Consider the following 70,207-nt stretch of genomic DNA (forward strand, 5'->3'; position numbering starts at 1 on the left):
GTGATGCGATCTCAGCTCACTGCAACCTCCACCTCCCAGGTTCAAGCGATTCTCCTTGCCTCAGCCTCACAAGTAGCTGGGATTACAGGTGCGCACCACTACGCCTGGCTAACTTTTGTATTTTCAGTAGAGACGGGGTTTCACTATGTTGGCCAGGCTGGTTTCAAACTCCTGACCTTGTGATTCGCCCACCTCGGCCTCCCAAAGTGCTGGGATTACAGGTGTGAGCCACCGTGCCCAGCCCAGTTTTTAAACTTATGGCTAGTTTCTTGGTCTGGTCCCTAGGCAAGAGGGAAGTATATCTTAACAGGGACTGTTATCATCTTTGTTTTAAGCCATAGACTGTAAACTCTCCCCTCCCAAAGTTGGTCCAGCCTATGCCCAGGGATGGGCAAGAACAGCTTGGGGGCTGGAAACAAAATGGAGTTGTTTGGGTCGGATCTCTTGCACTGTTTCGGTCACAATTTTGCAATGACAGTTTCAAAAGCTGCCTATCACTCCTTTGAAAATACTTGTACACTTGTGGTTAAGTCATAACCTAATTAAGGCTCATTAGTTTCACCTGTGAGGTTACTTTTTGTAAAGTTCAAAAGCCAAAAATCTTAACTGCTTGGCATGGCTAAAGTCAAGTAACGGGATTTTGAAGGCCTTTCTTAGAGTACTCAGCTTAATTAAAAGTGGATATTCAAGTTTTAGGTATACTTAAAAGGCCTTTATGTTTTTCTCTTCTTGAATCTTGTTTCCTGGAAAAAGGCTCTTCTCGGTCAACTGAATTATTTTTCTCCATTTTGATCTTAACTACTCTTAATGCATGCATGGGAGTCCCTAAGATAAATTCTGACAGCATAGGACTCCTTGGGGAAAACAGAGGAGGTGCCATAAACCCCATTTTGGAAAAAAACCTGTTTTCCTCATGAAACCCCCAAAATTAAAAGCAGATAGTTCTCTCTCAAAATCAAAGGCTCTGTTCTATTATATATTGTGTTATCTACCATTTTGAGTTTTGGGGGTATCAAATTACTTTACATTATAAAAGAGCTTGATGTGTAATAACTAGGTAGAAAATACACTGTAAAGGATGCCTAATAGTAGTTATAAATCAGAAAAGCATGCTCTTGGGCACCTAAAAAATATGAAAACATCCCCACCCCCCTTAAGAGATGAGACTTCCATGAGGAATGGACTAATTACCAAAATAAGCCAATTGGCTTTGGGTTGCCTTGCAATGCAATGCATGGTAGAAGCACTACGCTGTCTTCTCTCATAGTATCTATATGGTCTTTTCATAAATTGAGCATTGAAATAAAAGCATAGCAAGGAGGTCTTAAAACACTAATCTGTCCTTTGGTAAAAGGGTTATAAAAGATTTGTAAAGATTTAACTGTAACTATCCTGAAAATTTTATCATTTGCTAACAATTGTCTTGCTTTCTCCTTCTCAAGAAATGGTTTATAATCGAGCTATATTAAGGACTTTAACAGGTGTTCTCAAATGCAGGTTTTTAATAGCTTTGAAGATTGTAACATTGGAATACAAAAAGTACGGGACTCATAAAAAATGGACATATTCACAAATATCAGGCAAAACAAAAGTTAACTAAATGGACTGCACTCAAAAAGTTAAAGCAGGCCGGGTGCGGTGGCTCAAGCCTGTAATCCCAGCACTTTGGGAGGCCGAGACGGGCGGATCACGAGGTCAGGAGATCGAGACCATCCTGGCTAACATGGTGAAACCCCGTCTCTACTAAAAAATACAAAAAACTAGCCGGGCGAGGTGGCAGGCCCCTGTAGTCCCAGCTACACGGGAGGCTGAGGCAGGAGAATGGCGTAAACCCGGGAGGCGGAGCTTGCAGTGAGCTGAGATCCGGCCACCGCACTCCAGCCTGGGCGACAGAGCAAGACTCCGTCTCAAAAAAAAAAAAAAAAAAAAAAGTTAAAGCAACCTTTTTTTTTTTTTGGTGATAAATTCTCGTTCCGTCACCCAGGCTGTAGTGCAGTGGTGCAATCTTGGCTCACTGGGTTCAAGCGATTCTCCTGCCTCACCCTCCCAATTAGCTGGGATTACAGGCATCCGCAGCCGCACTTGACTAATTTTTGTATATTTAGTAGAGACGGGGTTTCACCATGTTGGCCAGGCTGGTCTTGAACTCCTGACTTTGTGATCCACCCGCCTCGGCCTCCCAAAGTGCTGGGATTACAGGTGTGAGCTGCTGCACCCGGCCAAAGCAACCTTTTTCACTTTTGCTTGGAATATTGCTGATCCTTGTTTTGTTTTTCAGAGTCAAGAAAACTTATTTTGAACTCTTTATGGCCTTTAGTAATTAAGTAAGGTGCCGGGTGCAGAGGCTCACACCTGTAAAACCAGCACTTTGGGAGGCAGGTGGATCACCTGAGGCTGGGAGTTTGAGACCAGTCTGACCAACTTGGAGAAACCCCATCTCTACTAAAAATACAAAATTAGCCGGGCATGGTGGCACATGCCTGTAATCCCAGCTACTCGGGAGGCTTAGGCAGGAGAGTTGCTTGAACCCAGGAGGCAGAGGTTACCGTGAACCGAGATCTCGCCATTGCACTCCAACCTGGGCAACAAGAGCGAAACTCCGTCTCAAAATAAAATAAAATAAAATGAAATAAAATAAAATAAAATAAAAAATTAAGTAAGTAAGGTGAACAAAATTTGGAGCACGTTTGTTTTTCTCTGCCTAGTTCCTCTAGAATGTGGAGACTGTGAGTCCTCTTAACTTATGGCAATAAGATTGTTTGCATCAGTGCAATAAGAGTCAATTTTCTTTGTCAACAGGACACAGTTGGAAAAGCTGGTTATTTTACCAAGGCTTTCACTGAAAGGGTGTGTTTCCCTTTAAGGAATCAAGCTTGACATGCAGACCCAATAAAAGCCCATTGGAGAGAACTGGCCTCATACCTAGTCTACATAGTCCTCGCACAGAGTTCCTAACCTATGGTCAGTAAAGAATGTCACTTTCTAACAGGCCTGGGAGCTCCAAGTTTATCTTGGAACCTCAAGAGGAGAGGATCACCCAACTCACAGGTATTTGAGGATACAAACCCATAGCTGGGCTCGGCTTTAAAGGTCTTATCTGAAATTCCTTGTGGAACAAAGTTTCATCAAAGCCAATCCAAAAGGCCTATGTAGAAATAACAGAAATAACCATTCCTGGCTTGGCACAGTGGCTCATGCCTGTAATCCCAGCACTTTGGGAAGCCAAACTGGGAGGGTGAATCACCTGAGGTCGAGAGTTCGAGACCAGCCTGACCAACATGGAGAAACCGTGGTCTCTACTAAAAATACAAAATTAGCTGAGCATGGTGGCGCACGCCTGTGACCCCAGCTACTCGGGAGACGGAGGTTGCAGTGAGCCAAGATTGCGTCATTGCACTCCAGCCCGGGTAACAAGAGCGAAACTCCATCTCAAAAAAAGAAAAAGAAAAGAAATAACCATTCTTGCTGAACTTCATGCAAATAATCAGGCCAAGTGTAAACCTAAAGTTTATTCTACAAACAACACACATGGTCCTACCATAATTTGTTTTTATCAAAAATGAGACCTGGAGAGAGAAACTGTGCTCCAAAGCTTATCATACATTTGTCATTAAATCCTAGTCTCATTCATTGTTTTTAAGCGTTTTGCCTACATTTTAGACTAACCCTGTTTATTCCTGTAAATCAAGTGGTGATCTGCAGCTTGGAAGAAAAAAAAAGGAATGGAGAATGTAAAACTCTGAATCAATATACTAGTTCTGGGCAATTATCCTATAAATTCTGCCAGGTAATAAAAGTGAGTAGGGGCCAGGCATGGTAGCTCACACCTGTAATCCCAGCACTTTGGGAGGCCGAGGCGAGCAGATAACCTGAGGTCAGGAGTTTGAGACCAGCCTGGCCAACATGGTGAAACCCCATCTCTACTAAACACACAAAAAAATTATCCAGGCATGGTGGTGGGCGCCTGTAATCCCAGCTACTAGGAAGGCCGAGGCAGGAGAATAGCTTAAACCCAGGAGATGGAGGTTGCAGTGAGCCGAGATCGCACCATTGCACTCCAGCGTGGGTGACAAGGCAAGACTCCGTCTTTAAAAAAAAAAAAAAAAAAAAAGCCGGGCGCGGTGGCTCATACCTGTAATCCTAGCACTTTGGGAGGCAGAGGCGGGCGGATCACAAGGTCAGGAGATCAAGACCTTCCTGGCTAGCACGGTGAAACTCCGTCTCTACTAAAAATACAAAAAATTAGCCAGGCGTGGTGCTGGGCACCTGTAGTTCCTGCTACTCGGGAGACTGAGGCAGGAGAATGGTGTGAACCCAGAAGGCGGAGCTTGCAGTGAGCCAAGATGGTGCCACTGCCTCCAGCCTGGGTGACAGAGCAAGGCTCTGTCTCAAAAAAAAAAAAAAAAAAAAAGTGAGTAGGGTGCCCATAGCCTGGAGGTTTCTTTGTTTGGGAAAATAAAACCAAAGAACTTCATAAACGCCCAAAGGGAAATTCTATATCTTGGCAAGTTAAATTTTAAATGGAAATTATCCACTACACTACACTTGTGGGAATTGCTGTACTCACCCCACTATTTTCTTTTTCTTTTTTTTTTTTTTTTGAGACGGAGTCTTCCTCTGTCGCCCAGGCTGGAGTGCAGTGGCCGGATCTCAGCTCACTGCAAGCTCCGCCTCCCGGGTTTACGCCATTCTCCTGCCTCAGCCTCCCGAGTGGCTGGGACTACAGGCGCCCGCCACCTCGCCTGGCTAGTTTTTTTTTTGTATTTTTTAGTAGAAACGGAGTTTCACCGTGTTAGCCAGGATGGTCTCAATCTCCTGACCTCGTGATCTGCCCGTCTTGGCCTCCCAAAGTGCTGGGATTACAGGCTTGAGCCACCGCGCCCGGCCCACTATTTTCAATAGGGTTATAAACGGTAGCACCTTAAAACTGAAATATTGGACAGAGTTTTCATTGCTGCATTGCTGTAGTATTCTGCTTAATTATTATCCTTATAGCTGGAATAATAGTTACTAACGAAAAGGAAGCATAAAAGTTTTACTATCACCCGCTGGGCGCAGTGGCTCACGCCCCTAATCCCAGCACTTTGGGAGGCCCAGGCTGGCGGATCATGAGATCAGGAGACCATCCTGGCTAACACAGTGAAACCCCGTCTCTACTAAAAATACAAAACAAATTAGCCGGGCGAGGTGGCGGGCGCCTGCAGTCCCAGCTACTCGGGAGGCTGAGGCAGGAGAATGGCTTGAACCCAGGAGGCGGAGCTTGAAGTGAGCCTAGACCGCGCCACTGCACTCCAGCCTGGGAGACAGAGCAAGACTCCACCTCAAAAAAAAAAAAAAAAAGTTTTACTATCACTGAATCTGCTAGGACTTTTTACTGGGTTTAGTTACGCACTTTTAAATGAAACATGCTGCTTCTGTATTAAAACCTCTACTAAAGTAGAGGAAAATCTACAGGTACTTAAAGATGAAATAAAAATCATTGACAGGCTCAGGGATAAATGCCGACTTCAGCCCTGGGTGGCTACAATCCCTCTTTAATGAATTCCTGTCTTCTTTATGGAATTAGTTAATCCCTTTATTAAGCCCTCTCTTGTTTATATGTCTTGTATTAATATTTGAACCCAGTATACTCAGTACTGTAACTCAAATTGTTTCCTCTTTCCTAGAAGCCATCTAACTCCAAATGGTGCTGCAAACTGAACCACCCAAGGACATGCCCCAACATGTGCCTGGCAACATGGCTGCCCCCACATATCCCTACCTGTGTAAAACATCATTGCACCCTGTATTTGCATATTAAAAGGCCAGGGTGGGAGGGCCAGTTTTTTCAAGGACTGCATGAATAAAATGCCTGGTCAAACCAATCCCCTGAGCCCTATGCAAATCAGACACCGCCTCCTCCAGCCTACTCATATAACTGGCTGGTGTTCTCCGCACTTGGGGTCTCCTGTCTCGACTTTGGAGCCCCCCTCCCTCTGTCTCTGTACAGGGAAGCTTCTTCCTTCTTTCTTCTCTCTTCTTTCTTGCCTGTTAAACTCTCTGCTCCTTAAAACCACTCCACCTGTGTTGTGTCCGTGTGGGTTTATCCAATTCCCATGAGACAGGAGCCCTGGTGTTCCTCCACTCATGGAAGCTTTATTACTCATCTATATTCTATATATCCACATGCATCCTACAAAGTCAAAGTAACTTTTTTTTTTTTTTGAGACAAAGTCTCACTATGTCACCCAGGCTAGAGTGCAATGACACGGTCTTGGATCACTGCAACCTCTGCCTCCCGGGTTCAAGTGATTCTCCCACCTCAGCCTTCCGAGTAGCTGGCACTACAGGTGCGTGCCACCACAGCCAGCTAATTTTTGTATTTTTAGTACACAGGGTTTTACCATGTTGGCCAGGCTGGTCTCGAACTCTCGACCTTGTGATTCACCCGCCTCGGCCTCCCAAAGTGCTGGGATTACAGGTGTGAGCCACCAAGCCCAGCCAAAGTAACTTATTAATTCTGATAATTTTTCCCTCCCTCCCTCCCTCCTTCCCTTTCTCCCTCCCTTCCTTCCTTCGTTTTGTTTTGGTTTTTGACATGGAGTCTTGCTCTATGCCTAGGCTGGAGTGCAGTGGCATGATTTCAGCTCACTCAAACTCCTCCTCCCAGGTTCAAGTGATTCTCCTGCCTCAGCCACCCGAGTACATGGGATTACAGGCGTATGCCACCACACTCTTTTGTTTGTTTGTTTGTTTGTTTTTAAGACGGAGTCTTGCTCTGTCACCCTGGCTGGAGTGCAGTGGCCTGGGATTACAGGCATGAGCCACCGTACCCAGCCTACACACTCAGTTTTTGTTTTTGTTTTTTCTTAATTAGCTGGGCCTAGTTGGGCACGGTGGCTCATGCCTGTGATCCCAGCACTTTGGGAGGCCGAGGCTGGCGGATCAACTGAGGTTGGGAGTTCGAGACCAGCCTGACCAACATGCAGAAACCCCGTCTCTAAAAATACAAAATTAGCCGGGCATGGTGGCGCAAGCCTGTAATCCCAGCTATTCCAGAGGCTGAGGCAGGAGAATGGCTTGAATCCGAGAGGTGGAGGTTGCTGTGAGCCAAGATCGCACCATTGCACTCCAGCCTGGGCAACAAGAGCGAAACTCCGTCTCAAAAAAGAAAAAAAAAATTAACTGTGCCTGTAGTCCTAGCTACTGTGGAGGGTGAGGCAGGAGGATTGGTTGAGCCCAGTTCAAGGATGCAGTGAGCTATGATTGCACCATTGTACTCCAGTCTGGGCAACAGAGTGAGACACTACCTTAAAAAAAAAAAAAAAAAAAAAAAAAGGCCAGGCGTGGTGGCTCATGCCTGTAATCCCAGCACTTTGGGAGGCCGAGACAGGTGGATCACGAGGTCAGGAGATCGAGACCATCCTGGCTAACATGGTGAAACCCCGTCTCTACTAAAAATACAAAACACTAGCCGGGCGTGGTGGCGGGCACCTGTAGTCCCAGCTACTTGCGAGGCTGAGGCAGGAGAATGGCGTGAACCCTGGAGGCGGAGCTTGTGGTGAGCCGAGACGACGCCACTGCACTCCAGCCTGGGCGACAAAGCGAGATTCCGTCTCAAAAAAAAAAAAAAAGAAAAGTACAGTTCAGTGGTTTTTAGTATATTCACAAAGTTGTGCAACCATTGCCACTATCCAGAACATTTTAATCAACTCAAAAAGAAACTCTATGCCCAATAGTCACTGCCAATTCCCTTCTCTTCCCTAACCCTGCCAACCACTAATCCACTCTCTTAACACCCCTCCCTTTTTTTTTTTTTTTTTTTTTTTGAGACAGAGTCTTGCTCTGTCGCCCAGGCTGGAGTGCAGTGGCCAGATCTCAGCTCACTGCAAGCTCCGCCTCCCGGGTTCACGCCATTCTCCTGCCTCAGCCTCCCGAGTAGCTGGGACTACAGGCGCCCGCTACCTCGCCCGGCTAGTTTTTTGTATTTTTTTAGTAGAGACGGGGTTTCACCGTGTTAGCCAGGATGGTCTCGATCTCCCGACCTCGTGATCCGCCCGTCTCGGCCTCCCAAAGTGCTGGGATTACAGGCTTGAGCCACCGCGCCCGGCCTTTTTTTTTTTTTTTTAAGAGATGGGGGTCTCATTATGTTGCCTAGGCTGGCTTCAAACTCCTGGGCTCAAATGATCCTCTTACCTCAACCTCCCAACTAGCTGGCACATGCCACCACTTCTGGCTTTTTTTTTTTGAGACAGAATCTCATTCTGTTCACCCAGGCTGGAGTGCAATGATGGTGTGATTTTGTCTGACTGCAACCTTGACCTCCCCGGTTCAAGCGATTCTCATGCCTCAGCCTCCCAAGTAGCTGGGATTATAGGCATGCACCACCACGCCTGGCTAATTTTTGTATTTTTAGTAGAGATGGGGTTTCTCCGTGTTGGTCAGGCTGGTCTCAAACTCCCGACCTCAGATAATCCTCCCACCTGGCCTCCCAAAGTGCTGGGATTACAGGTGTGAGTCACTGCACCTCGCCTAATTCTTGTATTTTTAGTAGAGACAAGGTTTCTCCATGTTGGTTTTTAAGATGGAGTCTTGCTCTGTCGCCTAGGCTGGAGTGCAGTGGCATGATTTCGACTCACTCAACCTCTTCCTCCCAGGTTCAAGCGATTCTCCTGCCTCAACTACTCGAGTAGATGGGATTACAGGCATGTGCCACCACATTTCTTTTTTTTCTTTTTTTTTTAAGACGGAGTCTCTGTCACCCCGGCTGCAGTGCCCAGACTGTTGTTGGGCCCAGTCTAGGATGGTCGTGATCCTGTTGCCCAGACTGGTCTCAAACGCCTGGCCTCAATGATCAACCCACCTTGGCTTTCCAAAGTGCAGGGATTACAGGTGTGAGCCACTGCACTCAGTCCATTTTTTGTTTTTTTGTAAAGACAAAGGTCTTGCTACGTTGCCCAGGCTGGTCTTGAACTCTTATCTTGGACTCCCAGAGTGCCAGGATTACAAGCATGAGCCACCATACCTAGATGCTTGCTACTTTAAGATATTCACTTTATCACTAGTTTTGAGCAATTTGATTATGATGTGCCTTGGTGTAGTATCTTGTGTTAGAGAATTGTTGAGCTTCTTGGATGTGTAGATTTATGATTTTCATCAGATTTGGAAACTGTTAAGCTATTAGTCCTTAAGGTATATTTTCTATGCCCCTCTCTCTCTCCTTTCCTTCAACTCCAATTACTCACATATTAGCCTGCTTAAAGTTATTCGACAGCTCACTGCTGTGGTTTTCTTTTTATTTTCCAGACAGGGTTTCACTCTGTCACCCAGGCTGGAGTGCAGTGGCACAATCATAGCTCACTGCAACCTTTGCCTCCTAGGCTCAAGAAACCCTCCCATCTCAGCCTCTTGAGTAGCTGGGACTACAGGTGCACACCACCACGCCTGGCTGATTTTTTCTTTTTTGTAGATGTGGGGTCTCGCTGTGTTGCCCAGCTTGGTCTCAAATTCCTGGCCTCAAGTGATCGTCATGCCTTGACCTCCCAGAGTGTTGGGATTACAGGTGTGAGCTACTGTGCCCAGCCATGCTTTTCATTCTTTAAAATTGTTTTTTCGGCCTGACCCTGTGGCTCACGCCTGTAATCCCCACTCTTAAGAAAAGATTACCAGACAGGCAAAGAGGCAGAAAACGTGATTATATTAAGAAGTTAAGGCCGGGCGCGGTGGCTCAAGCCTGTAATCCCAGCACTTTGGGAGGCCGAAACGGGCGGATCACGAGGTCGGGAGATCGAGACCATCCTGGCTAACACGGTGAAACCCCGTCTCTACTAAAAAATACAAAAAACTAGCCGGGCGAAGTGGCGGGTGCCTGTAGTCCCAGCTACTCGGGAGGCTGAGGCAGGAGAATGGCGTGAACCCGAGAGGAGGAGTGCAGTGGCCGGATCTCATCTTTTGGGTTAAAAAGAATTTTTTTGACATTGAAGTTCACCTTCATATTCCAATTTTTAAAAAGCATTCTAAAAATTTTAATCATGTACAATTATGGGGTACGCCATACTGTTATGATATATAGATACAGCATAGAGTAATTGAATCAAGCTAATTAACATGTTTATCATCTTAAATACTCATCATTTTTCCTGTCTAGCTGAAACTTTGTACGCTTTGACCAAAGTCACTCCATTTCCTCCCCAACTCCAGTTTCTGCTAACTACCATCCTACTCTGCTAGTTCAATTATTTCAGATTACACATTTAAGTGAGAACATGCCGGAATGCGGTATTTGTCTTTCTAGACCTGGTTTATTTCACTCAGCCTAATGTCCTCCAGTTTCATCCATGTAGTTGCAAATCACAGGATTTGCTTCTTACTTCTTTTTAAAGTTGAATGGTATTCTATTCAAATGTGTATACATACACATTTTCTTTATCATCTCCTTTTTTTTTTTTTGAGACAGAGTCTCGCTCTGTCGCCCAGGCTGGAGTGCAATGACTCGATCTTGGCTCACTGCAACCTCCACCCCCTGGGTTCAAGCAATTCTCGTGCCTCAGCCTCCCGAGTAGCTGGAATTACAGGCGTGCACCGTACCACACCCAGCTAATTTTTATATTTTTATTGGAGACAGAGTTTCACCCTGTTGGCCAGACTGGTCTCAAACTCCTGACCTCAGGTGATCTGCCTGCCTCAGCCTCCCAAAGTGCTGGGATTACACGCGTGAACAACCACGTCCAGCCTCTTTTTTGTTTGTTTTTTGTTTTCGAGATGGAGTCTCACTCTGTCAGCCAGGCTGGAGTGCAGTGGCGCAATCTCAGCTCACTGCAGCCTCTGCCTCACAGGTTCAAGTGATTCTCGTGCCTCTACCTTCCGAGTAACTGGGATTACAGGCGCCTGTCACCATACCCAGCTAATTTTTGTATTTTTAGTAGAGATGGGGGTTTCACCATGTTGGTCAGGCTGGTCTCAAACTCCTTACCTCAAGTGATCTGCCTACTTTGGTCTCCCAAAGTGTTGGGATTACAGGCATGATTCCCAGCGCCTGGCCACATTTTCTTTATCCTTTAATCTGCTGATGGATGCTTAGGTTGATTTCATGATTTGCCTGTTGTAAATAACACTGCAGTGAACCTGGAAGTGCAGGTATCTTTGACACACTGATTTTTCAATTCCTTTGGATATATACCCAGAAGTAGGATTGCTGGATCATTTGGTAAGTCTATTTTTAGTTTTTAGTATTTTGTTTTGTTTTGGTTTGGTTTTTTTTTGAAATGGGTCTGGCTCTATTGCCCAGGCTGGAGTGCAGTGGCACTATCTTGGCTTACTGCAAACCTCCATTTCTACTGCTCAAGCAGTCCTCCCACCTCAGTCTCCTGAGTAGCTGGGACAATGGTGCGTGCCACCATGCCTGGCTAATTTTTGTATTTTTTGTAGAGACGGGGGTTTTACCATGTTGCCCAGGCTGGTCTCAAACTGCGGGGCTCAAGTGATCTGCCCACTTCAGCCTCCCAAAGTGCTGAGATTACAGATGCAAGCCACCACACGCAGCCTATATTTTGTGGAACTTCCATATAATTTTCCAGAATGACTGTACTAATTTACATTCCCATGAACAGTGGGTAAGGGTTCCCTTTTCTCCATATCTTCACCAACACCAATAGGTGATATCTCGTCGTGCTTTTAATTTGCATTTTCCTGGTGATTAGTGCTGTTGAACATTTTTTCATATATTTGTTGGCCAATATACAACAAATTTTTTTTTTTTTTTAATATCTATTCAGGTCCTTTGCCCATTTTTAAATCAGCCTATTTGTGTTTTTCACTCTGAGTTTTTTGAGTTTCTTATATATTTTGGGTATTAACACCTTATTGGATGTATTGCTTACGAATGTTTTCTCCCAATCTGTAAGTTATCACTTCATTCTGTTAATTTTTTCCTTATGCCTGGTAATCCTTGATTGCTTATCAGACATTGTAAATTTTACCTTGTAGAACACCAAATATTTGTGTAATCTTTATGATTTGTTAGACAGGTCCAGACCAATGCTCAGTGTAAGCTTAATTTTTTTTTTTTTTTTAGATAGAGTCTTGCTGTTGCCCAGGCTGCAGTGCAGTTGTGTCATTTCGGTGCGCTGCAGCCTCCGCCTCTGGGGTTCAAGTGATTCTCCTGCCTCAGCCTCCTGAGTAGCTGGGACTAGAGGCACACACCACCATACCCAGCTAATTTTTGTATTTTTAGTAGAGAGTGGGTTTCACCACGTTGGCCAGGCTACTCTTGAACTCCTGGCCTCAAGTGATCTACCCACCTTGGCTTCCCACACTGTGATTACAGGCGTGAACCACCGTGCCTGCCCGGCCTTTTTAAGAGATGTGGTCTTGCTGTGTTGCCTGGGCTCGTCTCAAAGTCCTGGCCTCAAGTGATCCACCCTTTCAGCCTCCCACAGTGCTGGGATTACAGGCATGAACCACTGCGCCGGAAGTCTAGGTTTAATTATTCCCCAGTACTGAGACAAGACCTTCCTGAGCGCTCCACCCCATGCCTAGCGAATGATCAGTTTTTCCAGCTGGCTGGTGGTAAGAGGTCCTGGCCCTGCCTTGTGTGAATCTTGGGCATTGTTTCCTCAAATCCTTTCAGCTGGTTCTTTCCCTGGCCTTGGAGAGTTTCTTCACACACGTGCTGATTAGTTCTTTGCTGAATCCTCTGAAGTTCTCTGGGGTTCTCTGTGCAGCTCTGTCTTGTAGGTGTTCCATTATCTAAGCTATAGCTGCTGTGATCTCGTTGGACTCAGCCACTCCATTTCCTCCACTTTGCGAATTCTCTGGGCTCCAATCCACCTCCCCCTTGCCCTGCCCCACACTTTGGAAAGGCTCTCGAAGCAGTAAGCCATGCAGTCCTAAGAGCACTGTTGATGTCTTTTCTCTCTAGGATTTCATCGCTGTTGTTACTTTCTCTCATTGCTTGATGTTCAGCGTTTTGAACACCGTTGTTGCATGTATTGGGTCTGTTTTTCTCACTGTGGTGGTGATGATGGTTTCAGACAGGTGGGCAGACCCAGCCCCTGTGACTCCATCTTGGCTGGAAGCAGGAAAGATCAGTGGTTTCAAAGCTCCTCAGGTGATTCCAGGGTCTGCTGAGGTGAGGACCACTTGCAGAGACTCCTCTGCTTGAAATATCTCTCAATCAAATGGAATCTTCTTTCGTTGTTCCCTCCCCTTCATTTTCTCTGTTCTCTCTTTCTGAGTTTTGTCTTTGTTTTGAATTTTTGAGACAAGGTCATGCTATGTTGCCCGGGGTGGAGTGCAGTGGTCCCATCACGGCTCACTGTAGCCTCAACCTCCCAGGCTCGAACAGTCCTCCTGCCCCAGCCTCCTGAGTAGCTGGGACCACAGGCACGTGCCATCACGTCCAGCTATGTGCTTTCTTTCTGGAACTTCTGTTAAACAAATATGGATTGAATTGATCCTCCATCTCTTTTCTTTCATATTTTCCTTTTTTTTTTTTTTTTTTTTTTTGGCATTTTGCTCTACATCCTGAGAGGTATTTCAAAATTTTTCTACCCATAACTTCCTTTGATTACTTTTTTATTTAACTTAATGAATTAATTTTTGAGACAAGGTCTCTCTCTGTCACCCAGGCTGGAGTGCAGTGGTGCAATCTCAGTTCACTGCAGACTCGACCTCCTGGGCTCAAGCGATCCTCCTACCTCAGCCTCCCTAGTAGCTGGGAGTACAGATGCACTCCACCATGCCCGGCTAATTATTTTATTTTTTGTAGAGATGGGGTTTTGCCATGTTGTCCAGGCTGTGATGGATTTTTTAATTTGGTCAGTCATATTTGTAACGTCCAGAACTTTGTCTTGTTCTCCAATTGCAGCATCTTCCCAGAAGCCTCTTCTTGGTTCGTGGTGCATCATCTTATTCATTCCTTTCCTCCAGGGCTAGTGTTCTGCTATTCTTCTTTCTTTCTTTTTTTTTTTTTTTTTTTTTGAGACGGAGTCTCGCTCTGTTGCCCAGGCTGGAGCACAGTGGCGTGATCTCGGCTCACCGCAAACTCTGCCTCCTGGGTTCACACCATTCTCCTGCCTCAGCCTCCCGAGTAGCTGGGACTACAGGCGCCCACCACCACGCCCAGCTAATTTTTTTGTATTTTCATTAAAGATGGGGTTTCACCATGTTAGCCAGGATGGTCTTGATCTCCTGACCTCATGATCCGCCTGCCTTGGCCTCCCAAAGTGTTGGGATTAAAGGCTGCAGCCAAGTGATCTTGGCTCACTGCAACCTCTGCCTCCTGGGTTCAAGCAATTTTTGTGCCTCAGCCTCCTGAGCAGCTGGGATTACAGTCACGTGCCACCATGCCCAGCTAATTTTGTATTTTTACAAGAGATGGGGTTTCACCATGTTGGCCAGGCTGGTCTCAAATTCCTGACCTCAGGTGATCCGCCCACCTCAGCCTCCCAAAGTGCGGGCATTACAGGTGTAAGCCACTGCACCCAACCATCTGCTATTAATCTTACTCCTCTCTGGTGGCACTGAAATGAAGAGGAGACCCAAGTGGATCTCCCTGGCAGCCGGGCGGGTCTGGTTCCCCAGGAGGCCTGTTCCCGAACTGGCTGCAAGCTCCATGGGCAGGTCTGTTAATTGGTTAAAATGCTTCGTTCAGATAGGTGGGTTTTGTTCCTTTCTCCTCCCGGCCCCGGGGGACATTTGGGAATGTCGGGAGATATTTTTGGTTATGGCAGCTAGGGGGATTCTTCTGACACCTAGTGGGTGGAGGCCAGAAATGCTACTAAGTATCCTGGGACATGCAAGAGAGCCTCTTACGATTGAGAATCAGCTGTCCCAACATGTTAATAGCACGTAGGTTGGAGACACCCTGATTTAAAGCCATCTGAGTACAGGCTCCCCAGCTGTCACCACCAAAGGCCAAGATAAGGAGGGTCCCTCCACAGCCACTTTGGGAAACTTCCAAGGGAGCTTGTTCAATTGTGTTTATTTATTTTATTTTATTTATTTTTTTGAGACGGAGTCTTGCTGTGTTGCCCAGGCTGGAAGGCAACCTCTGCCTCCCAGGTTCAAACGATTCTCATGCCTCAGCCTCCCAAGCAGCTGGGATTACAGGCGCCTGCCACCACACCCAGCTAATTTTTGTATTTTTTTGTAGAGAAGGGGTTTCATCATGTTGCCCAGGTTGGTCTTGAACGCCATGACTGCCCCCAGTTGTGTTTAGAAGACATCTCCAACAGGCCGGGTGCGGTGGCTCATGCCTGTAATCCCAGTACTTTGGGAGGCTGAGGTGGGTGGATCAGGAGGTCAAGAGTTTGAGACCAGCCTGGCTAACACGGTGAAACCTCATCTCTACTAAAAATACAAAAAGTTGGCCAGGCATGGTGGCACACGCCTGTAGTCCCAGCTACTCAGGAGGCTGAGGCAGGAGAATCACTTGAACCCAAGAGGTGGAGGTTGCAGTGAGCCAAGATCACACCACTGCACTCCAGCCTGGGCAACAGAGCGAGACTCCATCTCAAAATAAATAAATAAATGAATAAAATAGGCCGGGCGCGGTAGCTCACACCTGTAATCCCAGCACTTTGGGAGGCCGAGGTGGGCGGATCGTGAGGTCAGGAGATCGAGACCATCTTGGCTAACACGGTGAAACCCCATCTCTACTAAAAATACAAAAAAATTAGCCAGGCGTGGTGGCAGGCGGAGCTTGCAGTGAGCCGAGATTGTGCCACTGCACTCCAGCCTGGGCGACAGAGCGAGACTCAGTCTCAAAAAAATAAATAAATAAATGAAATATAAAAAAATAAAAATACACATAAAAATACAAAAATTAGCCAGGCAAGGTGGTGAGCACTTGTAATCCCAGCTACTCAGGAGGCTGAGGTAGGAGAATCGCTTGAACCTGGGAGGTGGAGGTTGCAGTTAGCCGAGATTGCGCCACTGCACTCCAGCCTGGGTAACAGAGCAAGACTCCGTCTCAAAAAAAGAAAGACACCTCCAGCTGACAGATCATGAGCCACATGTAGCCACATGTGGCCCAGGCTTGTCTTGTTTGGCTTTTATAGGTAGATAGATTTATATATATATATATAGAGAGAGAGAGAGAGATTTATATATATTTAGTTTTTAATTTGTTCTGGGCCAGGCGTGTAATCCCAGTAGTTTGTGCAGCTGAGATTGGAGGATCGCTTGATCCCAGGAGTTCAAGACCAACCTGTGTGACATAGTGAGACACTCATCTCTACAAAAAATTAAAAATTATTGGGGCATGGTGGCGTGCACCTGTGGCCCCAGCTGAGATGGAAGAATTGCTTGAGCACACGAGGTCAAGGCTGCAGTGAGCCAAGATCGCACCACTGCACTCCAGCCTGGGCGACAGAGCAAGATCCTGTCTCAAAACAGAAACAAAGACAAAAGTAAAACTACAATGTGAGTGCAAGTTTTCTCAGAAAACACATCCTTTATTATTTTGATCTTTGAATTTTCCATCAGTATCTACCACAGAATGTTCCCTTTCCAAATTACAACTAATTTATAACTTGGTAAGGAACACTCTGGGACAAGTTCTTTTTTTTCTTTCTTTTTTCCAACTCCGGATACAGATTGACAGACAGCAGTCTCGAGAGCTTGTTGGGAGGGTCTAGCAGGGGAGCATAGCTACTTGTATGCCCTTGACAGAAGACTGGTCCTCGTCTATCGGGGATGGTTGTCCTCTTCGACTGAGCACACAGCTTCGGGAGGTTGCACATGGAGCGGTGAGGGAGGAAGGGGACACCCACCTAGCCAGCCAGGTCAGCTGAATCAACCCTGGCGATCAATGGGGTAACAGATGTTGCAGCCAGATCGCCCTCACATCCAGGAAGCAGTCTTTAGTGAAGTGCTAACATTGTTCAACAGGGAAACACCCAATAGCTGGGTTGGAGGTAGGCAGAGAAAGGGAAGTCATAAAACTCACCAAATATTTGGCTAACATCAAATCAAAAGGAGTATTCTCATTTTACTTAAAATGCCCACATTTGTTTTTGTTTTGTTTTGTTTTGAGACAGAATTTCACTCTTGTTGCCCAAGCTGGAGTACAATGGTGCGATCTTGGCTCACTGCAACCTCCGCCTGCCCAGTTGAAGTGATTCTCCTGCCTCAGCCTCCTGAGTAGCTGGGATTATAGGTGTGCCCCACCATGCCCGGCTAATTTTTTGTATTTTTAGTAGAGATGGGGTTTCACCATGTTGGCCAGGTTGGTCTTAAACTCCTGACCTCAGGTGATCTACTTGCCTCGGCCTCCCAAAGTGCTGGGATTACAGGCGTGAGCCACCGCACCCGGCCCCACATTTGTTTTTATGATAGAATATTTTCATAATTTATTATGTCACTAAGTCGTGTTTTAGATTTTTCAGTTTCAAGTTTGGTTTCTAAAATAAATGAGTACAAACGACAAGCTCAGTTTCTCCTGAAACTCTCACAGCCTGCTTCTGACGTCAGATGTGTGTGGGTTGCACACTGCATTAGTCCATTCTCACACTGCTATAAAGAAATACCTGTGACTGGGTAATTTATAAAGAAAAGAGGTTTAATTGGCTCACGGTTCTGCAGGTTGTAAAGGAAGCATCTGCTCAGCTTCCAGGGAGGCCTCAGGAAACTTACAGTTATGCACTCCAGCCTGGGCGACAGAGCGACACTCTGTCTCAAAACAACAACAACAAAGGAAACCAAAGTGATCCACCCACCTGGGACTCCCAAAGTGCTGGGATTATGCCCTGCCTTTTTTTTTTTTTTTTCCATACAGGATCTCTCTCTGTTACCCAGGCTGCAGTGAAATAGTGTGATAATGTGATCACAGCTTACTGCATCCTTGACCCCCCAGCCTCAAGTGTTCCTTCCACCTCAGCCTCCTGAGTGGCTGGGACTACAGGTGCACGCCATCATGCCTGGCTAATTTTTGTTTTTTTTCTTTTTTTAGAGATGGGGTTTTGCCATGTTGTCCAGGTTGGTCTCGAACTCCTGGTCTCAAGTGATCCTCCTGCCTCGGCTTTCCAAAGTGCTGAGCTTACAGGCTATGAGCCTCTGTGCCTGGCCCCTAAACTTTTTCCAACCCACCATTCCACCATGCTCCATGTATCAGCTCTCCACACTTTACGACTTCATTGCGTTAGTCATTGTTCTGCTATTTGCAGCCTAGGGCATTCATAATGACACAGGGTCCACATTAGACTTTACAGATAGCCTCATTTTCTACTAGTTTTGACTATGAGGAAGACAGCCCTAGAAAGTGACAGCTAGGTTGAGACCTAAAGAGTAAGAATTAGCCAAGACAAAGTAGTGGGAGGGAGGAAGATGGATGTTCCAAAAGAAAGAGAGTGTTTGTTGAAATGATCAGGAGCTGGAAAATCTTTTAAGTATTTTTCTTTTCTTTAGCGATGAGTTCTCTGTCACCCACACTGGAGTGTAGTGGTATGATCATAGCTCAGTGTAGCCTTGAACTCCTGACCTCAAGGGATCCTCCTCTTCAGCCTCCTGGAATTACAGGCATGAGCCATCATGCTTGGCTAATTTATTTTTAATTTTTTTTTGTATAGACCTGACCAGATGTGGGGCTCATACCTGTAATCCCAGCATTTTGGGAGGCCTAGACGGGTGGATCACCTGAGGTCAGGAGTTGGAGACCAGCCTGGCCAACATGGAGAAACCCTGTCTGTACTAAAAATACAAAAATTTGCTGGGTGTGCTAGTGCACACCTGTAATTCCAGCTATTTGGGAGGCTGAGGCAGGAGAATCACTTGAACTCGGGATGTGGAGGCTGCAGTGAGCCAAGATTGCACCACTGCACTCCAGCCTGGGTGACAGACCAAGACTCTGTCTCAAAAAATAAAAATTAAAATAAATAAAATAAATAAATATAAATTTTTTGTAGAGACCAGGTCTCGCTACGTTGCCTAGGCTGGTCTCGAACTCCTGGCCTCAAGCAATCCTCCCACCTCAGCCTCCCAAGTATCTGGGATTACAGGTGCAAGCCACACATCTGAGCCTTCTAAGCGTTTTTTTTGAGGCTTACTCCAGGTGCAATGTGGAAAATGGAGACAGGGACCATTTAAGTGTACTTTAGGAGCAATGAGTGGAGCAGAACCAGGATGGAAGAAGTAAGCATAAGGAGAAGCAGGCAGAAGTCAGGGGTATTTGGAGGTGCTGACAGGGGGCAGAAAGGAGCCGAGGAGAAAGGAGAGGATCAGGCTTGGTGGGGGTGGTCACGCATCCTAAGATAATTTTGAGGTCTTCACAGGGGGATATTGAGGCGGCTGTTAGAGAGATAGGGTTTGAAGTCAGGAGACAGACATAGGTTAAGATGTAGGTGTGGGTTTATGTTACAGAGACCCCGGACGACAGTGATTTATACAAAAGAAAGCGTTAGTTCTCTGTTGTGTAATTACCCTGAGGCAGGCAGTTCAGGGCTGCTGTGCTGGCCACAGGGATTCAGGCTCCTTCCATCTCCTGGCTCAGCCAACCCTGGGATGTTGCCCTTGTCCACGATATCTCACCATCATGTCTGGATTCTAAATAGCAGGAGACAGAAAGAGGAGTGGGGAAGAGGGGCCAGAACCAGTCACATAGATGCCCTTAGCCACAAGGGGGTCTGGGAAATGCAGCTTTTCCTCTGGGTGGCCACAAGCCCAGTTAAAAATAATGGTGCTGGCACTGTGCATGGCACACAGCTGGAATCCCAGCACTTTGGGAGGCTGAGGCAGGTGGATCACTTGAGCCCAGGAGCTCAACACCAGCCTGGCCAACATAGTGGGACCCCATCTCTACAAGAAATACAAAAATTAGCCAGGTGTTGTGGCACATGTCTGTAGTCCCAGCTACTTGGAAGGCTGACACGGGAGGATTACCTGAACCTGAGGAGGTGGAGGCTGCAGTGAGCTGTGATTGCACCACCGCGCTCGTCTCGGCAACAGAGCAAGACTCTGTCTCAAAAAAGAAAGAAACAAAGAAGAGGTTGTATTAGTCTATTCTGATGCTATTCGTAAAGACATACCCGAGACTGTGTAATTCATAAAGGAAAGAGGTTTAATTGACTCACAATTAAGTATGGCTGGGGAGGCATCAGGGAACTTACACAGTCATGGCAGAAGGGGAAGCAAATACATCCTTCTTCACATGGCGGCAGCAAGGAAAAGTGCTGAGCAAAAGGGGGAAAAGCCCCTTATAAAGCCATCAGATCTTGTGACAACTCTCACTATCACGAGAACAGCATGGAGGTAACCGCCCCCATGATTCAATTGCCTCCTACAACACGTGGGGATTACAGGAACTACAATTCAAGATGAGATTTGGGTGGGGACACAGCCAAACCATATCAGAGGCAGTGCTGTTCCTTTAAAATAATGGGAGAATAGATCTAGGAGGAGCACATCTGCCACCGTTGGAGATGGAGACATGGGGATCATCAGGGTATGAGATAGCAACTGGGGCCAGGTGCAGTGGCTCACGCCTGTAATCCCAGCACTTTGGGAGGCTGAGGTGGGTGGATCACTTGAGGTCAGGAGTTCGAGACCAGCCTGACCAACACGGTGCAACCCCATCTCTAGTTTAAAAAATACAAAATTAGGCCGGGCGCGGTGGCTCAAGCCTGTAATCCCAGCACTTTGGGAGGCCGAGACGGGCGGATCACGAGGTCAGGAGATCGAGACCATCCTGGCTAACACGGTGAAACCCCGTCTCTACTAAAAAATACAAAAAACTAGCCAGGCGAGGTGGCGGGCGCCTGTAGTCCCAGCTACTCGGGAGGCTGAGGCAGGAGAATGGCGGGAACCCGGGAGGCGGAGCTTGCAGTGAGCTGAGATCCGGCCACAGCACTCCAGCCTGGGCGACAGAGCAAGACTCCGTCTCAAAAAAAAAAAAAAAATACAAAATTAGGCTGGGCGCGGTGGCTCACGCCTGAAATCCCAGCACTTTGGAAGGACGAGGCGGGCGGATCACCTGAGGTCCAGAGTTCAAGACCAATCTGGCCAACATGGTGAAACCCCGTCTCTACTAAAAATATAAAAATAACACAGGCATGGTGGTGGACACCTGTAATCCCAGCTACTTTGGAGGCTGAGGCAGGAAAATTGCTCAAACCTGGGAGGTGGAGGTTGCAATGAGCTGAGATCATGCCATTGCACACCAGCTCGGGCGACAAGAGGGAGACTCCATCTCAAAAAAAAAAAAAAAAAAAAAGCTGGATATAGTGATGTGCACCTGTAACCCCAGATATTTGGGAGGCTGAGGCAGGAGAATTGCTTGAGCCCAGGAGGCGGAGGTTTCAGTGAGCTGAGATCATGCCATTGTGCTCCAGCTTTGGCAGCAAGAGTGAACTCCATCTCAAAAAAAAAAAAAAAGAGAGATAGCAATTGGAGCCTTGGGCCTGGTTGAAATTTCCCAGAAGGAGTGCAGAGGGAGGGGAGAAGCAGCCCAGGACTGACCTCTGAGAAGGCAGGCTGCCAGCAAAGAGAGTCAGGGAGGACGGCTGGGGAGCGGGGAGGGAAAGCAGGTGTGTGTAAAGCCACAGAGCCATGGGGAGAGAACGTTTCCAGAAGCGTCCAATGCTGTCTGCAGGAGGCTTGAAAGTGTCCTTTGATTAAAATAGGAGGTCATGATTTTAATGGCAGTCATTTCTGTAGAGTGCTGGAAGCCCACGGAAGCCTACAACCAGTTGCAGAGAGAGGGGAAGATGAGAAAGTGTAGACTGCTGGGACAGATGGCTCTTCCCAGACATTTGGCTGTGAAGGAGGTGAGAGGTCCTGCTGTGTGTGAGGGGTAGGGAATGAGTTGTTGGAGCTGGACACGGTGGCTCACCCCTGTAATCCCAGCACTTTGGGAGGACGAGGAGGGAGGATCACTTGAGGCTAGGCAACATAGTGAGACCCTATGCCTACAAAAGTCAAAATACCAGCTGGATCTGGTGGCATGTACCTGTAACCAGGTACTTCGGAGGCCAAGGCAAAGATGGCTTGAGCCTAGGAGGTTGAGGCTGCAGTGAGCCATGACTATACCACTGCACTCCAGGCTGGGTGACAGCGTGAGACCCCATCTCTGAAAAAAAAAAAAAAAAGAGTTGTTGGTTGGCTGGTTGTTTTAAGGTGGGAGAGATGTAAACTTACTTATATGGGGAAATAGCCTTTTCGGTGATATTGTGAATGGAATAACCTGACAAGCATGTCCTCAACACTATGCATCTAGAAGCGCTGCATAAAACCAAACAAACATCCTTTAAAATGTGCAGCTTAGTTGCAAGAAAGAAAGGGAAATCCCCATGAGGCATGAAGAGGAAATCAAACACTAGAGCTGTGAAAGCTGCTGGGTGGCTGTGATCTTGGCATTGAAGGGCCTAGGGCTTTACACCTACCTAGAGATTGGAGATGAGGCCTTGTCTGGGGAACTGAAAACATAGACACTAATAGAAACCTTGTACCCTTAAGGGGTGACATCCTTTTTTTTTTTTTTTTTTTTTTTTGAGACGGAGTCTCGCTCTGTCGCCCGGGCTGGAGTGCAGTGGCCGGATCTCAGCTCACTGCAAGCTCCGCCTCCCGGGTTCCCGCCATTCTCCTGCCTCAGCCTCCCGAGTAGCTGGGACTACAGGCGCCCGCCAACTCACCCGGCTAGTTTTTTGTATTTTTTAGTAGAGACGGGGTTTCACCGTGTTAGCCAGGATGGTCTCGATCTCCTGACCTCGTGATCCACCCGTCTCGGCCTCCCAAAGTGCTGGGATTACAGGTGTGAGCCACCGCGCCCGGCAGGGGTGACATCCTTGATGAAAGAGTAAACTAGGAAAAAAATCTGCCTCCAGTTCAGGAAGCATAAAAGGACCTTGTCTGTTTCACTCTGAGATTTGGTGACAATAAACAGTCTCTTTTGAGAATTCATAACCAAAGGCTTGGCCTCACTTGGATTTGGGGTTCAAGTTTACATCATCTGCATGGTCTGGGAAGCCCAAATGTCAACAAATAATATAGTCCAGGCCAGGTGCGGTGGCTCATGCCTATAATCCTAGCACTTTGGGAGGCTGAGGCGGGTGGGTCACCTGAGGTCAGGAGTTCAAGACCAGCCTGGCCAATATGGTGAAACTACATATCTACTAAAAATACAAAAATTAGCTGGGCATGTTGGCGGGCACCTGTAATCCCAGCTACTCAAGAGACTGAGGCAGGAGAATTGATTGACCCTGGGAGATAGAGGTTGCAGAGAGCTGAGATTATACCACTGCACTCCAGCCTAAGCAATAGAGCGAGACTCTGTCTCAAAAAAATTAAAAAATACATAATAATAAGAAGAATAATGCAGTCCACGGTTGGTAACTCCCATGAAGAGCTCTTGGCAGAAGCAGATATGAAACCTCTTCGAACCTTGGCGGGCATGTGCGTTCCCACTGATAACGCCCTGCTGAAGCTGAATTCACAGCTCAAAATTACAAAACATAAGAGGAAACAATCTTCATGAATGACAGTAAGCAGACACAGCATATAGCAGGATTAGCTCCGATTCCAAAACTCCAGAGAATAGCATTATTTGGTAAAGAACCATACAGCAAGTGTAGTTTAAATTTCTAAAGATATAAAAGAAGGCATCAATATGAGAAAGAAATAAGATGATGTTAAAAATAAGTGGGATTCTGGTCAATGATACGTCTAAAAAAAGTGACAGGAGAGGTTTAAAATAAAAAGAAGAAAGAGTAAAACGAATGCATCTGTTAATCTATGAACTTATTCATTCCCCGTTCATTAGGCTCCTATTATGTTTTAGACCATGTTCTGGGTCTGGAAATATAAAGATGACTCTGCAGAGAGCAAGTTAGAATCTGCCTCAGGAAGATCTCATGCACAAATCCATGTATTGATGCATCCATTATCTATCCATCCACTCATCCATCCATCCATTTATCCATCCATCCACCCATCCATCCATTCATCCATCTATTTATCCATCCATCCATCCATCCATTTATTCATCCATCCATCCATCTATTCATCCATCTATCTAGTCATCCATCCATTAATTTATTTATCCATCCATCCATCCATCCAACCATCTTTCATTTTACTCATTGTGGGGGAAAGAGAGATCAGACTGTTACTGTGTCTATGTAGAAAGAAGAAGACATAAGAAACTCCATTTTGTTCTGTACTAGGAAAAATTCTTCTGCCTTGAGATGCTGTTAATCTGTAGCCCTAGCCCCAACCCTGTGCTCACAGAAACATGTGCTGTGTTGACTCGAGGTTTAAGGGATTTAGGGCTGTGCAGGACATGCTTTGTTAAAAATGTGTTTGCAGGCAGTATGCTTGGTAAAAATCATTGCCATTCTCCTGTCTCAAGTACCCAAGGACACAATGCACTGCGGAAGGCCACAGGGACCTCTGCCCAAGAAAGCCTGGGTATTGTCCAAGGTTTCTCCCTACTGAGGCAGCCTGAGATATGGCCTCGTGGGAAGGGAAAGATCTGATTGTCCCCCAGCCTGACACCTGTAAAGGGTCTGTGCTGAGGAGAATTAGTGAAAGAGGAAGGCCTCTTTGCAGTTGAGATAAGAGGAAGGCATCTGTCTCCTGCTCGTTCCTGGGAATGGAATGTCTCCATGTAAGACCCGATTGTACATTCTATTTACTGAGATAGGAGAAAGCCGCCTTATGGCTGGAGGTGAGACATGCTGGCGGCAATACTGCTTTTTACTGCACTGAGATGTTTGTGTAAAGTCAAACGTAAATCTGGCCTATGTGCAAATCAAGGCACAGCACCTTTCCTTAAACTTGTTTATGGCACAGAGGCCTTTGCTCACGTGTTTTCCTGCTGACCCTCTCCCCACCATTACCCTAGAGTCCTGCCATATCCCCCTCACCGAGATAGTAGAGATAGTGATCAATAAATACTAAGGGAACTCAGAGACCAGTGCCGGCGCGGGTCCTCCGTATGCTGAGCACCGGTCCCCTGGGCCCAATGTTCTCTCTCTATACTTTGTCTCTGTGTCTTATTTCTTTTCTCAGTCTCTTATCCCACCTGATGAGAAATACCCACAGGTATGGAGGGGCTGGCCCCCTTCACTCATCCTCAAATGTCACAGCTAGAAAAGTCCCAATAGAACATCTTGTTCAACTTTCAGCTCTCTTTTTGTACATGAAAAAAGCACATGAGGCCCCATAATACAAAACTCTCGTTTCTGAAGTCTCTAAGTGAATAAAGTGATGGAGCCAGATCATGAACCGGGGCCTTGTCCCTGTATTTCTTCCACACTGCAGTGCCTTTCCGGAGCCCATAGCATGGAAGCATCTAACCTCTGAACTCCTGCCTCTATCTTCTGTTTCTCTGAGGTCTCTTCACTCCTCGTGGGCAGAGTCCCTACAACCCAGTGCTGTCAGCTGATGGTGATGATAAGGGATGTTGTTACCCAGCTCATGAGTGATAGAGATGGGACAGGGCCCTGGTCTCTACCTGGTGTCAGTTTTGTGTCCATATCTTAGCTCACCCCTACCTTTGTCCCCCACTCTGCTGCTAGAGACTGTGAGCTCCTTGAGGGCAGGGCCCAGGTCTGATTCCTCCCCTCCCAGTGCCCAGCTCAGAAACAGTGCTTAGGATGCTGGCCAGTGAGTACACCTGGGGGAAGAGGCTGGACTAGGCTTTCAGTCCCTCTGCCTGGGGCTTCTGGCTGCTTCATCAACTTCCAACATCCCAAAAATCAGAGAGGAGGTCAAGGGATTGGATGAGAGGCTCCAAGCGCTCCTTAGCCCGCTGTGCAGGAAGAAGCGAGTGTTTCCTGGCTATGGGTGAACTTCCTGGCCAGCATTAAACAATACAGCATCCCGCCCCCTGTGCGGGGCTGTCTGTCTCCCTCGGCACTTCCAGAAGGTCTCAGTGTGGTGCTAGAGTATCTAACACTTCCTGATTTGCAGATCATCATTCCCTTTTCTTGTTAACAAAGAGCAGTGCCGGGCGCGGTGGCTCATGCCTGTAATTCCCACACTTTGGGAGGCTGAGGCAGGCAGATCACCTGAGGTCGGGAGTTCGAGACCAGCCTGGTCAGCATGGTGAAACCCTGTCTCTACTAAAAATACAAACATTAGCCGGGCGTGGTGGCAGGCGCCTGTAATCCCAGCTACTCGGGAAGCTGAGGCAGGAGAATCGATTGAACCTGGGAGGCGGAGGTTGCAGTGAGCAGAGATCATGCCATTGTACCCCAGCCTGGGCAACAGAGCGAGACTCCATCTCAAAACAAAACAAAACACAACACAACAAACAAAAAAAACACAGCTGAGTTTTAGGTCAATGCTTCCAGCAGGGAACAGAATTTAGATCTTAACAATTTTGTTTACATTATATTTATTTTCATCTTTTGCCTTCTATTGATGGCAAAAGAGACTGATTTTCCATTTACAGAAGTGATACAAAAAAAGAGTCCTGTTACAATAATTTTAATAAGTGAATAATGAGCCAATTTAAAGAAAAATATAAAGCAAATAATAGTACAGGTGGTAAACTAATATGGCAAAATTACTAATATTCAAGGCTGAAGTTTGGCCGGGCATGGTGGCTCATGTAATCCCAACACTCTGGGACTTGGGGATGAGTGGCTCTCTTGAGCCCAGGAATTCAAGACCAGCCTGGGCAACACAGCAAGACCCTGTCTCTAAAAAAAAAAAAAAAAAAAAAGCCAGGTGTGGTGGTACATGCCTGTAGTTACACCCATTGGGGAGACTGAGGTGGGAGGATCACTGAAGCCCAGGAGTTCAAGGTTGCAGTGAGCTGAGATTGTGCCACTGTATTCCAGCCTGGGCAACAGAGTGAGACCCTGTTTCAAAAAAAAAAAAAAAGTGGCCGGGTGCAGTGCTCATGCCTGTAATCCTAGCGTTTTGGGAGGCTAAGGCTGCTGGATCACTTGAGCCTAGGAGTTGGAAACCTGCCCGGGAAGTATGGTGAGACCCTGTCTCTACAAAAAAATCCAAACATTAGCTGGGTGTGGTGGTATGTACCTGTAGTCCCAGCTATTCTAGAGGTTGAGGTGGGAGGATTGCTTGAGCCTAGGAGATCCAGGCTGCAGTGAGTTGAGATTGCATCACTGCACTCCAGCCTGGGTGACAGAGTTGAGATTCTGTCTCAAAAAAAAAAAAAAAAAAAAAAGTGAAGTTTGAAAAATTAGACCTCCAGGGAAATGGAAACTACATCTGCTGCTCACCCACCTGCCTCTCCTAAAGGGAAGATCGGGTACTTGGGGTCCCATTTCTATGGGGTGGAGCATTATAAGTAAGCCTAGCTTGTGGCAAATCTGTCTCTCTGGACACTCCAGCAAGCTGGAAGGGACGATGATCAGAGGGCACAGTTTGGGAGCTGCCCTGCTCTGGGACTCCTCTCCACATTGGATGAAACTCAGTTCTCCCTGGCCATGGCGTTCCTCACCATGGAGTGGTGAGGGTCCTAAGCTGAGGCATGTGCAGATGGAGGAGGAGGGGCAGGGAGCCTGTGGGTTTTCTCTGATTCCAGGTCCCCACTCCAGCAAGACAGCGCCACTCCAGCTTGGCCCAGCACAGTTCCTCCTTGCACTTTGGGGGTCAAAGCCGCAGTTCATTTGAAACAAAATGTTCCTCTGCCTGGTCTGGTCCTCTCTTTGTGTATTTTCCTAGAGGACCTCACAGTGGGTGAGTGGCCAAGGAGAACAGGATTTGTGCCTCTGGGAAACTGGATTCCTGTCATCTCCTGCCAGCTGTCATCGCCACACCGAGGCTGTTCAGCACCGCGGGACCCTTTCTCTTTGGTATTGGCGGCTTCGGTAAATACTGAGGGAAGGTGGAGGTGGTGGTCGATGCCTTTTCCTGCCTATCTGGTACCTTGGGTTCTTTATCTTGATGCGATCTTGAAGGCTTCTGGCCTGGTGTTGGCTCCACCCCCAGGTCTCTGAACCACAGCCGAGGCAGCTGAGCAGAGGCACTGCTCGGCTTCCCCTAGTCCACACAGCCTGGCCACCACCCCGACCTGGGGAGGGGGACTCCGGTGGAAGGGGCCTGGGAGGGGCATCTTCCCTGGGGCAGTCTCAGTCCTAATGCTGGATGCTGGGGTCCCTGGTCCCACTGAGGCAGGGCCTTCCTCAGGGGTCTCTGGGGAACCCTGGGAATTCAGAACCCCACACTGGTCCGGCCTTCACGCCTCCAGAAAGCTGAGATCTGCTCCAAAGTGACCCGTGGCTGGAGGCCCCACTCGGGATCCGGGCTCCGTGGCCGCTGCCTCCTGGCCTGGGGGCTCCCAAACTGGGCTCTGGCCTCTGGCCTCTGCTCGGGTTCAGCCCAGCTCACCAGGCCCGTGCCGGGGGGCCTCCCCTCCCAGGGCTGGGGCCCCCAGAAGGTGCTCCGGGCTGGGACCTCCAGTGGAGTCTGGGGGCCCAAGGAGCTGGGAGCAGAATTTGGGGCTGAGGGGGCATGTGGGGCAGTTGCTCGGGCCTCCAAGACGCCCACCGGGGTGGGAGGCTCAGGGGCCTGGTCTGTCAGCAGGGGGACCGCAGAGCCGTACCAGTCCTCAGAGCGCTCTCGGGGGGTGCCCATGGGCTCAATCCACAACTCTCCTCCTGGGCGCCACACCAGGGTGGGTGCATGGTGGCTGGGGTCTGGGCGGAGAGCCCGGCGGAACAGGCGTTCAGCCAACACAGCGGTGGTGAGGATGAAGAGCGCAGCCAGGGTGGCCAGGGCCAGCATGATGGGGATGCAGGGCCCACAGGGCAGTGAGGGCCATGGGGCTGCCTCCCACGTGGGGGGCCCCTCCATGCGCCCAGAAGGCGGCTCTGGAGTCGACGGCATCTGGGAGACATGGGGCGAGAAGAGGAAGTAAATGAGGCAGAGGGGGCACAACCAAGATGAGAGAGAGGCAGCAGGTGTCCAGGAAAGCCTGGGAGAGGGGCTGGGCTCGGGGGCTCATGCCTGGAATCCTAGCACTTTGAGAGGCCGAGGCAGGATGATCGCTTGAGCCCAGGAGTTCAAGACCAGCCTGGACACACAGTGAAACCTCATCGCTATAAATAATTTAAAAACTAGCTGGGCATGGTGGCTCACACCTGTAGTCCCAGCTACACAGGAAGCTGAGGTGGGAGGATTACTTGAGCCCAGGAGTTCGAGGCTGCAGTGAGCCCAGATTGCACCACTGTCCTCCAGCCTGGGTGACAGAGCAAGACCCTTTCTCAAAAAAGAAAAAGAACATTCTGGAGAGACAGAGGAGCAAGGGGGACCAGAAAGGGTAAGCGTGAGCCAGGTGGGGCAGGAGGACAGGCTGCCTACCTATGCGCACAGCCAGGCCCTCTTGCCCAGCTCTCCGGGCCTTTCCAGAAGCCCCATTTCCCTCCCGGACCCCAGGGTGCCTCAGACCAGAAAGGTCTTGAGGGCCTCTTTCCTCCCCACTCGGCCCCCTCAAGTCTTGCTTAGGCCTAGAGAGGAAGTGGTGGGTGAAGAAATAAGAACCTCCCCTCCGACCGGCTCCCCTGTGTGTGTCTCCCCTACCGCCTCCCGCCGGCCACCTCTGCTGGCCCCTTGGGGCTCCTTCGCCCCTCACCAGTCTCCTTGGACTTGATCTTGTTCTCATAGACTCCGTGGAATCGCGGAATCTGCTGCCGGGCCAGGCCAGGCCTCCGGAGGCGCCTCTGCACCCCTCCCAGGTTCCCCAGCTTTGCCCAGGCTCTGGCCTGTCTCTCTCTCTTGTTCGTCTCTGCACACCTCTCTCTGTCCCCCACATCCTCCATCTGCAGGGGCCTCCTGCACCCCTCAACTCACCTTGGGTCAGTCCCTGGGCGCCTCTCCCTCCTAGAGCCACTCTTCCTGGTGCCGGACTAAGAGATGCAGGCTCGGAAGGTGCAGGGCAGTCTGCCTTTCAGACATAGAGGCCGGGCCTCGGATGAAGGCGGAAGGGAGGGCACCGCCTGTTGCTGGGCAACTGTGCCCCAACTCGCCTGCCCCCGGGGAGTGTTTGTTTCCAAAGCAACCCAAGGGGATGTGGTCACTGCGGTGAGGAGGCTTTTCCTGGGGTAAGGTGGGGCTGGAATGGGCAATGGCTCTGTTGAACTTAGTGTCACCCCATAGCCAGGCCCTGGGCCCCAGAACATTCACCCAGAAGCTGAAAAAGAGGACGCAGGGGCTAGGCACAGTGGCTCACCCCTGTAATCCCAGCATTTTGAGAGGTCAAGGTGGGCAGGTCACCTGAGGTCAGGAGTTCGAGACCAGCCTGCCAACATGGCGAAACCCCATCTCTACTGAAAAATACAAAAATTAGCCGGATGTGGTGATGGGCACCTGTAATCCCAGCTGCTCGGGAGGCTGAGGCAGGGAGAATCACTTGAACCTGGGACTCAGAGGTTGCAGTGAGCTGAGATCGTGCCACCACACTCCAGCCTGGTTGACAGAGCGAGACTCCATCTTAAAAAGAAAGAAAAAGAAATAGGACACAAGTAATCTAGCCCGTACATTCCTAGAGAACCATGGTGCCTCCCCCTGCTCCTCCTGGGAAGATGCCCCACCCCATCCTGCCTTGTCCTATCCACGGTGCCTCCCCAGATCTGCTCCTGCCATCCAGCCCCCACAGGCACCCCCTGCTTGACCAACTTGCTTCACACTTTTTTTTTTAATTTTTTTTTTTTTTTGATAGAGATGGGCTCCCGCTATGTTGCCCAAGCTGGTCTCAAGCTCCTGGCCTCAAGATATCCTCCTGCCTCCGTCTCCCAAAGTGCTGCGATTATAGGTGTGAGCTACCACACTGGCTCCTGCCTCATACTTTTAATTAACATAAGTCTCTCTCTCTTCAGACCATTTAGCCCCCGTTCTGGTTGGAAAATATCAGTGAGGTGAGGCTTGGGTAACAAAAATGTCAGGCCTCTGGGAGGAGTCCAGGGTGTAAAAACAGGCGTGGGCTTGTTTCCAAAACACTGACTAGCCTCATGTCTGTCCCTCTTTCCTGGGGCTGAGGGTGGGAGGAGTCTAGAGCAGAGTGTGACGAGATGTCATCAGGCTTTGGAGTCCAGGAGACTTTCTGAGATTCTCTAGTTTGACTCACTTATCCACAGATGACAAAGTTAAGGCCTAAAGAAAGCAGATGACATGACCAAAGTGGCATGACCAATGTATGTGTGGGTCAGCATGTGGCGGCCGGGGTGGTGGAAGAATAGTTAGAAATCCCTGGGCTGGGCGAGGTGGCTCATACCTGTAATCCCAGCACTTTGGTGGGCAGATCACCTGAGGTCAAGAGTTTGAGACCAGCCTGGCCAACATGGCAAAACCCTGTCTCTACTAAAAATACAAAAATTAGGCCGGGCGCGGTGGCTCAAGCCTGTAATCCCAGCACTTTGGGAGGCCGAGACGGGCGGATCACGAGGTCAGGAGATCGAGACCATCCTGGCTAACACGGTGAAACCCCGTCTCTATTAAGAAATACAAAAAAAAAAACTAGCCGGGCGAGGTGGCGGGCGCCTGTAGTCCCAGCTACTCGGGAGGCTGAGGCCGGAGAATGGCGTGAACCCGGGAGGCGGAGCTTGCAGTGAGCTGAGATCCCGCCACTGCGCTCCAGCCTGGGGGACAGACTGAGACTCCATCTCAAAAAAAAAAAAAAAAAAAAAAAAAAAATACAAAAATTAGTCAGGCGTGGTGGCACGTGCCTGTAATCCCAGCTACTCAGGAGGCTGAGGCAAGAGAATCGCCTGAACCTGTTGCAGTGAGCCGAGATCGTGCCATTCCACTCCAGCCTGGGCAACAGAGCGAGACTCCATCTCAAAATAAATAAAACAAATGAATGAAAAGACATTATCAGTCAGACTGCCCCGTCCTGGTGATTTTGAGCCGTGGTGGGAGGAGGTGGAGATGGAGAGTTCGGGGGAAACCACCTTTGCAAAATTAGGACTGAGACTGTGAAAGAGATCTAACTTAACCGACACCATCTTGCTTCTAACCTCCAAGCTGTCTTTGTTTATTCCTGGGCGTAGGCTGAACTAACTTTGGGAGAAACTTAGTTTGTAGTTTATAGTTTAAACAAAGACAGTAACAGCCCTTTCCCAAAGCAGACCTCCTTCTTGCCTGGGGACTAGACTAACATCAGCCATTGGATTAGAAATTATGGTTTAGGAGTCATGCAGCTGCAGGCTAAAAGATTCTGACCGTCCCTACTGCTCCTAAAATCAGTGCTTGAGATATTTTGCAGACCCTGCACTTGATGGATCAGCTGGCACCGCCCAGATCAATAAACTGGCTCATCTGGTCTTGTGGCCCCCACCCAGAACTGACTCTGCAAGAAGACAGCTCCGACTCTCCATGATTTCATCTCTGACCAGTCAGCATTCCCAGCTCACTGGCTCCCTGCCCACGCACCAAGTTGGCAGTGGCTCACGCCTGTAATCCCAGCACTTTGGGAGGCCGAGGCGGGCGGATCACAAGGTCAGGAGATCGAGACCATACTGGCTAACACAGTGAAACCCCGTCTCTACTAAAAATACAAAAAATTAGCCAGGCATGTTGGTGGGCGCCTGTAGTCCCAGCTACTCAGGAGACTGAGGCAGGAGAATGGCGTGAACCCGGGAGGCGGAGCTTGCAGTCAACCGAGATCGCGCCACTGCACTCCAGCCTGGGCGACAGAGCGAGACTCCGTCTCAAAAAAAAAAAAAATTTTAAGAAGCCAACCAAAAACATTTATGTTCCGCAATTTGTTTCAGTTATTTCTTCTTACTTGGAAATAATCCACACATCTAATGAATATCTAATAGTTAATTTAATAGAACATAATAGAATATTTAAAGTTACATGAAAAATTTATTTATAAGAAATTATCCATTACATAGTTTATTTTTAACAGTTTCCCTAGATTATTTATGAAAACTGAGATATTAGGCAAGGATAGTCATTATTTCAAGTTACTTCCCTGTTAATCATTTTTATAGCCTGTGACAATCAGGTGTTCACCTAAGTAAGAAGCTTAAACATATGAGTAATTTCTTGATAACTCAGGAGACACAGATTTTTTTTTTTTTTTTTTTTGAGGAGGAATCTCGCTCTGTCTCCCAGGCTGGAGTGCAGTGGAGTGCAGCTCACTGCAACCTCTGCCTCCCAGGTTCAAGCAATTCTCCTGCCTCAGCCTCCTGAGTAGCTGGGATTACAGGTGCACATCACCTGTATTTTTAGTAGAGATGCGGTTTCACTATGTTGGTCTCAAACTCCTGACCTTGTGATCCACCCGCCTCAGCCTCCCAAAGTGCTGGGATTATAGGCGTGAGTCACCATGCCTTGCCTCACTTTTTCTTTTAATTAATTTTTAAAAAAGTTTTTTTAGACAGAGTCTCGCTCTGTTGCCCAGGCTGAAGTGCAGTGGCTCGATCTCAGCTCACTGCAATCTCCGCCTCCTGGGTTCAGGTGATTCTCCTGCCTCAGCCTCACAAGTAGCTGGGATTACAGGTGCGCACCACCATGCCTGTCTATTTATTTATTTATTTATTTATTTATTTATTTTTGAGACAGAGTCTTGCTCTATTGCCCAGTCTGGAGTACAATGGCATGATCTCGGCTCACTACAACCTCTGCCTTCCAAGTTCAAGTGATTCTTCTGCCTCAGCCTCCCAAGTAGCTGGGATTACAGGCACCCGCTACCATGCCCAGCTAATGTTTGTATTTTTGGTAGAGATGGGGTTTTGCCATGTTGGTCAGGCTGGTCTTGAACTCCTCACCTCAGGTGATCTACCCGCCTCGGCCTCCGAAAGTGCTGGGACTACAGGTGTGAGCCACCATGCCCAGCCATTTTAATTTAAATAGAGATGGGGTCTCGCTATGTTCCCCAGGCTGGTCTCAAACTCCAGGCCTGGAGCAGACCTCCCACCTCAGTGTCTTGAAGTTCTGGGATTATAGGCATAAGCCACCATACCTAGCCTAATCCAAACACTTTGGGAGGCAAGAGGATTGCTTGAGGATAGTAGTTCAAGACCAACCTGGGCAATACAATAAGACTCCATCTCCACCAAAAAAAAAAAAAAAGGCCGGGCGCGGTGGCTCAAGCCTGTAATCCCAGCACTTTGGGAGGCCGAGACGGGCGGATCACGAGGTCAGGAGATCGAGACCATCCTGGCTAACACGGTGAAACCCCGTCTCTACTAAAAAATACAAAAAACTAGCCAGGTGAAGTGGCGGGCGCCTGTGGTCCCAGCTACTCGGGAGGCTGAGGCAGGAGAATGGCGTGAACCCGGGAGGCGGAGCTTGCAGTGAGCTGAGATCCGGCCACCGCACTCCAGCCTGGGCGACAGAGCCAGACTCAGTCTCAAAAAAAAAAAAAAAAATTAGCTGGGCATGGTTCCATGTGCCTGTAGTCCTAGCTACTCAAGAGGCTGAGGCAGAGGATAACTTGAGCCCAGGAGTTCGAGGTTACAATGAGTTATATCATGCTACCTGGACAGCAGAGCAAGACCTTATCTCTAACAACAACAAAAAATTATACAAACACAGGTCATTTTGTTTGAAATTTGATTTATAGTCTTATAACCCGTGTGTCAGACCCTGAAACCTTAAAACATCTAGTGGAGATAAATATAAAACTGTCTGACCAGTGAACCCAAGCAAAAATGTATGATGACAATTCTGAAGACATTTCTATTTTTATTTTACCAATACTTTCTTTCTTTCTTTTATTTATTTATTTATTTATTTATTTATTTATTTGAGAGAGAGAGCATTTTCCTCGGCCACGCTGGCTGGAGTGCAGTGGCACGATCTCAGCTCACTGCAACCTCTGCGTCCCGGGTTCAAACAATTCTCCTGCCTCAGCCTCCCAAGTAACTGGGATTACAGGCACTTGCCTCCACACCTGGCTACTTTTCTTGTATTTTTAGTAGAGACAGGGTTTCCTCATGTTGGCCAGGCTGATCTCAAACTCCTGACCTCAGGTGATCCACCCACTTCACCCTTCCAAAGTGCTGGGATTACAGGTGTGAGCCACTGAGCCCCGCCTATTTTACCAATAGTTTTAAAATCAGCTTATTTATTAAAGATTAAAGATTTACTTAAGTCACAGGAAGTAAAAGACATCTGGATTAATTACTCTCTCTCTATATATATATACATAAACACACAGATACACACACACACATAGTAACTTGTATATATTTTCTTTTTTAACAGACAAAGGGAATCTTACTCTGTCACCCAGGCTGGAGTGCAGTGGCACAATCATAGCTCACTGTACCCTCAGACTCCTGGGCTCAGGTGATCATCTCACCCCAGCCTCCTGAGTAGCTGGGACTATAGGCACAGGCCACTATGCCCAGCTAATTTTTAAATTTCATGTAGAGTTGGGGTCTTGCTATGTTGCACAGGCTGGTCTTGAACTCCTGGTCTCTAGTGATCCTCCCACCTTGGCCTCACAAAATGCTGGGATTATAGGTGTGAGCCACTGCACCCAACAATATTTGCAACTATACGAGCACCCAAATATATAAGTAGAATTTCTTAAAGGATTTCTGGCCAACTATGTCAGATATTTTGCATAATACACGTACATATGCATAAACACATCTAAACACACATACAGGCCTGGCATGGTGGCTCATATCTGTAATCCTAGCACTTTGGGAGGCCGAGGCAGGAGGATTGCTTGAGCCCAGGAGTTCTAGACCAGCCTGGGTAAACATAGAGAGACCCCGGCTGGGCATGGTAGCTCATGCCTGTTAATCCCAGCACTTTGGGAGGCCAAGGTGGGCAGATCACCTGAGGTCAGGAGTTCCAGACTAGCCTGGCCAACCATGGCCAAAATGATGAAACTCGTCTCTACTAAAATACAAAAACTAGTCGGGCACAGTGGCGGGTGCCTGTAATCCCAGCTACTCAGGAGGCTGAGGTGGGAGAATCGCTTGAACCTGGGCGGTGGAGGTTGCAGTGAGCCAAGATTGTTCCACTGCACTGTAGCCTGGGCGACAGAGTGAGACTGTGTCTTAAAAAAAACAAAAACAAAGAAACCCAAAACTAAGACCCCCATCTGTACTTAAGAAATAAAAATTTAAAAAACACAAAAAGCAAAAACAGAACAAAACAAAACAAAAACACGTATACACACACATAAAGGTCTTATAACTTCCATTTTAGAATGTAAGTCATGAGTTAGTAACACAAGCTCACCAGTTTATTTTATTGGCTCACTGCAACCTCTGCCTCCCAGGTTCAAGCGATTTTCCTGCCTCAGCCTCCCGAGTAGCTGGGCTTACAGGAGTGCACCACCACGCTCGGCTAATTTTTTTTTTTTTTTTTTTTTGAGACGGAGTCTCGCTCTGTCACCCAGGCTGGAGTGCAGTGGCCGGATCTCAGCTCACTGCAAGCTCCTCCTCTCGGGTTCCCGCCATTCTCCTGCCTCAGCCTCCCGAGTAGCTGGGACTACAGGCAACCGCCACTTCGCCCGGCTAGTTTTTTGTATTTTTTAGTAGAGACGGGGTTTCACCGTGTTAGCCAGGATGGTCTCGATCTCCTGACCTCGTGATCCGCCCATCTCGGCCTCCCAAAGTGCTGGGATTACAGGCTTGAGCCACCGCGCCCGGCCCGCTTGGCTAATTTTTGTGGTTTTTAGTAGAGACAGAGTTTTGCCTTATTGGCCAGGCTGACCTCAAACTCCTGACCTCAGGTGATCCACCCGCCTCAGCCTCCCAAAGTGCTGGGATTACACACGTGAGCCACTGTGCCTGGCAAGCTCACCAGTTTATAAAAGACAGTTGGATCCAAATTATACTTCTGATAAAACTGGACCTGTTCACATGGCTAAATTTTATTTCCCCCAATAAGTAATCTGATGAAGGCTGCAGACCAAAATTTTGGCTAAAGCAGTTCCAAGGCAGTTTAATTTTTTTTAAAAACAAAAAACGAAAACTTTTTTACACATTAAAAAGAATTTTTTTTTTTTTTTTAGTTTCGGCTGAGTGAGGTGGCTAGTGCCTGTAACCCCAGCACTTTGGGAGGTTGGTGTGGGAGGATTGCTTGAACCCATGAGCTCAAGACCAGACTGGGCAACAAAGTGAGATCTCATCCGTACAAAAAATGAGAAAATTACCTGGGCGTACTGGTTCATGCCCGTAGTTCCAGCTCAGGATTCAACTGGGGAGGTTGAGGCAGGAAAATTGCTTGAGCTCAGGAGGTTGAGCTGTGTTTGTGCCAGTGTACTCCAGCCTGGGCATGAGAGTGAGACTGTCTCAAAAAACAATTTTTTTCTCAGTTTCAAATGAGTTTAGTGTTAAATTTTCAATTGTTTACATTATAGCCAGGATTGGCTAAATTACATAAGAAATACAAAATATCTAAGTACCCTGGAACTAGTAACACATCTGCCTTTTGTTTGCTGGTCTGGTTTGATTAGCAAATGTGGGCAGGAAAGAATTTTAACAGGTGTTTTGTTCTGTTTTGTTTTTGCTTTTGCTTTTTGGTGTCTGTGTGGCAGAAAAAGTGACTTTTTTTGCTGGACAGAGATACCTTACATTATTGCTCTGAGCTCAAGGTTTCAACTTCTTTGATCTGAGAGAGTCTAACTTTTGTAAACTTCTTTTTTGGTGTTTTATTTTATTTTATTTTATTTGAGACTGAGTCTTGCTCTGTTGCACAGGGTGGAGTGCAGTGCCGCGATCTCGGATCCCTGCAACCTCCGCCTCCCGGGTTCAAGAGAGTCTCCTGCTTCAGCCTCCCGAGTAACTGGGACAACAGGCACGTGCCACTGCGCCTGGCTAATTTTCCATATTTTTAGTAGAGGTGGGGTTTCACCATATTGGTCAGGCTGGTCTCAAACTCCTGAGCTCGTGATCTGCCCGCCTCAGCCTCCCAAAGTGTTGGGATTACAGGCGTGAGTCACTGCGCCTGGCCTTATAAACATTTGTCTAGCTATTTTTCTTTCTTCCTTTCTCTCTTTCTCTCTTTCTTCTTTCTTTCTTTTTTTTTTTTTTTTTTTTTTTTTTTTTGATATAGAGTCTCGCTCTGTCGCCCAGGCCAGGGTGCAATGGCGCGATCTCGGCTCACTGCAACCTCCGCCTCCTGGTTTCAAGCAATTCTCTCACCTCTGCCTCTTGAGTAGCTGGGACTATAGACATGCGCCACCACACGTGGCTAATTTTTGTATTTTTAGTAGAGATGGGGTTTCGCCATGCTGAGCAGGAACATGGTCTCCAACTTCTGACCTCAAGTGATCAGCCTGCCTCAGCCTCCCAAAGTGCTGGTATTACAGGCGTGAGCCACCACGCCCAGCCTTTTTCTTCAGATTATTAATTTTTCACTTAAGTGTTTCATCACTCTAAGCAATTGTTAGGCAAACCTAATTTTATGTTTTTAAAAAATGGCTAGCTGTCACGCCTGAAATCCCAGCACTTTGGGAGGTCGAGGTGGGCAGATCACGAGGTCAGGAGATTGAGACCATCTTGGCCAACATGGTGAAACCCCATCTCTACTAAAAATACGAAAATTATCTGGGTGTGGTGGCATATGCCTGTAATCCCAGCTACTCGGGAAGCTTAGACATGAGAATCACTTGAACCAGGGAGGCAGAGTTTGTAGTGAGCCAAGATCACTCCACTGCACTACAGCCTGGTGACAGAGTGAGACTCCGTCTCAAAAAAAAAAAAAAAAAAAAAAAAAAAGGCTAACTGGTCTGAATATTGTGCACCAGTTAGTACTAGCTACTCGGGAGGCTGAGGCAGCAGGATTGCTGTAGCCCAGCAGTTTGAGGTCACAGTGAGCTACGATCATACCACTGCACTCCAGCCTGTGCAACATAGCAAGATACTATCTTTTTTAAAAAGTTGTCTAGGTTGTTGGTTACCATGGAGTTGTAATTCAAAAGCCCTTTAAGACTTTTATTTAACCTTGACTTGAATGCCATAAGCAGTGAGTTTTATCTCAACACTGGGGGAAAAGTTAGCAGATTCAAAGCAGGCAGAAAATAAAATAAAATAAAATAAAAGGGAGAGAAAGAGAACTTAGAAGGCTCTTCATGCTAACTCTATAGTTGTAGGTTTTATGAATAATGACCATTTGAGCTCTGAATTTTCCTTGATGTAATTTTGTTCATCAGTTTTAAAATGTGCACAAGAATGAGCCATAATATGTAGCTAACTGGAGTCCTAGAAATCCTGGCATTGACCAGGTATGGTGGTTTAAACCTGTAATCCCAGCACTTTGGGAGGCTGAGGTGGGAGGATCACCTGAGGTCAGGAGTTCGAGAGCAGCCTGGCCAACATGGTGAAACCCCGTCTCTACTAAAAATACAAAATTAGCCGGATATGGTGGTGCATGCCTATTATCCCAGCTACTCTGGAGGCTGAGGCAGGAGAATCACTTGAACCCGGGAGGCGGAGGTTGTGGTGAGCCAAGATGGCACCATTGCTCTCCAGCCTGGGCAACAAAAACAAAACTCCATCTCAAAAAAAAACCCAAAACAACAACAGCAACAAAAACCAGAAATCCTGGTATGCCTTCATGTTTGAGAATCCCATTCCATTTTTTTGAGACAGTGTCTTGCTCTGTCATCCAGGCTGGAGTGCAGTGTCGCGATCTCAGCTCACTGCAACTCCTGCCTCCAGGGTTCAAGTGATTCTTCTACCTCAGCATCCCAAGTAGTTGGGATTACAGGTGCCCGCCACCATGCCCAGCTAAATTTTTTTTTTGGTGTTTTTAGTAGAGATGGGGTTTTATCATGTTGGCCAGGCTGGTCTTGAACTCCTGGCCTCATGTGATCCACCTGTCTCGGCCTCCCAAAGTGCTGGGATTACAGGTGTGAGCCACCGCGCTGTCCCCATTCCATTTCTTATTTATGACTTGAGAGCAAAGACAACCCTATAAATGCTGTAATTTATGGGATATTAGGAGTTCAGTCTGGTGTTTTAGACAGCAGGAACTACCCTAGTGGCTTACGTTAGCCATCCTGAACCCACTGGTTGGAATGTTTATTTTTGCTCTTGGGAGATTTTTAGAAATAAGCAGGAGAAAAGAGTCAAACCAAATCCAAAGAAACCAAGATAAGAGTGTTCCCAAAAATGTTAATCCAAACTGGGTACACAGACCAAAGCAAAAGTAAATTTACCAGAAGACATCCCTCACAAACAGAATGTAATTTTTTTTTTTTTTTCTTTTCTGAGAGGGAGTCTCGTTCTGTCACCCAGGCTGGAGTGCAGTGGCATGATCTTGGCTCATTACAACCTCCACCTCCCAGGCTCAAGCAATTCTCCTGCCTCAGTTTCCCAAGTAGCTGGGACTACAGGCACCCACTACCAGGCCCAGCTAATTTTTGTAATTTTTAGTAGAGACAGGGTTTCCCCATGTTGGCCAGGCTGGTCTTGAACTCTCAGCCTCAGGTGATCCATCTGCCTTGGCCTCCCAAAGTGCTGGGATTACAGGCGTGAGCCATGGCACCCAGCCCAGAATGTAAATTCTGTATAGATCAGAGTACTCGACCCAAAGGACACTTGTCTTTACATCAAAAAGAATTTATCAGAAAAGACAGAAAGTCATTTATCAGTTGGGTGGCGTTGCTTATGCCTATAATCCCAACACTTTTGGAGGCCAAGGCAGGATAAATGTTTGAGCCCATGAGTTCAAGACCAGCCTAGGCAACATAGCAAGACCTCATCTCTACAAAAATAATAAAAAATATTGTCTGAATATGGTGGCACACACCTGTAGTCCCAGCTACATGGGAGGCTGAGGCAGGAGGATCACTTGAGCCCAGGAGTTTAAGGCTGCAGTGAGCTGTGATCACACCATTGCATTTGGGCCTGGGCAACAGAGCAAGGCTGTCTCAAAAAAAACAAAAATATTTTATCATCCCAGGAGAGATGTATATTCTTTTATTAAGGCAGTCTTATCCAAATCAGATCCCAAATAAAGTTATGAGCTTCTATCAAAAAGAGAGAGGTGGCTGGGTTTTGTGGCACACGCCTGTAATCCCAGCACTTTGGGAGGCCGAGGCAGGTGGATCACAAAGTCAAGAGATCGAGACCACCCTGGCTAACATGGTGAAACCTCGTCTCTACTAAAAAGAACCCAGGAGGCGGAGCTTGCAGTGAGCTGAGATCGTTCCACTGCCCTCCAGTCTGGGCGACAGAGCAAGACTCTGTCTCAAAAAAAAAAAGAAGTTTGCAAAATTTTTAACACTCCTTCTATTGAAAAGATTAAGTCTAATTCCTCTCCTCTTGAATATGGGTTAGCCTTAGTGACTGAATCCTCGCAAGCAGAATGCATCAGGAGTGTCACACTATGACTTCCAAGGCTAGGTTGAAAATATAAAAGAGGTAAAGCTCTCTTTCCTCTGTCTCTCTCTTTCTTTCTCTTTCTCTCTATCCCCACCCTTTTCCCTCTCCTCCCTGTACTCACCCTTGGAACCCAGCCACCATGTTGTGAGGGAGCCCAACACACATGGAGGTGCCCTGGTTAAAGTCCTAGCTAGGGTCCCAAGTGACAGACAGCATCAACTATAACATGTAAAGGAACCAATCTTCAGATCATTCCAGCCTCAGCCTTCAGGCCACTCAGCTGGTGCCAAATAGAGTAGGGACGAGCTGTCCCCACAGAGCCCTGCCCAATGCAAATTGTGAGAAGGATAAGTATTGCTATCTGAGGTCATTAAGTTTGGAGGTGGTTTGTGGCATAGAAATTGGTAATTGGAGGACTTGACTTCAAGGGTTCTCACCGGGTGTGTGAGGGTGAGGGTGGCCCTGTGGAGTGGCCTATGGGGGCTGGTCATATTTCATCCCTAGGCTCCCCCTACCCTGATCTGCCAGATTCTTACGAGGATGAAGGCATGGACTGGGGAGGAGGAGGGGGAGTGCAGCAGCAGCAAGGGCGTGGAGTTGGCTGAGAAATTCCACAGGAGGCCGGTGCAGTGGCTCACATCTGTAATTCTAGCACTTTGGGAGGCCGAGGCAAGTGGATCTGAGGTCGGGAGTTTGAGACCAGCCTGGCCAACACGGCCAAACCCTGTCTGTACTAAAAATACAAAAAAATTAGGCAGATGTGGTGGTGGGTGTCTATAATCCCAGCTACTCAGGAGGCTGAGGCAGGAGAACTGCTTGAACCTGGGGGGCAGAGATTGCAGTAACTGAGATTGCACCACTGTATTCCAGCCTGGGTGAAAGAGAGCAACTCCGTCTCATTTAAAAAAAAAAAAAAAAAAGAGGCTGGGCATGGTGGCTCATGTCTGTAATCCCAGCACTTTGGAAGGCCAAGTCGGGCAGATCGCTTGAGGTCAGGAGTTCAAGACCAGCCTGGCCAACATGGTGAAACCACCATCTCTAATAAAAATACAAAAGTTACCCGGGTGTGGTGGTGCTGGACTGTAATCCCAGCTGCTCTGTAGACTGAGGCAGGAGAATCTCTTGAACCCAGGAGGCAGAGGTTGCAGTGAGCCAAGATAGCGCCACCACACTCCAGACCAGCCGACAGAACCAGACTCTGTCTCAAAAAAAAAAAAAAAAAGAACAAAAATAAACTAGGAAACTGGCAGGAGTTATTTCCGGGTCCCAAAAGGATAAGGTGAAAAAATTGGCAGGCCAGCAGATGGCCAAAAAAGCCATCCCTAGCTGCTCTCATTGCTCATTAGCTTAAGACACTCTCACCAGAGCCATGACAGTTTACAAATGCCATAGCAATGACCCAGAGGCTATTGTCCTTTTCCATTCAATGACCCAGAAATTACCACCCCTTTCCTAGAAAGTTCTGAATAACCTGCCTCTTGATTTGCATTAACCCACCCCTTAATTTGCATGTGATTGAAAGTGGGTATAAATACAGTTGCCACCAACCCACAAGCCTGGTTCTGGGCACCCTGCCTATGAGTTAGCCTTGCTCAGCAAGAAGCAGCTCCAGTTCGATAAAAGATTGCTGAAGATTTCACCCCTGAATTTTTTTCTGGGCAAAGCCAAGGACCCTCTTGGACTAAGCCCCGGTTTTAGGGCTTGCTCGCCTGCCTGCATTTATTCCAGAAAGTTCTGTTGGACATTGTTGATGGGCAGGACGTTGGGCACTATCCAGAGTGTGGTCTTAGAATCAGCAACATCAATGCCAGGCGCGCTGTCTCGCGCCTGTAATCCCAACACTTTGGGAGGCCAAGGTGGGTGGATTACCTGAGGTCAGAAGTTTGAGACCAGCCTGGCCAATATGATGAAACCCCATCTCTATTAAAAATACAAAAAAAAATTAGCCAGACATGGTGGCGGGTGCCTGTAATCCCAGCTATTTGGGAGGCTAAGGCAGGAGAATCACTTGAACGTGGGAGACAGAGGTTGCAGTGAGCCGAGATGGCACCATTGCACTCTGGCCTGGGTGACAAGAGCGAAACTCTGTGTCATACACATATACACAAAAAAAGGAATCAGCAACATCAGGGTCTCCTACCCCCCACCCCTGGCAATTACCCGTCTATTTTCTGTCCCTGTGGCTGGATCTATTCTAGACGCGTCACATGAGTGGAATCATGCCCTGTAATCCTTTGTGCCTGGCTGGGTTCAGGTGGCCTGATGCTTCACGGTTCACCCATGCCACTGCACGGCTCCTTGTCCGTGACATGGATAGACTGCATTTTGTTCATTCATCAGTTGATGGATATGTGGGTTGTTTCTACATTTTGGCTGTTACGAGTAATGCTGCTATGAAAATTGATGTCCCAGTTTTTGTGTGGACATATATTTTCAGTTTATCTTGGGTGTATACCCAGGAGTAGAATGCTGGGTCATATGGTAAGTCTATGTTTAACTTTTTGAGGAACTGTGGGTGGCCCAATTTACAACTGCTAAGTTCATCCACTTCTTACTTTCTCCTCGGAACTCACACTTCTACAGCAGTGATAGCTTTCACACCTCCCTCGTCCACACTGTTAAGCACTACCACAAACCAGGCTACTGGGAAAAACCTGGAGGCCACGAGCCTCCTGCAAGAAAAGCACCAGCAGGCTGGGCGCAGTGGCTCATGCCTGTATTCCCAGCACTTTGGGAGGCGGAGGCACGTGGATCACCTGAGGTCAGAAGTTTGAGATCAGCCTGACCAACAAGGCGAAACCCCGTCTCTGCTAAAAATGCAAAAATTAGCCGGGCATGGTGGTGGGCACCTGTAATCCCAGCTACTTGGGAGGCTGAGGCAGAAGAATCGCTTGAACCTTGGAGATAGAGGTTGCAGTGAGCCAAGATCGCGTCATTGCACTCCAGCTTGGGTGACAAAGCAAGACTCCCTCTCTCTTAAAAAAACGAAAATGGGGCCGGGCACAGTGGCTCAAGTCTGTAATCCCAGCACTTTGGGAGGCTGAGATGGGCGGATCACGAGGTCAGGAGATCGAGACCATCCTGGCTAACACGGTGAAACCCCATCTCTACTAAAAATACAAAAAAACTAGCCGGGCTCGGTGGCAGGCGCCTGTAGTCCCAGCTACTCGGGAGGCTGAGGCAGGAGAATGGTGTAAACCCAGGAGGCGGAGCTTGCAGTGAGCTGAGATCCAGCCACTGTACTCCAGCCTGGGCAGCAGAGCCAAACTCCGTCTCAAAAAAAAAAAAAAAAGGAAAATGGAAAAGCACCAACAGGCATGGGGGAGACGCAGGTCCTCCAGGAGACCATATCTGGTTCTCTTACTGCCACACTCATGCCACTCATGCCACTGAAGCCAACACACCTCCTCCTATGTGACCAGAATTCTAGGTCACTTTTTGCTTTCTTTCTTTTTTTAAATTAAAAGAAAAAAATATTTTTAGACACGTGATCTCCCTATGTTGTCCAGGCTGGTCTCAAACTCCTGGGCTCAATCGTCCTGCCTCAGTCTCCCAAAGTGCTGGAATTACAGGCATAAGCCACCAAACTAGACCTTTTCTTGTTTTTATTTTTTAGGGACAAGGTCTCGCTCTGCTACCCAAACCAGAGTGCAGTGGTACGATCTCAGCTCACTGCAGCCTTAACCTCCTAGGCTCAAGTGATCCTTCCACCTCAGCATCTCAAAGTGCTGGGATTACAGGCGTGAGCCACCACACTAGACCTCCTTTTTGTTTTATTTTTTTAGGGACAAGGTCTTGCTCTGTCACCCAAGCCAGAGTGCAGTGACATGATCTCAGTTCACTGCAGTCTCAACCTCCTAGGCTCAAGTGATCCTCCCACCTCAGCCTCCCAAAGTGCTGGGATTATAGGCGTGAGCCACTGCACCTGGCCTGAATAATACTAGTTTAGATAAACCACTTCATAAAGTGGGCACGCAATGCTTCGTTTCCTCTCACCTTTACCCAGCATTGCTTGTCATCTCTGAAAAATCACAAAGGGACCTGCCCCTCCACTTCAGGGACCCACTTAAAACCTGGTTACCATCCAGGCTTGCTCTGCCTTGGCCATCAAGTTTCCTAGGCACCAAGCCTCTCCTTTCTCCCGCTCCACCTGCCAGCCCATCTGACAGCACCGAATCCTGCACCCTGGAGTCCATCTGGACTCACCTGTCCTGACCTTACTTGGCTTCTTCTGTGATGTTGACTTTATCAACCACTCTTGCCAGCCTAGTTTGTCTGCCAAACCCTACCCATAAATCTCCTACCTTGGAACTATACAACTGCCTCCCTTTTGTCCTGTCCCCAGGGTAGTGAGCCCTCCAGGGCCTGCAGCCCCAGCTGTCCTGATCCTTTTCTACTGAAGCAAAGGAAGATGTGTTCATTCTGTACCCACCGCTGATCTTTCTCCTCTGTCCAAACGTCTCCAGTCCTGTGCTACTGCCCTGGACTTAATTGTTTTTGTTTTTCTGTTCTTTGACACAGGGTCTCACTTGGTAGCACAGGCTGGAGTGCAGGGGCGTGATCTTGGCTTACTGCAACCTCCGCTTCCTAGGTTCATGTGATTCTCCTGCCTCAGTCTCCCAGGTAGCTGGAATTACAGGCACGCACCACCTCACCCGGCTAATTTTTGTATTTTTAGTAGAGACGGGGTTTTACCTTGTTGACCAGGCTGGTCTCAAACTCCTGACCTCAGGTGATCCACCCACCTTGGCCTCCCAAAGTGCTGGGGTTACAGGCATGAGCCACTGTGCCCGGCCTGCCCCAGCCATATTAGATTCTGAGTCTTCTATGTCCCTGACAATTGACTAAGCACATTTTAATATGTCTTGTCTTTTTTTTTTTAACAGAGTCTCGCTCTACTGTCCAGGCTGGAGTGCACTGGTGCAGTAATGGCTCACTGCAACCTCCACCTCCCGGGTTCAAGCAATTCTCCCTGCCTCAGCCTCCTGAGTAGCTGGGATTACAGGCTCGTGCCACCACACCTGACTAATTTTTGTACTTTTAGTAGAGACGGGGTTTCACCATATTGGTCAGGCTGGTCTTGAACTCCTGACCTCAAGTGATCTACCCACCTTGGCCCCCCAAAGTGCAGAGATTATAGGTGTGAGCCACTGCACCCAGCCTTAATCAGTCTTTATCTTGATTCAGTAAACGCTGCACCAGGCAATGGTTGGTTAGCTTTCTCGTTTAACCTTTGCCTTCGGATTTTTTTTTTTTAATTTTCTTCAAATTGGGGAAAATACAGAAAACTGGTTTGGTGTCCTTTAATGTTGGAAGACCAGAGGAGCTTCTTTTGGCTCACCCAAATTTCAACAGTGGTGTATTAAGACCTTTGTTTTAGGCTGGGCATAGTAGCTCATGCCTGTAATCCCAGCACTTTGGGAGGCCAAGGCAGGTGGATCATTTGAGGTCAGGAGTTCAACCAGCCTGGCCAACATGGTGAAACCCTGTCTCTACTAAAAATATAAAACATGGTCCAGGCGTGGTGGCTCACACCTGTAATCCCAGCCCTTTGGGCGGCCACAGCGGGCGGATCACAAGGTCAGGAGATCAAGAACATCCTGGCTAACATGGTGAAACCCCGTCTCTACTAAAAATACAATAAATTATCCAGGCGTGGTGTCGGGCACCTGTAGTCCCAGCTACTCAGGAGGCTGAGGCAGGAGAATGGCGTGAGCCCGGGAGGTGGAGCTTGCAGTGAGCCAGGATTGAACCACTGCACTCCAGCCTGGGCAACAGAGTGAGACTCAGCCTCAGAAATAACAACAACAAAAAAAAAGCTTTGTTTTTTGTTTTTGTTTTTGAGATAGTCTCGCTGTGACACCCAGGCTGGAGTGCAATGGCGTGATCTCAGCTCACTGCAATCTCTGCTTTCTGGAAAACCCTTTGTTTTAATCCCAATTTCCATTTACTTCTTTTCTTTTTTATTATTATTATTATTGTTTTTTTTTTGGAGAAGGAGTCTTGCTCTGTCGCCCAGGCTGGAGTGCAGTGGCGCCATCTCGGCTCACTGCAAGCTCCACCTCCCAGGTTCAAGCGATTCTCCTGCCTCAGCCTCCCGAGTAGCTGGGACTACAGGCGCGTAACACCATGCCCGGCTAATTTTTGTATTTTTAGTACAGACAGGGTTTCACCATGTTGGCCAGGCTGGTCTCAATCTCCTGACCTCGTGATCTGCCCTCCTCGGCCTCCCAAAGTGCTGGGATTACAAGTGTGAGCCACTGCACCCGGCCCTAACCTGATGTTTTTATCAGCATCTGTAAGATAAGGCTTCAGGAACTGGTAGATTCTGCAAGAGTAATATGGGGTGCCCATAGAGAAGGGGCCCTCTTATGACCACAGCATTTACCATAACCTGTGTAATGGGCATATTCAGTGGGTGAATATTCCTGTCACCACAGAGCCAGTTGCACACGACTTGTATACAAAGCATATCAGCTGCTTCATCGGGGTGCTCCAATTGGCATTTATAGGGGAAGTTGGGCAGTTCCCTTCTGAGGGTAAACAGATTTTTTTTTTTCGGAAGACAAGGTCTCACACTGTCACCCAGGCTGAAGTACAGTGGTGCAATCACAGCTCACTGCAGTCTCAACCTCTCAGGCTCAAGTGATCTTCCCACCTCAGCCTCCTAAGTAGCTGGGACACAGGGGCTCACCACCATGCTCAGCTAATATTTGTATTTCTTGTTGAGATGGGATTTCGCCATGTTTTCCAGGCTGGTCTTGAACTCCTAAGCTCAAGTGATCCGCCCACCTCAGCCTCCTAAAATGCTAGGATTACAGGCGTGAGCCACTGTACCTGGCCAACACACTTGGCAGTGGCTTTTATCCAGTCCAACAGGCTATGAGCATGCTGGCCCTTCATGAATATTCATAGGTCCTCTTACAACCTGTTGAATATGTACACCTTGTCAACCCATTCAGCATAAATTCCTGTCTCATCTTTCTCTCTCTCAAAATGATCTGTGCCAGAGGCTACACTTCCCAGTCTGTCAGGCCACTGCAACCCCTGATAGGAAATAATGTCTCCTCTCCAAACTTGTAGATTTCCGTGTATTTTGTTTTTGTTTTTGTTTTTTTTTTCCTGAGACGGAGTCTCAACTCTGTCCCCCAGACTGGAGTGCAGTGGCAAAATCTCGGCTCACTGCAACCGCTGCCTCACCGGTTCAAGCAATTCTCCTGCCTCAGCCTCCCGAGTAGCTGGGACTACAGGCACCCACCGCCATGCCCAGCTAATTTTTGTATTTTTGGTAGAGACAGGGTTTCACCATGTTGGCCAGGCTAGTCTCAAATTCCTGACCTCAAGTGATCTGCCTGCTTTGGCCTCCCAAAGTGCTGGGGTTACAGGTGTGAGCCACCGTGCCTGGCCAAATCTCCTGATTTTAAGTTGACGCCTTAGAATATCACATTATCATATGTTCTGCAGAGTGATCACTCTTCTGAGGAGGAAAACAAAGGGAACAAAGGGGAAATAAACTAAACAAAGGTCAAAACCAAAGCATTGCAGTTGGGAAGCAATTCAGTAGGAGATGTGGAAATTGTGAAGCAAAAACTCCAAAGTTAAACAAAGCTACCATGTAAATTACACCACAATAAAACAAAAACAAAAACAAAAAATTAAAACCAGGAGCTTCAGTTGTCTAAATAAACATATACAACATTCTTCTTCCGGTCTTATGATGCATTTGACAAGATCTCTAGTATCTACTCAAGCTAACCCATGAAATACAGCTAATGGTAGATGAGTAAGATAAAGGCTGTCCAGATCTTTATCTGAAAGAGGCCGAAAAGAAAGACCAGAGTATTTCGTGAAAATCTGAAGGGAGAATAAACATTTCACTCACTACCTACCACGTGCCAGGCCTGTACCAGGGGACTGACAAAAATTGGTGGGTCGTCTTATCTCCAATTTACAGATGAAAAAACTGAAGCTCCAGGCTGGGCGCGGTGGCTCACACCTGTAATCCCAGCACTTTGGGAGGCTGAGGTGGACAGATCACCAGGTCAGGAGTTGGAGACCAGCCTGGCCAATATGGTGAAACCCCGTCTCTACTAAAAATACAGAAATTAGCTGGATGTGGTGGCACGTGCCTGTAGTCCCAGCTACTCGGGAGGCTGAGGCAGAAGAATAGCTTGAACCAGGGAGGCAAGGGTTGCAGTGAGCCGAGATTGCGCCACTGCACTCCAGCCTGGGCAATAGAGCGAGACTCCATCTCAAAAAAGAAAAAAAAAAAAAAACTGAAGTTCAGTGGGTTACATGGTAGGTAAGGTCTGGAGCCAGGTGTTAAACCCATGTATCTGTTAAAAGAAAAACTTAAGACAAATTAAATTTAACAGAGTTTAATTGAGCAAAGAACAATTAGCGAATCAGGCAGCTCCCTGAACCAGCTTAGGTTCAGAGAAACTCCGGGGCTGCCATATGGTTGGATAATAATTATAGACGGAAAAAGGAAAGTGACATACAGAAAATGGAGATGAGGTACAGAAATAGCCGGATTGGTTAAGGTGTGGCACTTGCCCTTATTTGAACATGGTTTGAACAGTGACCACTTGTGATTGGCCAAAACTCTGTGATTGGTATAAGAGAAGGTTATAGTCTATTTACACCTCCAGTTAGGCCACTAGGTGAGGAGAAATCTTTAGGCCTAAATTAAAATATGTAAGGAGGCAGCTTTAGGCTAAACTTAACAATTCTCTTGGCCCGGCGCAGTGGCTCATGCCTGTAATCTCAGCACTTTGGGAGGCCAAGGAAGGCGGATCACCTGAGGTCGGGAGTTGGAGACCATCCTGGCCAACATGGTGAAACCCCATCTCTACTAAAAATACAAAATTTAGCTGGCTGTGGTGGCAGGTGCCTATAATCCCAGCTACTTGGGAGGCTGAGGCACAAGAATGGATTGAACCCAGGAGAGTGGAGGTTGCAGTGAGCCGAGATCGTGCCGCTGCACTCCAGCCTGGGTGATAGAGCTAAGCTCAGTCTCAAAAACACAAAACAAAACAAAGAAAGCCAATTATCTCTTTTTGGCCAACTTTCAATTTTGAGAGATTGATAAAAACTTGAGGCATTGATGTCAATCTGTCACCATCGTGAATGGACTTTTTTGGTCTAAAATCCCACTGAGAAACAGAGCAGTGGGTTTTGTAAGGTAGGAATAAGGAAATAGAGCAACAAGGAAAAACCTCGTTATTTCAGGTTACTTTTTTGGGAACAGTTGGAGCAGAGGGGAGTTTCTTATTATGCTGGAATTTCTTGTTTTCAGGAGGAAAAAACTAGTCTGTTTTGGGGTCTCTCTGTTTTCTTTAAAGTTTCTGTTTGCTTATGTAGCATTTAGCATGGGTGGCTCCATTTTGGTTTGGTCTTTTGGAGTCTAGTTCAGGAGCTCAAGCCAGAAAAACAGCCTCCCATAACTTTATTAACATCTCTTTGTAATATAACATTCTGTCCACAAATGCTTGGTACATGGCTATAGGTTTCTGGCTTAAAAAATGATTAACAATGGGCTGGGCGCGGTGGCTCACGCCTGTAATCCCAGTACTTTGGGAGGCCGAGGCGGGTGGATCACAAGGTCAGGAGATCGAGACCATCCTGGCTAACATGGTGAAACCCCGTCTCTACTAAAAATACCAAAAACTAGCCGGGCGTGGTGGCGGGCGCCTGCAGTCCCAGCTACTCGGAGGCTGAGGCAGGAGAATGGTGTGAACCCGGGAGGCGGAGCTTGCAGTGAGCCGAGATCGCGCCACTGCACTCCAGCCTGGGCGACAGAGTGAGACTCCGTCTCAAAAAAAAAAAAAAAAAAAAAAAAAGATTAACAATGTACCCTTACCTATCCTGAATCTGGGCCCCTGCGGCCTCTCTCATGCTACCGTGGCCACCCAAGCTGCCCTGAGGTTTCCTGATGAAGGTGGCTCACATCCGTATTCCCAGCACTTGGGAGGCTGAGGTGGGAGGATCACTTGAGCCCAGGAGTTCAAGACCAGCCTAAGCAACACAGTGAGACCTTATCTCTACAAAAAATAAAACTGCAAAAATTTGCTGGGTATGGTCCCAGATACTTGGGAGGCTGAGGTGGAGGATCAATAGAGCCCAGGAGGTCGAGGCTACAGTGAGCTGTAATAGTGGCACTGCATTCCAGCCTGGGGTACAGAGTGAGACCCTGTCTCAAAAAAGAAAAAAATAAATAGAAGTGAATAAGAAAGCAAAGAAAACCCAAATACAAACCCTGCAAGAGGAGAGACAGAGAGGTGTGGAAAGACAAAGGAGGAACAGTTCGTAGAAGTCTCGTTGTAGCCTGGACCCAAGGTGCTGTATTCACTGGACAATCATCCATGGATGCTTAGTCTGTACCAGGTGTGATGCCAGATGCTGAGAATTCGGAGATGACTGAGCCATGGCCCCTGCCTTAGAATGAGCTCTCAGTTTAGTGGAGAAGGCTTACATGTAAACAGATAAATTACAGTGCAGGGTAATTAGAACCATAATAGAGTAATGTAGGAAACACACAGAAGCCAAAGAAAGGAATGATGAATTCTATTTGAAGAGGAGGAGCTGGGAGGAGAAGAGAGCTGAGGCCTTCCTGTGAGAAGGGAGGGTGGTGGTGTTCCCCTCTGAATAACCTGGAGGCTGCCAGGGGGGCAGAAGGAAGAGAGCATTTTAGGCAGCTGGAGTGTGCATGGGCAGAGTTGAAGATTAGCAACTGCAGGCCACTGTGGAGGCAGTGCAGGACTCCCCTGGGCAACCTGGTGAAGTCACTTCTGCCCATTACACTTTATTCACTGGAGCAGCTAAGAGTGAACAGAAAAGCAGCGCTCATGCTGTCAGACCCTTTGTCCAAATGAAAACATGCACAGCATGCACCAAGGCCCAGTGTGTAAATAAGAAGCAGATAATTTTTTTTTTCTTATCGGGAAACAGATCTCCCACTGTTTGGAAATATATTTTGAAACATTCTCTTTTTTTTTAAGACGGAGTTTCACTCTTGTCGTACAATGGCGCGATCTTAGCTCACTGCAAACTCCGCCTCCTGGGTTCAAGTGGTTTTCCTGCCTCAGCCTCCCAAGTAGCTGGGATTATAGGTGGCTGCCACCATGTCTGGCTAATTTTTGTATTTTTAGTAGAGACAGGATTTCACCATGTTTGCCAGGCTGGTCTCGAACTCTTGACCTCAGGTGATCTGCCAGCCTCGGCCTCCCAAAGTGGTGGGATTACAGGCATGAGCCACCGCAACCGGCCAAAACATTCTTTTTTATTATTTTATTTTTATTTATGTATTTATTTATTTTTGAGACACGGTCTTACTCTGTCACCCAGGCTGGAGTGCAATGGCATGATCATAACTCCCTGCAGCCTCAAACTCCTGGGCTCAAGCAATCCTCCCACCTCAGTCCTCCAAGTACTGAGACTGCAGGTGTGCACCACTATGCCCAGCTAATTTTTTTTTTTTTTTGAGACGGAGTCTTGCTCTGTCGCCCAGGCTGGAGTGCAATGGTGCGATCTCTGCTCACTGCAGCCTCTGCCTCCTGGATTCAAGCCATCCTCCTGCCTCAGCCTCCCAAATAGCTGCAGCAGATTACAGGAGTCCACCACCACACCGGCTAATTTTTGTATTTTTAGTAGAGACAAGGTTTCACCATGTTGGTCACACTGGTCTCGAACTTCTGACCTCAATGATCTGCCTGCCTTGGCCTCCCAAAGTGCTGGGATTATAGGTATGACCCACAGCGCTCAGCCCTCAGATAATTTTTGTAAATTAGCTTTTTAGTTTTTGTGGGGATGGGGAGGTCTTGCTATGTTGACCAGGCTGGTCTCAAATTCCTGGCCTCAAGTTATTGTCCTGCCTTGGCCTCCCAAATTGCTGGGATTACAGGCATGAGCCACAGGTGTCCGAAACCTTCTGGATGGGGGTGGAGAGGCAGATCCCCACCATGGGTCTGAAATTGCACCAAAACTTTGAAAAGAGGGCAAAGCTGCTTCAGCTGAGAGAGGGAGGAGCTTTCAGGGGAATTCTAGAGGGGAGAGAAGAGAGTCACACCACATCTGCCATGGCCTCCTGTCTCCACTCTTACCCTGCCCAAGTCCCTCCTCCACTTTATCAAAATCAGGAGACAGCAATCCTTCTAAAATGCAAACATGAGCATGTACCCCTCTGTTCAAAATCCTTCCATGGCTCCCCTCACTGTGAGAAAAGAAGCCAAACTCCTCCAGGCTGGGCGCGGTGGCTCACGCCTGTAATCCCAGCACTTTGGGAGGCCGAGGTGGGCGGATCACAAGGTCAGGAGTTCGAGAACATCCTGCCAACATGGTGAAACCCGGTCTCTACTAAAAATACAAAAATTAGCTGTGCGTGGTGGCGTGTGCCTGTAATCCCAGCTACTCAGGAGGCTGTTGCAGGGGAATCGCTTGAACCAGGGAGTCAGAGGTTGCAGTGAGCTGAGATTGTGCCACTGCACTCCAGCCTGGTGACAGAGCGAGACTCCCTCTCAAAAAAAAAAAAAAAAAAGCCAAACTCCTGACCACACCTCCCAGGCCCTGCATCCTCTTCCCACTGGCTGCTGCCCAGGCCTCATGGGTCAGCTTCCCTCATTTCCCTCCAGTCACCCTCCTGTCTTCATTATTTCCAAATTCATCACACTTCCAGCTCGTTATCTATCGCAGATAACCTCATTAGGGATCTATGGCAGAAAATAAGACTGAAGAATGCAACCAAACGTAGACAGACTTTTTCACAAGATAGTCGGTCTCTCGGGCTTATTCAAATTCCAAGGGAATCATTTACAAGTTAATTCCGGCCGGGCGCGGTGGCTCACGCCTGTAATCCCAGCACTTTGGGAGGCCGAGATGGGCGGATCACGAGGTCAGGAGATGGAGACCATCCTGGCTAACACGGTGAAACCCCGTCTCTACTAAAAATGCAAAAAATTAGCCGGGCGAGGCGGCGGGCGCCTGTAGTCCCAGCTACTCGGGAGGCTGAGGCAGGAGAATGGCGTGAACCCGGGAGGCGGAGCTTGCAGTGAGCCGAGATCGCGCCACTGCACTCCAGCCTGGGCGACTAAACAAAGACTCGTCCCCAAAAAAAAAAAAAAAAAAAAAACAAGTTAATTCCTATCTCTCGGGTCCATTCATTTCTCCTTTTAAAATAATTTTTATATTTTTGAGACAGAGTTTTGCTTTTGTTGCCCAGGCTGGAGTGCAATGGTGCAATCTCGGCTCACTGCAAGCTCCGCCTCCCTGGTTCAAGCGATTCTCCTGCCTCAGCCTCCCAAGTAACTGGCATTACATGCATGTGCCACAACACCCGGCTGATTTTTGCATTTTTTAGTAGAGATGGGGTTTCACCACGTTGGTCAGGCTGATCTCGAACTCCTGACCTCAAGTGATCCACCCACCTCAGGCTCCTAAAGTGCTGGGATTACAAGGTGTGAGCCACTGCGCCTGGCCCCATATATTTCCCCACAAAATCACATACTACCTCTCAACATTGCTGCACCCCCATTTCCCCTCCCCTATGAGGAAGGAGGCTACATAAGCATCTGGACCACTCTGCGTTATTAGGTCATCATTCTCCTGTGGTTCCCTTGCGCTTGTGCATGTGACATAAATTTTGTACACCTTTTTCTCCTATTAATTTGCCAACTGTCAGTTCCTTTTCGGGGAGCCTTTATAGGGCTAGAGAGCAGAGAGGAAGCTTTCCCTTGGCCCCACAGCTCCTTGACGTTGGCTGTTGACTCTTTTTCTCATTGCTGTCTCTTCAGCATCTGGAATGGTGCCTCCAATGTAGAGATGCTTGATAAACATGTGTTGAGCCGGGCGCGGTGGCTCACATCTGTAATCCCAGCACTTTGGGAGACTGAGGGTGGATCAAGAGATCAGGAGTTCGAAACCAGCCTGTCCAGCCTGTCCAACATGGTGAAACTCCGTCTCTACTAAAAATACAAAAATTAGCAAGGCGTGGTGGTGGATGCCTGTAATGCCAGCTACTTGGGAGGCTGAGGCAGGAGAATCGCCTGAACCTGGGAGGTGGAAGTTGCAGTGAACCGAGAAAGGGCAGTAGAGCAAGACTGCATCTTGAAAAAAAAATTAAAAACAGGCAAACAAAAAACAAAAACAAGCAAACAAAAAACATGTGTTGAGGTGCTTTCTGTTGAGTGGCAGAAAGCTCTGGCAGAAGGGCTTTGGACATTCATGCGTCCAGGCCCGGGAACCAGATGAGGTTTAAGGCAACTTCAGCTAGAGTTTAAAAGGGGCAGGTAGGCCTACAGCTGGCAATAGGTTAAATGTAAAGTGGCTCAAACAGGATCTGATGAGGCAGAAGCAGAGATGGGGACCTGGTGTCTCACTGCCTTCATGTTCTTTCTTCTGGCTCAATCCCCACATCAGGGTGCACCCTAGAGGTACCAGCATTAGCAATAGGGCAGCTTTCCTTGTTTCTGGGATGGACAGAAAATGGGCCTTGAGACCCTTCCCACCATAGGAAGGCATCTCTTGCACTCTGGAGACTGAGGACTTGCTATGGTGGAACAAGGAGCAGCCTCTGGCAATGGAGGAGATGCTGGATCTCCATACAGGCAGGGTGGGTGCAACGGAGTGGAGCTGTGGCAAATGTGGGCACCTCTGTCCTGAGGGTCCTGGATGTGTCATGCCTGGAAACATGACGACATCCTTCCAAGGTGCCCACCTCGACCTCTCTGAGCTGCAATCTTTGACTTTCTGTGTTTGGTCACAGACTAGGGGTGGTCTGTCCCTAAACAGAAGAAGACAGGCAAAGATTAGAAAGGAGAGAGGAAAGAGCTAGAGAGAGAGCTTGGGAGAGATGTAGGGACAGGAAAGAAGGGGGAGAAGGAAAAAGATATGGAGAGAAGGAATATAAAGAAAAAACTTTAGGCCAGTTGTGGTGGCTCATGCCTGTAATTCCTGCACTTTGGGAGGTGAAGGTGGGTGGATCACCTGAAGTCAGTTCAAGACCAGCCTGTCCAACATAGTGAAACCCCATCTTTACTAAAAATACAAAAATTAGCCGAGCATGGTGGTGGGTGCCTGATTCCAGCTACTTGGGAGGCTGAAGCCGGAGAATCACTTGAATCCTGGAGGCGGAAGTTGCAATGAGCTGAGATTGGGCCACTGCACTCCATCCTGGGCAACAGAGCGAGACTCTGTCTTTAAAAAAAAAAAAAAGATAAAGAAAAGAAAAGGCTGGGTGTGGTGGCTCATGCCTGTAATCCTAGCACTTTGGGAGCTGAGGAAAGCGGATCACAATTTCAGGAGATCGAGACTATCCTGGCCAACATGGTGAATCCCCATCTCTAGTAAAATACAAAAAATTATCTGGGCGTGGTGGCGCGCACCTGTAGTCCCAGCTACTCAGGAGGCTGAGGCAGGGGAATGTTTAAACCCTGGAGGCAGAGGTTTCAGTGAATCGAGATCGCACCACTGCACTCCAGCCCAGCTACAGAGCAAGACTCCATCTAAAAAAAAAAGAAAGAAAAATCCTCCTCAGAGCAGGGAAAGATGAAGACATAAAAGGAAGGAGAGTCACTGGGAAAGAGAGAGGGAGAGAGACACAAAACAAAACGGCTGGAATGAGGTGAAAGTTATAGCAGCAGGATGTACTGACCTTGACCTTGGAGAAAAAGAGAGGGGAAGGGAGGAGTGAACGTGGCATCTTTGGCTGCTGTTCTGTTTCACTTCCACAACTCATCCCCCTGGAGTCCCCGCCATTTCCAGATCCTCAGGGCGGGACTGCCTTTGCTATCTGGGATGAGTCCTTGGCCCCAGATGGTAAGCCTGTGAGGGGTGGGGTGCTCTGAATGCCTGACTAGTCATTTATAATTGAGAGTACTTATTCCAACCCCTTCTGGTCCTCTGTCCTTCCCTCTTCTTGGACCTGCTGAATCAGAGAGGTCAGAGGGCCAGTCCAGGAGGGGTCAGGCGCTAGGTCCCTGGAGTCGGTCCTAGGGATTTTAGGCTGAGAGAAATCAGTCCTGAAAGTGAAGAGCCTACAGAGAAAAAAAAAAAAAAAAAAATCTATGACATCACCCCTGGGGGTGTTACCGACCTAAGAAAGAAGCAATGGCCTGGGTGGCCTACAGCCCCAGGAAGATTCAGCCATGGTACCCAGGAGACTTGAGAGCCCAAAGCCCAGAGTTACCCCCAGAGGGACACCTGTAGACCTTCGGATCCTCAGCTTCGCACTTCCCACTGGACTGACTCTGTTTCCAGCGGGGCAATAGGCACGTGTTCACTGTGCACCTGCAACCCCAGGCATCCTTCTCAGAGAGATATGGTTTGGGAAGGGTTTGGCATATTGAGGATAAATAGATGAGTGGACAAAAAAAAAATGCAGGCCAGGTGCGGTGGCTCATGCCTATAATCCCAGCACTTTGGGAGGCCAAGGCAGGCGGATCACAAGGTCAAGAGATTGAGACCATCCTGGCAAACATGGCGAAACCCTGTCTCTACTAAAATTACAAAAATTAGCTGGACGTGGTGGTGCGTGCCTGTAATCTCAGCTACTTGGGAGGCTGAGGCAGAATTGCTTGAACCCAGGAGGTAGAGATTACAGTAAGCCGAGATCGTGCCGCTGCCCTCCAGTCTGGAGGATAGAGCCAGACTCTGTCTCCAAAAAAAAAGAAAGAAAAAAGAAAGCAATTACAGCAAAATATTAACCATAGTATAATCTATACGGTGGTTATACGAGTGTTCACTACACAATTCTTTTTTTTTCTTTTCTTTTTTTGAGACATGATGTTTTAATCATGGCTCACTGCAACTTTGACCTCCTGGGCTCAAGTGATCCTCCTGCCTCGCCTCCTGACTAGCTGGGAGCACAGGTGTGCACCACCATCACTAGCTAATTGTTTTATTTTTTTGTAGAGATGAAATCTCCCTATGTTGCCCACATTGGTCTTGAACTCCTGAGCTTAAGCAATCCTCCTGCTTCGACCGCTCAAAGTGCTGGGATTACAGGCATGAGCCACTGCACCCAGCCTCACTATACAATTCTTTCTTTCTTTTTTTTTTTTTTTTTTGAGATGGAGTCTCACTGTGTTGCCCAGGCTAGAGTGCAGTGGCGTGATCTCAGCTCACTGCAACCTCTGCCCCTCAGGTTCAAGTGATTCTCCTGCCTCTGCCTCCTGACTAGCTGGAATCACAGGCACCAGTTATCACACCCGGCTACTTTTTGTACTTTTACTAGAGACGGGGTTTCACCATGTTGGCCAAGCTGGTCTCAAACTCCTGACCTCAGGTGATCCACCTGCCTCGACCTCCCAAAGTGTTGGATTACGGGCGTGAGCCACCGTGCCCTGCCACTGTACAGTTCTTTAAACTTTTACAGGCCGGGCGCGGTGGCTCAAGCCTGTAATCCCAGCACTTTGGGAGGCCGAGACGGGCGGATCACGAGTTCAGGAGATCGAGACCATCCTGGCTAACACGGTGAAACCCCGTCTCTACTAAAATACAAAAAAAATTAGCCGGGCGAGGTGGCAGGCGCCTGTAGTCCCAGCTACTCAGGAGGCTGAGGCAGGAGAATGGCGTGAACCCAGGAGGCGGGGCTTGCAGTGAGCTGAGATCCGGCCACTGCACTCCAGCCTGGGCAACAGAGCCAGACTCCGTCTCAAAAAAAAAAAAAAAAAAAAAAAAAAAAAAAAAAACTTTTACATGTGTTTGGATTTTTCATATTAGAAAAAGGAAAGAAAAAAATGTCTGGCAAATAGTCGGCACTCCTAAGTGTAAGGTTTTGGAAAGGGAATATATTCCCTTTCTGGGAGAATCCACATTTCAAATGCCTGGGAGGGGCTCTGTTTGTCCTGACAGATGGCAGATTTCAGGGCAGGGCATCTACCAAGCCTAGAGGTGATAAGCCACTTTGCCCACCCAGAGCTGCTGGTGGTGACCTTAAGTTTACTATGTTCTTCCTGATATATGGCACTTGGCTCAGAGTGGACTCCACCTTGCCACCTGTCACCTAGGCTGGAGTGCAGTGGCATGATCTTGTCTCACTGCAGCCTCAACGTCCTGGGCTCAAGCGATCCTCCCCACCTCCCTCCTGAGTAGTTGAGGCTACAGGTGCTCGTCACCTTGCCCGGCTAATTTTTGTTTTTGTTTTTTGTTTTGATAGAGATGGGGTCTCACTATCTTGCCCAGGCTGAGCTAGAACTCCTGGCCTCAAGCGATCTGCCTCTGCCTCCCAAAGCATTGTAATGACAGGTGTGAGCCACCATGCACAGCCAGGAACTCAAAGAATCTTACCCTATGCTGTAGTATCTGTTGACTATGGTGTGAGCCACCATGCCCAGCCAGGAACTCAAAGAATCTTGCCCTATGCTGTAGTATCTGTTGACTATGGGGGAGAGGCAGGATAAGGTGTTCCAGACCCCGCCTGACACCTGATTCGAAGAGGTTGCTCATGTTTGCTCAGGAGGTGAGGTTCACACAATAAAGGGCAGGGGGAGGGCTTGGACCTGGTATAAAACATCTGGAAGTTTCCAGGGGGTTGCTTTGCATCTGAAACTGCCAGGTGAGGGGTGGCAAAGATGCCGGAATCTGAGTTGGGGGGGAATTCAAATCAGAGCTGGCGAATAGGATGCCTGGAAGGAGTGGCAGGAAAGACTTGAGTTAATTGGGGCTCCTGGGTCTGCACTAATCTTAGGTGCAAAGCTGTCTAGGTCTCTACTGAAGGACTGGGGACACCTGGTTCAGGTGTCCAGGTGTTCAGGGGAATGGACATGGCCAGATGTGTGTTAGTGGAGAAAAGAATAGTGACACATAGACCAGGTACCTGGGGTCTAATATCTTGAGCTGGTCCCAACTCCTTCTGCAACTTCTCTGTCTGTCCTAGTTACACCAGCACTGCTTGGATACTGGTGCTGGCACAGTCCCTTCTGTCACCAACTCTGCTCCCCAGGTGACACAGAGGCACCTCGAAAATTCTTCTTTCCTTGCGACCAGGTGGATGCTAGGGATTTAAACCATGCTCCAGGTGCCCCATAAGTCAGGCCAATTCACCACAGATGGTGAGGCTTTCTTTGCTCAGCCTCTGGGCTTGGTAAACTTAGCCGTCTCTTTGCTTGTGAGAGGTCCTCTACTCCCTCCTTAGAAAACTTCTTTCCTGGCTATGGCCACACCAACCCAAATGTACCTAAGTTTGGCTGATTTCAGAAAACTTTTCTGCTTTGTGCCAGGATGGAATAACGCTTAATCCAGATAGTTAGGGTTCATTTTCAGGCTTGAGAGAAAAGAGGAGGGCTTGGCTACAGCCAGACCAGGGAGAGCTGGAGGGATCAGGGACATAGAAGGTAGCATCAGGGAGGAACAGGACTACAAGGACTACAGGCTATGGATAGTCGTTTCTAAGCTCAAGACTGGGTCTGCTAGGTCTGAGTTGAAGGACGAAGAAGCCTTGGTCTGAGCCGCAGGTCAGGAGTGCCTGGGTCAATCAAGTCCACAAGGAAAAAGGTGAATCTTCATTTGCTCTTTTCTTCCCACTCCAGCCTCAGAATGTTGACAGCCGCCCTCCTAGCCCTTCTCTGTGCTTCAGCCTCTGCCAATGCCAGTAAGTGAGATACCAGAGCCTGGTAATGGGGACATGGGAAGGCAGCCTTGGGCACTGCTGTTGGCCAAGTCTTTTGGAGGCTGGTTTCAGGTGGGAGCTGAGTTGTGGGAGGAACAGGGGTGGTGCAGAGAAACTGAACTCCCGGAAGATTTCTCCCTCCAACTCCTGCTTGCCCCTCCAGTTCAGGCCAGGTCTTCCTCCTATAGTGGAGAGTATGGAGGTGGTGGCGGAAAGCGATTCTCTCATTCTGGCAACCAGTTGGACGGCCCCATCACCGCCCTCCGGGTCCGAGTCAACAACTACTACATCGTAGGGTAAGATTCTTTGAGTTGCTGGCTGGGTGCAGTGGCTCATACCTGTCATTACAATGCTTTGGGAGGCAGAGGCAGATCACTTGAGGCCAGGAGTTCTAGTTCAGCTTGGGCAAGATACCAAGACCCCATCTCTACCAAAGAAAAACAAAAACAAAAACAAAAATTAGCCGGGCATGGTGGTGAGCACCTGTAGCCTCAACTACTCAGGAGGGAGAGGCGAGAGGATTGCCTGAGCCCAGGATGTTGAGGCTGCAGTGAGCCAAGATTGTGCCACTGTGCTCCTGCCTGGATGACAGAGTCTCTTTGCTGGCAAAATAATTGAAGTTCCCTGTAGGATCTTCCAGGGCTCACCCAGGCTTCACAGTCTGTAGGACTAGCAGGAGACTTGTCATCCCTCTCATCACCCTTCTTTCTCCTTCCTCCTCCCCTCTTTCTCAGTCTCCAGGTGCGCTATGGCAAAGTGTGGAGTGACTATGTGGGTGGCCGCAGTGGAGACCTGGAGGAGATCTTTCTGCACCCTGGGGAATCAGTGATCCAGGTTTCCGGGAAGTACAAGGGGTACCTGAAGAAGGTGGTCTTTGTGACAGACAAGGGCCGCTATCTGGCTTTTGGGAAAGACAGCGGCACAAGTTTCAATGCTGTCCCCTTGCACCCCAACACCGTGCTCCGCTTCATCAGTGGCCGGTCTGGTTCCGTCATTGATGCCATTGGCCTGCACTGGGATGTTTACCCCAGTATCTGCAGCAGCTGTTGAGTCCCCTCTCCTTGGCAGGGACACTGTGATGAGGAGTAAGGACTCTTTTATCACTAACCCCCATCCAAATGGCTCAATAAAAAAATATGGTTAAGGCTAGTGTGTGGGGGCATATGTGGCTGGGATATCTGCCTCCTGACTCAGCTGGGGACGTGCAAATCTCACTTCTGGCTGGCTTTGGACATCTGTCTGGAAGAGTGGGAAGATGAGGGAGAGGTGTGTGAGAATCCTGGGCTTGTACTATGATTTATCAAGAGGAGATGAGACTCTGGCTTCCATCAACGCTCTTCAAGGACAGCTCCTTAGAACATTGATCCAAACTGGAGTCCTGGGTCTGAGGGGAAGGCCTAGTTGTGGCTTATACCAAAACCGCAGATGTCCCACTCTCCAGCTCTCCTCATCCCTGGTCCTCCCCTTAAGAAAGTGCTGAACTCACTTGCTGTGTGTGGGTGGCCAGGACCATTAGCCTTTGTTCTTTCCTGGAACCCACCTAACTCCTGAAACTTAGCTGAAGTCTGTGCCCGAGGACCCTGCCCTGTTGGCAGGCCCAGTTCCTCCTCACCTCTACCCATGAGCCCCAGTGTCCTGCTAAGCCCTCTCAGATCTGGGATTCCTCCTTCCTCAGGAAGCCACCACCTTCTCAACAGTGGAAACCCTGCCCACAATACGCTCTTAGGCTTTAGACATCAGAAGGTTACAGTGGACTGGGGGAGGCTGACACTAGGCTGAACTCATTAAGGAATGAATGGGAGGTAAGAAAACACAGGCAGCAAGAATCGAGTGTTTCGAGAAGTTTGGCTCTGGTTTGCCAGAAATAGGCAAGTCAGTTATCGGGGGTGTAAGGAAAAAGGGTTTTGTGTCTTTTTAAAATCCTAGACAGGAGAGTCACGAGCATGTTCACATGATAAAGAGGAAGAAAGAGAAAGAGGCTGGCAATTCTGAAAAGAGATCACTGATGAGGTCTCAAAAGAGATGGAAGAGGATGGTTTATGCAGTTGGGGAAATAAATTTTAAGAAGGGAAGAAAATTAAAATGAGTGAAGGTATGTGTTAGTTTTGTGAAAGTTATCAGTATATGGCCGGGTACAGTGGCTCACATCTGTAATCCCAGCACTTTCGGAGGCCAAGGCAGGCGGATCATTTGAAGTCAGGAGTTGGAGACCAGCCTCCAACATGGTAAAACCCTGTCTCTACTAAAAATACAAAAATTAGCCAGGTGTGGTGGCCCACGCCTGTAATACCAGCTACTTGGGAGGCTGAGGCATGAGAATCACTTGAACGCTGGAGGCAGAGGTTACAATGAGTTGAGATAGTGCAACTGCACTCCAGCCTGGATGACAGAGCAAGACTCCATCAAAAAAAAAAAAAAAAAATTAAAAAAAAGAATGTTATCAGTATCAGAATGGAGTCACATATGTCATATCCTAACGAAATGGAACCAAGCTGACACCTAAATTGTCACACCTGATAACACCTTGGAGGACTGGGTGGAGAACCAGCAGACAACAGCAAGGAGTGGCAGAGTCTGTAGACCAAGGTCAGGTAAAAGGATCACCCATCATGTTGGGCGTCAGATGAGGCAGGTTCACACACTACCTGAGGAAGCTGGTCTTTGTGATAGACAAGAGCTGCTCTGCCTCTTGGGAAACACAGGCACCAGTTTTAGTGCCACCCTGTTGCATCCCAATGCTGTCCTTTAACTCATCAGTTACGGTGCTGGATCCCTCATCACTGCCAATACAGGGCTAGCAATATGTCCGCCCCAGTGACTGCAGCCGCTGCGGAGCCCTAGCCTCCTCTCTGGCAGGGCCCCTGTGGTGGGACTTCTCTATCATTAACCTCCATGCAGTTGACTCAAGAAAAGGATATGGTGGTTGGGCAAGGGGGCTCACGCCTGTAATCCCAAGACTTTGGGGCTCAAGTCAGGAGGGTTGCTTGAGCCCAGGATTTCAAGACCAGCCTGGGCAACACAGCAACCTGTTTGTAGGCAAAATGAGGAGTTGAAGTTCCCTGTAGGATCTTCTAGGGCTCAACCAGCCTTCATGTGCAGGGGGACTGGCAAGAAATCTGTCATCCCTGTCACCACTTTGAAGGTCTCAGGGTGTATGTAGTTCCTGAAAAGTTCAAGTCCCACCTGAGACTCTGGTCTTTTTGAGGGACAAGGGCTGCTAACTCCTTTTGGGAAAGATGAATGTCAATGCTGGCGTCTCGCAACACAGCATCATGCTCTGATTCATCAGTGATTCCCTAATCAATGCCATTGGCTTGCATTGTGACTGTCTATCCCAGCCTATCCAGTGACTTCAGCAGCTGCAGAGCCCCAGCTTCTTCTTTGGCAGGGGCACTGTGGTGAGGAGGGAGGATTCCCTTACCATGAATCTCCATCCAATTGGTTCTGTGAACTGATATGGTGGCCCAACTGTTGCGGGAAGTCAGGGACCCTGAACAGAGGGACTGGCTAGAGCCACAGCAGAGGAACATAAATTGTGAAGATTTCATGGACATTTATCAGTTCCCAAAATTAATACTTTTATAACTTCTTACACCTCTCTTTACTGCAATCTCTGAACATAAATTGTGAAGATTTCATGGACATTTATCAGTTCCCAAATAATACTCTCATAATTTCTTATGCCTGTCTTTATTTTAATCTCAATCCTGTTATCTTCATAAGCTGAGAATTTACATCACCTCAGGACCCTGTGATGATTGCATTAACTGTACAAATTGATTGTAAAACATGTGTGTTTGAACAATATGAAATCAGTATACCTTAAAAAAGAACAGAATAACAGTGATTTCAGGGAACAAGGGAAGATAACCATAAGATCTGACTGCCTGCAGGGCCGAGCAAAAAGAGCCATCATTTTCTTCTCGCAGAGAGCCTAAAAATGGACGTGCAAGTAGGAGAGATATCACTAAATTCTTCTCCTAGGAAGGAATATTAAATATTAAGACCCTAGGAAAAGAATTGCATTCCTGGGGGGAGGTCTACAAATGTAATTTGAAAGTTAATTGATGTTACTTTGATTTCATTTTGAATACAGTAAATATGAATCAAAACCCATATATACGGAGCATCTTCACAAGCCTCATTTTTCACTGTTGCCCAGGCTGGAGTGCAGTGGCACGATCTCGGCTCACTGCAACCTCCGCCTCCCAGATTCAAGTGATTCTCCTGTCTCAGCCTCCCGAGTAGCTGGGAATACAGGCGCCCGCCACCATGCCCGGCTAATTTTTTGTATTTTTCGTAGAGATGGGGTTTCACCGTGTTAGCCAGGATGGTCTCGATCTCCTAACCTCGTGATCCGCCTGCCTCAGCCTCCCAAAATGCTGAGATTACAGGTGTGAGCCACTGCACCTGGCCTGGAAGTTATTTTTTAAAAATCAATTGTTTCTTTCTCTGTCATCCAAGCTGGAGTGCACAGGCATGATCTCGGCTCACTGCAACTTGTACTTCCTGGGTTCAAGTGATCCTCCTGCCTCAGCCTCCCAAGTAGCTGGGACTATAGGCACATGCCATCACATCTAATTTTTTTTTTTCTTTCAGATGAAGTCTTGCTCTGTCCCCAGGCTGAAGTGCAGTGGTGCAATCTCGGCTCACTACAACCTCCAACTCCTGGGTTCAAGCAATTCTCCTGCCTCAGCCTCCTGAATAGCTGGGATTACGGGCATGCGCCACCATGCCTGGGTAATTTTTGTATTTTTAGTAGAGATGGGGTTTTGCCATGTTGGTCAAGCTGGTCTCAAACTCCTGACTTCAGGTGATCCGCCCGCCTTAGCCTCCCAAAGTGCTGGGATTACAGGTGTGAGCCACCTCACGAAATCCTTTTTTTTTTTTTTTTTTTTGAGACAGAGTCTTGCTCTTTTGCCCAGGCTGGAGTGCAGTGGTGCAATCTCAGCTCACTGCAACCTCTACCTCCCAGGTTCAAGTCATTCTCCTGCCTCAGTCTTCTGAGTAGCTGGGATTACAGGTGCCCGCCACAGCACCCAGATAGTTTTCTGTATTTTCAGTAGAGACGGGGTTTTGCCATCTTGGTCAGGCTGGTCTCAAACTCCTGAGCTCAAGCGATCTGCCCACCTCGGCCTCCCAAAGTGCTGGGATTACAGGCATGAGCCATCGAGCCCAGCAAATGCTGTCTCGCTTCTAGGAATCAATATAAATCATCTGGCAATTAATTTTTTTAAATTTTATTTTCAGACAAAGTCTCGCTCAGTTGCCCAGGCTGGAGAGCAGCAGCACCATCTCAGCTCACTGCAACCTCCACCTCTCGGGTTCAAGCCACTCTCTTGCCTCAGACTCTCGAGTAGCTGGGATTACAGGTTTGCAACACCATGCCTGGCTAATTTCTGTATTTTTACTAGAGACAGGGTTTCACCATGTTGACCAGGCTGGTCTTACACTCCTGACCTTAGGTGGATCACCTCGGCCTCCAAAAGTGCTGCGATTACAGGCGTGAGCCACTGCTCCCAGCCTTAATTTTTGTATTTTTAGTAGAGACATGGTTTCCCCATGTTGGCCAGGCTGGTCTTGAACTCCTGACCTCAAATGATCTGCCCACCTCAGCCTCCCAAAGTGTTGAGATTACAGGTGTGAGCCACCACGCCTGGCCAAACTACTCTAATTTCTATCAGCCAGATGCAGATCCTTAAAACAACCCTAGGAGGTATTTCAACCATTATTCCCTTTTAATATCTGAGGAAATGGAGGCACAAAGAGGCTAAATCTTTGGTCTGGGTGGCCTGGCACTAAGGCCCTGTAACTAAATGATTTATTCAAACAGAAGCCCTATCTCCTTGATCTATGCTCTTTTCACTATTTCTGGCAGGTTTCTTATAAAATATCTGGAGTTAGCAACAAACGTGAAAACTGAACAGCATTTTCTGACGGACAAGGAAGACCAAACTGTCAATTGCCGATGCCAGAGATTCTCAAAGTATGGTCCAGAGACTTCTGGGAGTCCCTGAGACACTTTCAGTGGGTCTGCAAGTTCAAAATTATTTTCATAATAAAACTAAGGTACCATTTGACTTATCTTGCATTGTTTCTCAAGTATATAGTGGAGTTTTCAAAATACTATATTGTATGTGACATCACAACCGCATGAATGCAGAAGCAGATATGAGAATCTAGTTTTATTATTTGTCTTTGAGACAAGGTCTCCCTCTGTCACTCAGGCCAGAGTGCAGTGGCACCATCACGGCTCACTGCAGCCTCAACCTCCTGGGCTTAAGCAATTCTCCCACCTCAGCCTCCCAAGTAGCTGGGACCATAGGTGTGTTCCATCACGCCTGGTTAATTTTTTTTTTCTAAGAGATGGAGGTAGGCTGGGCACAGTGGCTCACGCCTGTAATCCCAGCACTTTGGGAGGCTGAGGCGGGCGGATCATGAGGTCAGGAGATCGAGACCATCCTGGCTAACATGGTGAAACCCCATTTCCACTAAAAATACAAAAAATTAGCCGGGCATGGTGACGGGCACCTGTAGTCCCAGCTACTCGAGAGGCTGAGGCAGGAGAATGGCGTGAACCCAGGAGGCGGAGCTTGCAGTGAGCCAAGATCAAGCCACTGCACTCCAGCCTGGGCGACAGAGAGAGACTCCGTCTCAAAAAAAAGAGATGGAGGTCTAGGCCGGGCTTGGTGGCTCACACCTGTAATCTCAGCACTGTGGGAGGCCAAGGCGGGTGGATCACCTGAGGTCAGGAGTTCGAGACCAGCCTGACCAACATGGAGAAACCCTATCTCTACTAAAAATACAAAGTTAGCTGTGCACGGTGGTGCATGCCTATAATCCCAGCTACTCGTGACGCTGAGGCAGGGGAATCGCTTGAACCTGGGAGGCAGAGATTACAGTGAGCCGAGAGATTATGCCACTGCACTCCAGCCTAAGCAACAGAGTGAGACTATGTCTCAAAAAAAAAAAAGGGGCACACCTCTCTGGTTTTTAGTATGTTTACTACGTTACGCAGCCATCATCACTACTTCATTCCAAAATATTTAACATTTCTATCACCTCCAAAAGAAACTCATTATATGTTGTGGGAAGTCAGGGACCCTGAACGGAGGGACCAGCTGAAGCCATGGCAGAAGAACGTAAATTGTGAAGATTTCATGGACACTTATCACTTCCCCGATCAATACCCTTGTGGTTTCCTATGCTTGTCTTTACTTTATTTTTTATTTATTTACTTTTTTTTTTTTTTTTTGAGACGGAGTCTCGCTTTGTCACACAGGCTGGAGTGCGGTGGCGCGATCTTGGCTCTCAGCCTCCGAGTAGCTGGGACTACAGGTGCGCACCACCACTCCCGGCTAATTTTTTGTGTTTTTAGTAGAGACGGGGTTTCACCATGTTAGCCAGGATGGTCTCGATCTCCTGACGTCATGATCCGCCCGCCTCGGCCTCCCAAAGTGCTGGGATTACAGGTGTGAGCCCGGCTGCCTGTCTTTACTGTAATCTCTTAATCTTGTCATGTTCGTAAGCTGAGGATGAGTGTCACCTCAGGGCCCTGTGATGATTGGGTTAACTGCACAAATTGTTTAAACAATATGAAATCTGGGCACCTTGAAAAAAGAACAGGATAACAGCAAGGTTCAGGGAACAAGGGAGATAACCGTAAAGTCTGGCTGCCTGTGGGCCACGTGGAACAGAGTCATATTTCTCTTCTTTCAAAAGCAAATAGGAAAAATATTGTTGAATTCTTTTTCTCAGCAAGGAACATCCCTGAGAAAGAGAATGCGTTCTTAAGGGGAGGACTCTACAATGGCCGCTTTGGGAACATCTGTCTTTTACGGTTGTAGATAAGAGATGAAATAAGCCCTGGTCTCCCATAGCGCTCCCAGGCTTATTAGGATGAGGAAATTCCCGCCTAATAAATTTTGGTCAGACGGTTGTCTGCTCTCAAACCCTGTCTCCTGATAAGATGTTATCAATGACAATGCGTGCCCAAAACTTCATTAGCAATTTTAATTTTGCCCGGTCCTGTGATCTCACCATCTCCATTAGCCTTGTGATATTTTATTACCTTGTGAAGCATGTGATCTCTGTGACCCACATCCTATTCGTACACTCCCTCCCCTTTTGAAAATCACTAATAAAAACTTGCTAGTTTTGCGACTTGGGGGGCATCACAGAACCTGTTGATTTATGATGTCTCCCTGGACACCCAGCTTTAAAATTTCTCTCTTTTGTACTCTTTCCCTTTATTTCTCAGACCAGTTGACACTTAGGGAAAATAGAAAAGGACCCACATTGAATATAGGGGGTGGGATTCCCCCGATAATTATATCTATTGCTGTAGTGCCAATTCCTCAGCCCTTCACCATCGCCTGGCAACCACTACTTAGATGTACGTTTTGTGTCTATGGGTTTGTTACTGTAATTTTTAAATTCATTAATGTCACTTTAATTCGGTTTCATTTCACATACAGTATATATGGTCAGGCCCGGTGGTTCACACCTGTACTCCCAGCACTTTGGGAGGCCAAAGCTGGTGGATCACTTGAGGTCAGGAGTTTGAGACCAGCCTGGCCAACATGGTAAAAACCTATCTCCATAAAAATACAAAAATTAGCTGAGCGTGTTGCTGCATGCCTGTAATCCCAGCTACTCGGGAGGCTGAGGCAGGAGAATCATTTGAACCCGAGAGGCAGAGGTTGGAGTGAACCGAGATTGAGCCACTGCACTCTAGCCTGGGAGATGGAAGTGAAATCCTATCTCAAAAACAAAAAAACAAAAGCCCTCATATACACAAAACATCTTTAGAGGCCTCATTTTTAAAAACTGTAGTGGGATCCCAAGGCAAAGCGTTTCAGAAACACTGATGTAAGATTTGTGTTTTTTGTTTTGAGACGGGGTGTGCAGTGGCACCATCTCAGCTCACTGCAACCTACATCTCCCAGGTTGAAGCGATTCTCCTGCCTCAGCCTCCCGAGTAGCTGGGATTACAGGTGCGACATCACCCCCGGCTAATTTTTGTGTTTTTAGTAGAGATGGGGTTTCGCCATGTTGGCCAGACTGGTCTCGAGCTCCTCACCTCAGTGATCCCCCCGCCTCAGCCTTCCAAAGTGCTGGGATTACAGGACTGAGCCACCAAGCCCGGCCTGGGTTTTGTTTTGTTGTTCAGTAGGGTGGAACATAATGTCTAAACCTGGGCCCTACCTACCTGGTGCTCAAAAGTGGAATGACAGTCCCTAGCCAACCTTTCACAAAGGACAGAGAGCTACTCAACGGACCGCTGTACCCTTAAAGACTGGGAACCGGAACCGCGGGTGAGTGGAACTGAATCACAGAACAAGCGTTTTCCACGCTTCGCCGACGTGCTGAGTCCCAAGTTATAAAGACAGGAACATCCAAGCTGCTCTCCTGG

The 70,207-nt window shown here is 47.9% G+C and overlaps 3 protein-coding genes and 1 long non-coding RNA gene across 5 annotated transcripts in view; 2 read left to right on the forward strand and 2 right to left on the reverse strand.

Moving 5' to 3' along the window:
* Positions 1 to 16,423: 16,423 nt before the first annotated feature.
* Positions 16,424 to 19,909, reverse strand: LOC108584006. Of its 2 annotated transcripts, XR_001898860.3 has the most exons (3): positions 19,858 to 19,909; positions 19,399 to 19,521; positions 16,424 to 16,887 (listed from the first exon to the last, which is right to left on the reverse strand). It is a non-coding gene; the product is annotated as an uncharacterized LOC108584006 (long non-coding RNA). The 2 variants fall into 2 exon arrangements; XR_004179814.1 differs by lacking the exon at positions 19,858 to 19,909 and having other exon boundaries at positions 19,399 to 19,779.
* A 6,385-nt stretch (positions 19,910 to 26,294) lies between these two features.
* Positions 26,295 to 30,133, reverse strand: C18H16orf54 (chromosome 18 C16orf54 homolog). Its single transcript, XM_003918683.5, has 2 exons — positions 29,737 to 30,133; positions 26,295 to 28,773 (listed from the first exon to the last, which is right to left on the reverse strand). Exon 2 carries the CDS (start codon positions 28,771 to 28,773, stop codon positions 28,099 to 28,101), a length of 675 nt encoding a protein of 224 aa, XP_003918732.2. The 5' UTR covers positions 29,737 to 30,133; the 3' UTR covers positions 26,295 to 28,098.
* A 29,544-nt stretch (positions 30,134 to 59,677) lies between these two features.
* ZG16 (zymogen granule protein 16) lies at positions 59,678 to 61,941 on the forward strand. The gene is made up of 4 exons (XM_003918684.3): positions 59,678 to 59,739; positions 60,713 to 60,774; positions 60,956 to 61,088; positions 61,527 to 61,941. The coding sequence occupies exons 2-4, from the start codon at positions 60,720 to 60,722 to the stop codon at positions 61,840 to 61,842; spliced, it is 504 nt and encodes a 167-aa protein (XP_003918733.2). The 5' UTR covers positions 59,678 to 59,739; positions 60,713 to 60,719; the 3' UTR covers positions 61,843 to 61,941.
* Positions 61,942 to 70,004: 8,063 nt separating this feature from the next.
* The window catches only part of KIF22 (kinesin family member 22), a 15,952-nt gene continuing 15,749 nt past the window's right edge, over positions 70,005 to 70,207 (forward strand). The window contains exon 1 of the mRNA XM_003918685.4: positions 70,005 to 70,207. This exon is cut by the window's right edge and continues 604 nt beyond it. The gene's annotated coding sequence lies outside the window, so the exon portion shown is untranslated.

The sequence above is a fragment of the Papio anubis genome, chromosome 18, assembly GCF_008728515.1.
Source record: "Papio anubis isolate 15944 chromosome 18, Panubis1.0, whole genome shotgun sequence".
NCBI lineage: Eukaryota > Metazoa > Chordata > Mammalia > Primates > Cercopithecidae > Papio > Papio anubis.

Coding starts and splice junctions, on each gene's coding strand:
- C18H16orf54 (XM_003918683.5), bottom strand. CDS start 28,773: ATGCCGTCGACTCCAGAGCCGCCTTCTGGGCGCATGGAGGGGCCCCCC.
- ZG16 (XM_003918684.3), top strand. CDS start 60,720: ATGTTGACAGCCGCCCTCCTAGCCCTTCTCTGTGCTTCAGCCTCTGCC. Junction 60,775..60,955: donor TTCAGCCTCTGCCAATGCCA/GTAAGTGAGATA, acceptor TTGCCCCTCCAG/TTCAGGCCAGGTCTTCCTCC. Junction 61,089..61,526: donor AACAACTACTACATCGTAGG/GTAAGATTCTTT, acceptor CCTCTTTCTCAG/TCTCCAGGTGCGCTATGGCA.